Source organism: Podarcis cretensis, assembly GCF_951804945.1.
Source record: "Podarcis cretensis genome assembly, chromosome: 1".
Classification (NCBI taxonomy): domain Eukaryota; kingdom Metazoa; phylum Chordata; class Lepidosauria; order Squamata; family Lacertidae; genus Podarcis; species Podarcis cretensis.
This window is the reverse complement of record NC_137170.1, coordinates 118439327-118509755: the sequence shown is the minus strand read 5'-3', so window position 1 is coordinate 118509755 and position 70429 is coordinate 118439327. Positions and strand designations below refer to the sequence as shown.

Sequence of the window (70429 nt, the reverse complement as noted above, 5' to 3'; positions counted from 1 at the left end):
GTCCCGCTGAGTCCAGCGAGATGGACAACCAAATTGCTCTTTTAGGACCACAGCTTGAAAACCCTCACCCTGAGCATCATTCTTGGGGGCGGGGCAGCACTTGTTTCCAACGAATGTGCAGAATCCAGCTGCGAAAGCTGTTGTGATCTGAATGAGTTCCATATAATCTCTAGCCACGACGAGGTTCCACTGGAATCAACAGGACAGAAATCAGTCACGAGTCTGTCAACCCATCACGTTGCTCTCAGCGAGATTTGTTCCTAAGTTTTGTAATTATTTATTAAGATGTATCTTTACCTTTTATCACACTGATATCCCTCCGTTTCCTCCAAGGAACTTAAAGTAAGGAATACGACTCTTTCCCCACTACTTCCCCATCTCATCCTCTCAACAACGCTGTGAGGTAGGCTATGGGAAGAGTGACGGGTGCCAAATTGAATAAAATATTGCGGAGGGCCAGGTAAACCCTACCCCACATAATCGATCACATGACACGGCACACGTACACCATTTGAATGGCAATACTCATTACCTTTGAGGGGGTCCCCAAATACTTTATTGGGCAGCTGAAGGGACCTCGGCCCCTAAGAGTTGACTCCTATGGTAAGGGTTAGGGACTGGTCCAATATCCCGCAACAAGCTCCGTGGCCAGGTGAAGATTTGAACCTACTTCTCCCTGATCCTGAATATACTGCGCCCAATCCCGTGTGGTGTACTCTGGCCACTGCGCTACCCTGAATTATGACCAGTATGTTTAGGGTCATAGGGGGAAAGGACTGCTACCGTTCAAGAAACATTTGATCCTCCGGAGCTGAGAGCTGCGTGTCGCCTAAGAAATGTCCCGGGGCTACTCCAGATTTGTCTGTTAGGCATGTCAAACGCAAGCGCAGTACTGAGTGCGTTTACTCGGGAGTAAGTCCCATCTCCAAAGAGGTGGATCCCGGTCTTAGCAAAGCAAGTGTGCCATTGATTTGCGTGAGCAGGAGGCCCCGCTGAATCGAGTGGAAAATCCTGTTTGAAAATCAATGAGACAATATGCCTCTGTGTGGTGAGAGAGAGAGCGCGCGCTCCAGAGAGGAGTGGCCACTTTTTGAGCTTCGCCTTGAAAGGATCTTTGAACGGGCCTCTCTTCTAACCAGCTAGAAGCTGGACCTTCCCAGATGGTTTGTAAATGTCAGGCCGTCGCTAAGCCACTGAAGTGTTATGAAAACTGCCGCCACTGGAACCTTGAAATGCCACTTCCTGCGTTTCCACGCACACCCCGCCATCGGCAGGCAGGGGGGAAAGGAGAACCAATTCCGAGTAGCTTCCTGATCTTCAGGTCAGGTGTGCAGTCAATCAAGGGAGCCCTTTCACAAGGAAACCTGGGCAGGTAAGGCGCCATTCAGGGACTCGTTGGGCCCGAAGCTCTGGTTTGGAAAGCTTTATTCCAGAGTAAATCCGCTGCAGTGTGATTGCAGCCTGCCACGTCTGACATCTCGGTTCTGAGCACTACTGTACTTGGAAGTAACTCTAATTGGAATGAACCACAGGCTATGCTTTAAAAGAGAGAGCCAGTGTGGTGTAGTGGTTAAGAGCGGTGGACTCGTAATCTGGTGAACCGGGTTCGCGTCTCCGCTCCTCCACCTGCAGCTGCTGGGTGACCTTGGGCCAGTCACACTTCTCTGAAGTCTCTCAGCCCCACTCACCTCACAGAGTGTTTGTTGTGGGAGAGAAAGAGAAAAGAAGATTGTTAGCCACTTTGAGACTCCTTAGGGTAGTGATAAAGCGGGATACCAAATCCAAACTCTTCTTCTTCTTAAAAGGAACCTGTTTAGAATCGGTGCATAGGAACCAATTCCTAGGGGCCTTCGGCCTCCCCAATAAAATATTTGAGGGGACCACCAACCCCCATGCAGAGTTGATGGAAACTGCCATTTAAATAGTGTGCACCACATCATGTGATTGATGGGGCGGGGCTTACCCCCCCCCCCATATTTTACTTAAGCTGGAACCCCTGGATCGGTTTTAACATTTGGGACAAAGGTGCTGGTGGGGTAAGGAGAGTTGTTGGGGCAGCTTGTGGGAAACTGCCGCCTTCTCCACTTAGAATGTCTCATCTAATAAGAGTTGGATCCAGATCATTCGAGAGGCCACACGGCGTGCTTCTGACTTACAAGGCTGGTGGTTTCTGCGTTTAATACGATTTGAATTTAGAAATGAGAGAAGGACAAATCTAAACCAAGTGGAAGGATTCTGTCACCTGCTAAAATCAAACCTCCGCTCCCCCTCCCACTCTGTTTATTAACTAAGGTAGTGCCCTAGACTACAGGGACGCGGGTGGCCCTGTGGGTTAAACCACTGAGCCTAGGACTTGCCGATTGGAGGGTCAGCGGTTCAATCCCCGCGACGGGGTGAGCTCCCGTTGCTTGGTCCCTGCTCCTGCCAACCTAGCAGTTCGAAAGCAAAGTGCAAGTAGATAAATGGGTACTGCTCTGGCGGGAAGGTAGGCATTTCCGTGCGCTGCTCTGGTTCGCCAGAAGCGGCTTAGTCATGCTGGACACATGACCCGGAATCTGTACACCGGCTCCCTCAACCAATAAAGCGAGATGAGGGCCGCAACCCCAGAGTCGGTCACGACTGGACCTAATGGTCAGGGGTCCCTTTACCTTTACCTTTATGAATGGATAGCTTCTTCATTATGGATATTCCTTCTTCATTACTTCACTTGAGTTGATGAATCTGTTCAACGCTTGACTCCCTTCCTCTTCCATCTCTCTCTGTATGTACATGCATATACACAGAGCAACTGTCAGGGGTCCCTTAACCTTTACCTAGTGCCCTACACTAGTCCTACTTAGAGTAGACCCATTGAAGTAAATAGACATGACGAAGGTAGGCTCAGTCCTACCACAGCAACCCCGAGCCTTTCCGTCGAGAAAGAAGAGCGCCCTGCTCCTCTCTGTCTTGCTTCCCTGCGGTTCGTCCGGCCTCATTTCAGGCAACCGAGCCAAGCCCAACCTCTGGATTCGAGGCTGGAGGACAGCTTTAAGCGTTGGATTGGCCATCAAATCATGATGATCACACTCATACCCTTGGCGTTTTCCCCCTGGAAAGCATTCCAGAAAAGTAGCCCTGTTCGCTGCACGGTAGCCGAAGAGTCCCTGCTTCAGCGCCTTGAATCTGGGCCGTGTGATTTCAATTGGCGTGGACCGCCTAATTCTGGGCGGGATTGTGGTTTGAGGATCGCGCCATTAAAAAAATAAATACTGGACTGAGAAAGCCCATTAAACTCAATATGGCTTCTAAGTGAATATGCTGAGAATATGACTGCCCACGGGGGCGGGGTTCTGTGAGAAGGAGAGTTAGGGGACCCTTAATGAAACCCACAAGCCCCCCACTCTTAAATCTTAGGGAAATCATGTCGCCTGTAGGAAGCCATCGTAATCCTGTATTTCCATCACCGCCTACCCAGCTGCAATCCTAAACCTATTTGCCGCAACGAGATCAGTGGGGCTTTTTACCAGTGACGACCATTTATCTACGGGGGGGGGGGGAGAGAGAAATGTATCCAATGCTTTTCTTTCTCTCTCTCTCCGTACCGTCCATGCCAAGCAAGCCATCCAACTCATAGGAGCTGAGGTACCTTCAGCCCCCCCCCCGTAATTTTTTTGAGGGGGCTGAATTCCCCCAAAAAGTTGATGGGCATCACCATTAAAATGGTGTGGGTGTGTTCCGCCTCTTTTGTTCAGTTATGCGGGGCGGGCTTACCTGCCCCCCCCCAATATTTTATTCAAGTTGGCACCCCTGATACCAACCAAGTATGTTCGGGATCGCAGCCAGGATGTGACAAAGACCTCATGGATGGTCATTCCAGGCGTAAAGAGATATGGTGGGGAGTCCTAGCAAGGCTTCTTAAACCTTATCCCCGCCTCCGGCCCGCTACATTTGGTGCCCACACCTCCCAGGTCCACCGTGTCGTGCACGTCAGAAGCGATCGCCACGCATTCAATGGACGGCACGCGTCAGAGACGGCACTCCAGCTTCCTTTCGGAGTGGAAAGGCCTGTTCTAAGCGAGGTTGTCTCCCCGGTCAGTTTCGTCAGCGGACCACCCAGAAAACCAAGGGAGCTCGACGACGTCTCGCTGGGGGATCGTCTAGCCGCCTTCTCTAAAGGGCTGGCTCGAGTGCGCGCCGGGCCTACCCTTCGCTTTGGATAAACGGGGCTGTTCTTCCCACAACTCCTCCTCCCCGTCCGTCCACCCCCCCAATCGCCTCGTCTCTTTTGCAGCCAAAGCGGCTCTTTAATAAAAGGCGCAGGGAGGCAAGACCAGAACCCGCGTCCAAACCCCTGCTTAATCCAATGAAGGCAATTTCCGAGTAATTGCGAACATGTTTTAATGCATATGCATGAAAAGGGCTTCTTCTCTCCTTTTTTTTCCGAGAGACCGACTTTACATGCTTATGTAATTGATTGAGGCGCTGACCCGCTATTCAAAATGTTATTTGAGAACCATCAGAATGCGTAAACTTGCAAATTGCCCAGCTTGTATCTGAATTAATACCTCATTCATCATCATTATGGGTTGATAAGTTAATTTAACCATTTCATTCTGCCTTAATGAGCTATAGTTAAATTAATGCCACATAATATATGAAAGTAACATTTAAATAGAGGCACTGGGCTGAGACAAACAGAGGCTGCCGCTATTTGGGCTTGAAATAACGTGACATAAATCTTTTCTTCATTACAGGAGCCAGTCTGTTCTACTAGCAGTTATGAAGTATTTATTCATTCGCTTGTTTTTGCTACACACTCGTCCGCCCGCCCGCCCTCCCCTCCCCGCGCACAGCCTCCCCCACCCCCCGCCCGACAAAGTTGCTTTGCCAAATAGCATAGGTAAATTATAGGCGCTTGTAAATAATGCCCGAGTATGGCTTTTATTAAAATGAAACCGGAGCGGGGGGTGGGGAGGAGAGCAGGGAGGACAGACGCCCTGATCGCTTCCTACATACTGACAAAGCCTCCAAAGAGACGCGTCCTTGTTTGCCTCAATGCCTCTCAGCCAGGCCCAGTTGGGGAGGCGGCCCAGGCATCTTTTTAGCCAAGGTGATGGTGGGCGCACGTGCGCTTTCCCCTCGCCAAAACAGAGAGAATCCGTTTAATAAGCGCAGGGCCTCACGAAGTGGTTTATCGCCGGGATGAATTTTCAAGGTGAGGGCTCTCTCCCCTTCGGGCCGTGGGAGGGAGTGCCTCTGAGCACGTGCGAAGTGCCCCCTGCCCGAGGGAGGAGAAGTATGCTTCTGGAACAGGGGTGCCAATTTCAATAAAATATCGGGGGTCCCAGGTACTGTATTCGATCGCATCATGGCTCAGACACGCCATTTGAATGGGAATTCCTCTCAACTTTTTGGGGGGCGATGGTGGTCTGGCCCCCTCAAATATTTTATGGGGGGAGCAAAGGGACCTCGGGCCCTAGACGTTGGCTCCTATGCTCTGGGATTTGGCTGGGTCTGGGAGGGCGTCCTGGTCAGAGGGCAAGCTGTGATGGAAGCTATCAACAAGGCGATTTCCTTCTGAGTAGACATGGCTTTGAGTGGGACAGGATCGCAGCCTGCCTCCATTGGGAACTGCTCCCCCCTCTCCCGGTCACTCGCCAGCTGAACACGACATCAGAGCTTCCAAAAGGTCCGACCCACCTACGCCACCGGTGGGTGGTGGAACAGGCGCCTTGTTTACGGATCGATTGAACAAGTCGCGGGGAGGTGGGGGCTCCGGACGCCCACGAATCCGCATCCAATGGAACCCCAAAGCAAGCCCCTGATCTGGATAATAAGGGTGGGATTCCGGAAGGATCTGAAACTTGTTTTTTAAGCCTCTGCTTAAACCTTGGAGGCCTGCGTTGACTTAAGCCTGAGGTGTGTCTGAAAACGCTCGCGATACCACCAGGTGCCACCAGGTGGGCGTTCTGTGACACAGAAAAGAGCGAGGCAAAGGTGCGTGTGGAGAGAGAGAGAAAGAGAGAGGTCACGTGACAAAGTTCAAGACTAGCCAGGACCCCCGGGGAGGGAAGATTTCCTCCTTTTTCATTGGCTATCGCTTCCTCTCAGCTGTTCTGTTGGGACCTTTCCCATCCTGGATGCAATCCTACCTAGGAACAAATTCCAACAGAAGAGAGACTTCCGAGTGACCAAGTACAGGAGTAGCCGGCTGCTTTTAAGTCTTGCAATCACAGACAGGCACACTTTGGTTGGAAGGAAGACCCATTGGTAGTCAGATGTGAGCCAGCATCCGTTGGGTCGGTCTGCGCAGCCTGTTTACTAAAACATGCCCCGTTCACACCAGACAAGCGTTAGAAACGGGCTTCCAAAGTCTTCCGGTCTAGAAACAACAATTATTACTCCATAGAAGGTGTAGCTTTGGAGGTTCGGTGTTGATAAACACAAGGTATCCGAACTGAGAAATACCTCCTGGAATCCCAGCGTGGTCTGCCTGAAATATTTTACAAAGATACTGCCCCCACCACCAGCAGCGCACGACAAACCTTCACATTGTTGGACCTAGGACGCCCCAGGCCAAAAGCAGAACTCCTGGTGCATCCCTTAAGCCTGCTTAGAAGCCCGTTTCTGTCCTGAAGTTCGGAAATAGTAGTAGTAGTGGTAGTAAGAGCAGCACAACCTGCAAACCTACATGCTCACTCCGTGGAAAGATACCGAGGCGGGGGAATTTCCATTACGAAGCCCAGTCTATTGCATTTCCATTTCCATTCCTCATCAATGGAGGCCTTTAAATAGTGCAATACCGAAGGGATTAAGAGGGCGATTAAAAGGTGATCGGCTAAAAAAACCAACAACAACAACCCTCAAACACCCAGTAATTAGAAGGACGCAAGCAGCGAGTTGTAAAAACACGTGGAAAAGTCCCTCTCATGGCAACCGCTCTCGCTGGGCATATAAATCGAAGGGAGGGTTGGCATTGTCCTTATACAGGATACCTTGCAACCAATCTGGACCTATTTGGAGATGGGGGGAATTAGCAGTAAACAAACTTCAGCCTATATTATTTAGGATTTCAGAATTTGGGAAGTGGGAGTTCCTTTACGGACAGCACGCCCGGGAAAAACAGATCAACAACAACAAGCGCTTTTAAATCCATTTCTCTGGTTTCCAGTTCATAGATAAGCCTCAAGTCTGCGGCTATTGTTTCCTTAACAGCGCGGATCTATTTATTTTGAGGACAGGGCTGTGTTGAGGAGGAAGCCACTGTCAAGTGCTTCAATCGTTCCAGAGGTTCCCCTCCGGATGATTGGTTCCACCTTAAATAACTTGGGCTTTTTGGTCCCCAACGCGCCCTGTAGTTCGGGTTTTTGTCCTCTCTGCAGCAGCTGTCACCCTGCATTATTCGCAGTCAGCTAAATGAAACATTATTCTAAACATATGCATCGTAATCAGTTCGGTCACACTTACAAGAACACGCGTTAATAAGGCAATCAATCACCGTGGAACAAGCAAGTTCTTCTGTAACAGCTCATAAACAGTGTGTAATGAAGAATTGGAGGTTAGCATGACATGCGTTGATCAGATAATCAATGTCAAAGATGCGATGAATGTCAGTAAATGTAGTTTTCATGTCGTTTCTATAAATCTTCAATTTACAACAAGCAGTTCAATTACCCAGAAAATACAGTCAATTAAATAGGGGTGATTGGACAGTAGGGGGGTGGATCATCGATCTTTGCATTTCTATCTCGCCGGTGGACATTTAATTTGGTTTTTCTATTAGCGCCGAAATAAAGAAAATATAAAATATATTAAACAACCTACAGATTTATTTTCTTGTCAAAAACAATTCAGGGGTGATGACAGACAGTCTTCTTGCATTTTATGATGAATTATTTTTTCATTCCTTGCACACCCGAGACAACAGCATCCAGGGGGGAAGATATGCTGTTATTTTGGACAGGGTTTGGGGGCCACTGTCTATTCCGGTTTGCTTTCCCATCTATCTCAATGCTTCTGTTTTTAAGGGTTACAACCCCCACGTTAGCAAAGAGCACAAGAAAGCAGGGCGATACATCACCAGTCCAAATGTGCTGCTATAATCGTATTTCTTTAATGGGGGTGTTCAGGGAGCAAAAAGAGAGAGAAAGAGAGAGGGAGGGGGAGGGAGGGGGAGAAGGAGAAGGGGGGGGGCGTGTGTGGCTTATCTAACAAAGAACCCCAGGGAACGCTCCAGTATATATTTAACCAAACTGCAATTAAAGACAGTATCAGCTTGTATCATTTAGAGCTAATGCAATAATAATGGTAAATTACAGGGCCAAAATGGCTTGTGATAGCAGGCTGTGTATTCCCAACAGTTTCCACGTCGTTGTAATTAATGCCAGGGTGAGCAGTTGGTAAAGGCGAATTTGTACAAGGGACATCTTGCCTTTAAAAAAAAAAAAGGAAGGAAGGAAGGATCGAATAGAAATAGACTGTTTGGTATACCTCATTGACTCTTACGTGTCCCCATCGAAATATCGATCTGATGAAAGAAAGAAAGAAAGAAAGAAAGAAAGAAAGAAAGAAAGAAAGAAACCAAACTTGTATTGGGATAGAAATATTCTCAGCGTCATTCAGTACGACAAGGAGAAAACGACTCTCTCTATTTATTTAATTTTTGTTGTTGTTGTTAGAGGAAAACCTTACCTTGAGTGCCTTTTTGATACTAGATGAAATGAGCTCCTTTTGCCATAATTAAATACGATCCGTATTTACTTAGAAAAAAACTGGGAAAGCTCGTAAAACGGTCAAATGCATTAAAAGTGGAGCAAGCTAATGTCTGTTGACTGTTTCTCTTATAGAATATGCATGTAGTATTTGTAAACACTCATCTACTGGGCCAGCTAATTAAAGTTAAACCAATGTTTGGACTTATTACACGTCTCCTATAAACATGAGTAATGCATTGCATTCACAGTTTTTTTAAAAAGCGGGGGGAGCACAGATTAGTATGAATTAAACCATCTGATACGTGTATGGAAAAAGCAGCTAAATAGGTTATTTTAAAAAGTCTGAATGGCAGTTTTCATATATATATATATATATATATATATATATATATATATATATTAATCTCCACGCAAACTCAAAGTAAACACATATCAGCAATTCTTAAACAAAACAGGTTGCTTTTGATTTAAATAACATTTATTTTACATGACCAAACACAATAAATAACGTAATATACAAAGCTTTGTCCTTATTGCACATTTGTAAAATATCTTACAGTGGGTTCATACAGCCAGCGATATCTGAAGCACTAAGACTTTATTTACACTTTTCGTATAATAATAACCAGGTCCAACGGACCTAACATAACACGATTTTATGTTCTGCCTTTTCTTTTCTTTTCAACCAACCAGCAACATTATCGATCAGTTCTAAGATATATATTTATATATTTATATTTATATTTTGGAAAAATGTAAACATTATTGCCAAAATTATTGTCTCTACATCCAAGTAAGGGCGGTTATACCAAACGATATCGAGAATCCGAAAGGTAAAAGCTGGTAAAAAGAGAGCCGCGTTTTGGTCTATTTGTTGAGCATTAAATTATATATTAATTTAAAAAATTAAATATAAACTCAGTTGACAACAGCTGGTATATTTTTCTTCTTTTTATACATAAGTAGTATTGTCAGTTACTCTTACAAAAAAAAACTTTATTCCCTCCCCCCCCACACACCTCTTGTGAAAATTAGGTAATTAATTTAGAGGGGGGTTTTTGTATGCTACGAAGAGTTCTCGTTCAAATAGCCCACCCTCTTCTCTTTCGCCACCCCAGTGCTATCCTACCTCCAGCCAAGCAATCTGTCTCCATTCTCTAACCAAAAGCATATTTTTTAAAAACAACAACAACAAAACTCTACAGTTTATGTTCACTGAACAGAACAGACTTCAAAAATCATTTCCTGAATGCCCATTATCATAACGCAGAAAGAACAGAATAGAACGCGGAAATGAAAGAACAGAACATTTAAAAAAAAAAAACAGCCAAAAACTCCAGTGTCTTAAAAACCAGAAGAATTTCAGGACTCTTATTTGAAATATATATAAATTAGCGAGAATAGATGGGCTTGTGTCTCCCTGCTTTCACACCGTACACTCAGGGCCTAAATAAGCAATAGCTAGTTATTTGAGGGCTTCAACTCTTCAGAAAAATCTCATTATGTGAAGAGTGAAGTGGCTCTGTAGGGAGCATTATGGAAATATCCGTGTTTGATTTAATGAGGCTCTCTTCACATTGGTGGAATATCAACGGAACAGAGGAAAAGTCTACCCGGGGCGCCCGCGTTACCAAAATGAAAATTGGCAATTGAGATGATAAGAACCGCGGTTTCCTTGTGCAGAATCACTTCCAAGGTAACAGATATAACATTAAATAACATACATTCTTTGCACCAAGAACAATGTTTTATGTTCCAAGTCTCTTATCTGTCTCTTCTAATGACTTCCCTTAGCGGGTTGTTAGTACTTGACAGCAGGTCTCCGCGCGGGGAACTTTTTTTCCCCCATTCCACATTCAAAGGAGGTCCATCAGAGAACATGATTGGCAATTTTCGTCATAATCTGCACATTATTAGCATCAAAATTGACACGGCAGTAACACCGGGTGTGTTGTTGTTGTTGTTTTTTTTATGTGCCTTTCTTCAAGTTCACGGAAGTCCCTCCAGGAAGTAGCAAAAGGGGGTTGGGTCTCTCCCTCCCTTACCCCAGTGGTGGTTTGTCAGAGCCAAAGGCGTGTGACGAAATAATGCCGAGAAACATTATTTCCGCCCTGCTTTGGAGTGAGTCCTTTCTTTGCAAATTAAAGTTTCACTAAAAAAAAAAAAGACACGTTCGTTTGTTTGTTTTTAAACTAAAGTACCCGGAAGGTCAGTGATTCGAGACAATGCCTCACCTGCCAATAAAGTTTCAAGTATTTCCCAGATAAATTGTGGACTATGGTGCTCGGAAAGCAGGAAGCTAAAAAATAATTAAAAAAAATAGAACGTAAATTCCCTCGCCCTGTTTCCTGGACGAATATTGCTGTCAGTCTCACACTCCCTTCCCTTTTTACTGGCCGACCCTCAGCTTTCTCATTTGTTTACCGCCCTCCCTCTAAAAGAATAAGAAGAAAGTAGCCAGCCCCTTCCAGTTCAAGAGGGCAGGAGCAGAAGGAAACCATAATAAGAATCGCGTTTCCCCCTTCCTCTTCTCCTATAAAGCACCCGGTTTCTTTGCCCATCAGTCGCCACAGGCATCTCTGTGGCAAATTTCTGCTGGGTTTGTTTGCTTCGTCCTCAGCCAGATCCCCACTAAATGCAGGAATTGGGGTTTGCCTTTGATATATATATACTTTATATATATATAGGTTTGTTTTAAAAGATGCCCAAACAATGCGTTTGGGTTGCGCAGCTGGCACAAGCGCCGGCCTTCGAGATGGCTGCTACTAGAGCAACCATTGGCCATGCTGGCTTAACCTACCGCTCAGCAACAACTGGGCTGGCCACAGGTTAGCCATCCTTTCTGCAGAGGACCAAGGATAAGGTGCTGCTTAGATATCCAGCCGTGCTAACAACCGTCGGCTGCAGGTCAGAGGCGCCCAAGAGCAGTTCCCGTTGCTGCCAGCAGGGGGAGCGAGGCAGCACCCTCCGTAGCTTGGACGGCTGCATTGAGTGCAGAATGTCTAGAAACGATCGTTCTCCAATCCTAACAACTGGGGGTGCTTGTTGGGTGTGAGGAGGGGGCGGGGGAGAGAGGAAGCACAGAATGTTAAAAGGCCAGTATGTTTGGGGATGCTCCCCACACCTTCCTCCTCCAACCACCCTCTCCCAGCAGCCATCTTTTTAAATCAGGGCCGTGAGAACAACAGCAAAACAACAATAATTAATTATAGTACTTAAAAAAAAACCACCTTTTTGCTAGAGTTCCAGTGTATGCCCGCCCCTCCCCTCCGTTGTACAAAACGGTTCTCTTCTGCCCTCGGCCACCCCGGCTCAACAGCGCCTCCCACTGGCCGCCGGGGTGGGGGGGCTGGCTAGTTATCTGGTCAAGGCGGCCTCCTCCCGCTGGTCTGGGGAAGGGACGGCGGTCTTGCTGAGCACGGCGGCCGAGTAAGGCAGGAAGCCGCTCTCCGAGCGCTGAGCTCCGGCCGCAGTGCAGGTGAAATCCGAGCCGGAGGCGCGCGATCCCAGGGCTGCCGCGGCCGCGGCCGCCGCCGACTGGCTACTGTGGCAGCTGAGGCAGGAGCAGGGCGCGGAGCCGGCCGGAGGAGCCGTCGAGGCTGCTGCGGCCGCGGCGGCGGCTGCAGCTGCAGCGGCCGAGGCTGCGGCGCTGCTGTTGAGGCCGGCTGCGGCGGCTGCGGCGGGCGACTGGTAGAGGCCCGGGTGTCTGAAGCTGCACAGCAGCTCGGGCCGGGAGTAAGGGTGCGAGAGGGCGCGGAAGGTGTCCAGAGGGCGGATGGAGGTGGCGAAAGGTGAGGCGGTGGCCCCCGACGCCGCAGCCGCGGCCGCGGCCGCCGTCACCCCGACGTGCGGGTAGTAGTGCAGCGGCACGTGGGAATGGAACGGGTAAGGCAGGCTCCCCGTGGCCGCCGCGTGGGTCATCATGTACGTGTAGAAGCTGGGGTCCGCCGGGTGGGGCCAAGACATGGCCAGCCGCTGCCTCTTGTCCTTCATCCGTCGGTTCTGGAACCACACCTGGTGGAGTGCGGGGGAAGGGGGGGGAGACAGGGGGAGATGTGGGGCAGCGAATAGGGAGGTGGGGGGGACACACAGAGGATAGGACGGCTTAGAAACGGCAGCAGATCCACAGCAGCGCGCCACGCCTCCTCCCTCTGCCGCGGGGTCAGATGCCAAGCCTGGCGCGGCCCTTGCGCCCCGAGGCGCAGCTGGCATTGCTAAGCCCCCTCCTCGCCAGGGACATTGCTTGCCCCACATGGCCTGAGTTAGGTTTTCGAACCAGCCTTAAACCTCCCCAACTTGGCTGGCCCGCTCGATTCAGGCTCTCTCGCCGGGCTCCGCGCTTCTTCCGTTTGAACTTTTAGGCCGCAGAGATATTACAATGGTTCTTTGCCTCTCCTTTGCGCGCCGCCGGGGTTGGGAAACTTTACCCTGCTGAGCCACTACGGTGGCTGCGCTGTCTCCGATCTCAAAAATGAAACCGCTCCCCCGCTCCCATTCCGTATTAAAATATAATCAGGGATGTCAGCCCTCTCTTATTTCAATTGAGCCTAATTCAGTGGAAGCACTGGGTTGCTGTTTTTTCAAAGTTATCATTTTTAACAAACCTTCATTAATAAACCTTTTTTTAAAGAAAATGACCAAGATTGCAGATCAAGTTGCAAACCCTTATCAACGCTACATTTATTTTCAACGACCAAAACAGGCAATAAGTCTCCATATCTGCTTATTGAAAAGGCTGAGAGTTCTGCCCACGGAAAATACCCTTTGCAACGAAATATATGGATGTTTCTGGTCTTCCGGTTTACCTTGGCTCCCTTTCTGTTTATCCCATAGCGCACTATATAGCACGTGATTCAAAACCATTCATTCGGAAGCGATTTGGTCCGGCTACAGAAACCAAATGTTCATGTTTTTTTAAAAACCGTAAAAGCCAAACACGGTTTGATTATTGCAAAACTATTAAGGCTTCCATTTCTCCCGATTCTTTACGGTGTCGAAGGTAGGGCCTTCTCACCTCAGACTGCGATCCTAGGCACGTTTACCCGCAAGTAAGCCCAGTGGAACATAGTGCGACTTACTTCCAATTAAACTCGTCTAAGGACAGAGTGCAGCCATTTGCCTCTTCCTCTCAGATGAGGTAGAGAAGAATCAGCAAATGGAATAGAAACCATCTGAAGGAATAACGGCGTGTGATCCATTTCTAAATCGACTCGAGTTATTAAAAAAAAATTCACATTAACTGCCTTTCTCCTATTTTTTATTTTTTAGTAAACCTTTTGAAAATGCGAGAAACAATGGGAAAAGACTATCTGGGGGTGGGGGAGAGAGACTAGGTTAAAAATAGCTAAACAATCTGGTGGGAAGAGTGGAATTCTCTGCACGTTTATCTGGTGCCTTTTTTTATTCTCCTTGGCCTTGAAGAAGCGGAGGCGTCAAACGCGGCCTCTTTCGCTGCCCGCAAGGCGCAGCTGGACCGAGGCTGGAGCTCTGGTGGTTTAAAGAACCCGAAAGAATAACAGAGCGCGCGCAAAGCCAGGAGCCAGCCGGCAGCCTCCCTCGCCTCCCGCAGCCGCGGCTTGCCCTGATACACTACTGTACCTTGATGGTAGTCTCCGGCAGGTTGAGAGCCGCGGCCAGCTCGCACCTTCTGGGCCGAGAGACATAGTTCTCCCGGTAGAACTCCTTCTCCAGCCGAGCGATCTGCTCCCGGGTGAAGGCGGTGCGGTACCTCCGCACTTGATCCGCTCCGGAGCTGGAGTTCCCCAAGGCGCTGCCGCCGTGCAGGCTGCTTAAACTGGAACCCGAGGACGAGGTGGTGGTGCTGGGCGTGGAGCTGCTCTCGGAATATCCTACGGAGCAACAACAATGACAGCAGTGAGAAAGCATCAAAGAGCGATGGCTCTTCTCCAGGAGAAGAAGGGATGAGCTGGCGGGCGGGTTTCAACCAAGCGGCAGGCGCCGCTGGCAATCTGGGCTCTCCCTGATAATTAATGCTGGCTGTCACGGATACAAATTGCCGCTGTTAATAGAATCAATAAAAGTTTCTTTTCTTTCTTTCCTTTTCTTTTTTAAACACGGCTTCATAAGCAAACTAGACGCCTTCTTGTGAAATAAATAAATGCAACTCTCTCTGCTCTGCGGAAGAAATTAACCGAGGAACAAAGTTAAGGCAGGCGTTTTCCTCAAAGCGTCCCTCCAGCGGAGACTTCGCTCGTCTTTTCCTGTCCCTGCTTCCCTTTCCTTTTTATTTCGTGGGAACCAAATGGTGTCCCTAAAAACCCAAAGGCGTGCCAATTTCCTCGTAGGGTACCTTTAGGCAAAAGGTAAACAGCCCCCGCGTCCTAGAAAGATTGATTCGTGGTTATAAATTTGCAAGTTGCCTCCAGTTAGGATCTATTTCCTAACGGACGCTTCGAAAAAGTTGCTACAGCGCTTTGAGAGATTACGCAGTATTAAGTGTAGGATCGAAGTTAACAATGCCCAGAGAAATACTATTTTGGCTTTGAGGTGGGGCGGACATAGCGGGAAGGAGAAACACCTAATGCATTAAAAATAATAATAATACATAACTGCATTTTTAGTGAAAGCATCAAACAGAAAGTCAGACAGACACACAAAAGAACCTTCCTAGGAATAGAAACACGCACTGGACTCTAAATGCAGCCTCTAACTGCCGTGTTGAAGATGCCACGTTATGAGCTGTATTTTATAATTACACAGTACCAAAATTGCGCAAGAAACACCTGTCTACACACTCTGGATTTTTTAAAATAATAATAAAAAACGGTGCAAGTGGCACTTCGTTCTCCAAAACAAACAGAAGAAATCTTGTGGAAGATATACTCAGAAGGTGTGCAACGTTTGGTAGTCACAAATACACCATGACAGTCCTGTTCACTTCGGCATAGATTATAAAAACTCAGCGTGTGCAGATAAGTCTGGAGATGCCTTTAGCACCCTGGATAGACTGCCTGGTCTTGAGAAGCACAATAACACGCCAAAGAGGCTTCCACATTTGAATATCCATATTGTACCTGCCTGTTCCATAAAAGACCAGCGGACGATCCCTTGGTATTTAATGTGCTGCTTTAAAATCCTGATCTTCTCCAGGAAAATCTGGAGGGGGGTGTCAGGGTGCCTTGTATTTCTCCCCATCTCCCCCCACCCAAGTTCTTACCCCAGTAAACGCCCGCTTTGGAGTGGGGTGGGGTGGTGGCGCCGGGGTAGACGGGGAGAGAGAGGGAGAGAGCGGTTACCTTTGTTATTGTTTTCCTTCAGCTGGGAGGAAGTGAGGCTGGCGGGGGAGCGGAGCGCAGAGCAGCCCACCTCCACGTCGCTGTTCATATCTGCCTCTTGAGCAACTTCTGAGTAATGGCTAATCTTCTTCCTCCCATCCGAGGGAGGCAGCTCCGAGGTGGCGACGCCGACGCCGCTTTCGCCGCTCTGGTGCTGGAGGTTGAATAAAGTGTCTATTTCGAATTTCCCTTTGGCAGGGATGTCCCCTAAAGAGGTGTGCAGAGAAGCGGAAGTCAGTCTCGGGCTCAGGCGGCCGCCGTGGGGCGAATTTTCGAGGGCCTCCAATACCACGTTGCCAGCCGAGTCGGACAAATTCGCCAGCCTTTTGCCAGCCGTGGGGCTGTGCAGCCCTCGTTCCATCAGGATCATCTCTTTTCTTATTCTTTCCATCATCTCTCAGCTCTTTTCCCCCCCTCCTTGGGAAAAAAAAGTATATATATATATAAATATATATGTCAAGGTTGCAAAGGGTTCGTCCTCCTAATGATGAGCCGTGCAGCAGGGGCTAATTCGCATTCAGCCCGGCGAGTGTCTCTAAATATTATTATTACCTCTTTTGGAAGGGGAGGCGTAAAAAAAAGAAAAAAAAAAAGGCGAGATGCAAAAGCGAAGGGAATGACTGGTCAAAATGACCCATACATCCTTCCTAGCCCCGAAATGTCATTCATCACGAATAGGGAGCGCTCGTCATTAAGGTACGGATGACGCTGGTCGAATAATCATTTATTGTAACAGGTTTATAAGCAAATAAATACAAGCTCCTGTCAACGGATAATGAAGGCGGCTTCGGAGCAGACAAATAGATCCAGGTAGGGAGGCAGAGGGAGAGAAAGAGAGAGAGACCCGGAGTGAAGAGAAGAGAAGCGCTTGTCCTTTGCTCGATCAGATCTTGCATGGATTGCTCTGGGGTTTGGCCTCTGGGGTGAAATTGACAGTCTGATTAATAAAACGAGCTGAGCAACATTTCCCCCTTCATTTAGGTGCATCATTATGCTCTGATTCCCCCCTTTCTTTCCTTTCCCCCTTTTTGCTTTTGTGTGTGTGTGAGTGAGAGAGCCAGCGTGTGCGTGTGTGTGTGTGTGAGCGCGCGCGCGCCTCTTGGCTTCTTAGCTCCTAACGATGCAAGCTTCTTTCTCGTTTGTCCTCCTCGGACAGAAACACGGGGGCTAAATGACAGGGGAGGCTTTGATTTCTAGGGAGGAGGGTTTCTCTCTCTCTCTCTCTCTCTCTCTCTCTCTCTCTCTCCCTTAAAGAGAGAAAAGCTGCCAAGGTGTGTGTGTGGGTGTGGGTGTGCAAGAGAGAGAGATCGCCCCATTCAGTCCTCTTTTAATCACCTTTCCTTACTATTTAAGAAAGCAGGCATCCAAGACGTCCCAGGAAGAAATCGACTCGCCCTTTCCACCGGGACAAACACACACACACACACACACACACACACACACGGACTTCCAGACTTAAATAACTATTTCTGCAGATACATACCAGCCCAAAAAGAGCATCTATCGCGAGCTACAGCCTGTGCGCACAACCATTAAGAGTAATCCAAGGGGATCTCAGCGTTATTTCCTTAACTCATCCACAAACCATATATATATTTGTGTCTATGTGTGGTGGTGGTAGTGGGCAGGCCTGCGGGGGGTGAGGGGGAGGTTTTTTTTTTTCTTCCTTTCCATAATCCTGTTTATTGACGGAACTAGTCTAAAGTCCTTCCTTCGCCTCTGGCTCAAAATCCTCTCCCTGGTGGAATGACGGGAAGCAAAAACAAAAGGAAAGAAAAGTTCGGCGGAATCTTAAAGACATGATTCAAAGCACCAGAGAGGAGTACTTAAAAAAAAAAAAAAAATTCATTAATATATTCATTCAGCCATTCTCTGCCTAGATTTTTCTCTCCAACCTACTCCACCCCTTTTAAAACGAAGCCCTGATATATATATATATATTTAACGCTTTTGGTATGTATATATATATAAAAGGCCTGGATTGCAAAGGCAAATAGCGAGAGCCGCCATTCTCCTCGCCCTCCTCCAACTCCCCTTCCAGCCAACCTCCTTCCCTTGTGTAAAGTTACCTGCCTCTCCGTTTCCTCCCCTCTCTCTTTCTCGGTTCGGAGAGATTCCGGGGAGCAGCCAATCTCTCTCGGCGCCCAGAGGGACGCGGGGGGCCGCGATTCGCCGGCCCTTCCTCTCGGAAACTCTCTCTCCGGCGAGAACTTTGATGGTAATATAATGACGCCGAGGGCAAACGAAGATAAAGCCGGCTGTCATTAGCATCCTGGGAGCATCTCCTCGAGAGGTACAGCGCCCAACCTTTTTTTCCACCCGAGGAAAGCCTTGCTGTCGGGGTTTCCCTTCTCTCCCCACCCCCTGTGAGATTCTGCTAAAGTTTATATTTCTGGCTGTGGGTGGAATCCGATGGAAATGCCTCTCCCGCGATACGGTAACACCTCCGCCACACACACCTAGAAAAATGCACTCCTCTTTCAAGCCTGGTGCTTGATCTGATACGAAAAAGCTTCCTTTGAAAAGAAACAGGGCACGATCCAAGTTATACGAGGCTGCAGCCCTTCTGCATACTCACCTAGGGTTAAGCCCCATAGGACTGTCAGGGGCTTTACTTCCAAGTAGATGGGCAGAGGCTTGCGCTCTGAAGCCCTTTCAAATCCCGTTGATTCCAACAGTGCAGAGCTAAGCAGGTCCGCCATTAAAATGTGTTTAATTTCTGACTTAGACGTGCTTTTAAAGTGCATGATGTTGACCCATTTCTCCCAGATGTTGGGTGTACCCTGGATAAAGTCCAGGGCTCTTTAGCCAGAGGGCAAGTAAAGGGCATTTGTGCTCTCACTTGCGCGACCCTGATAAGATCCACTTTCAGTGTGCTTAGGATGGTGTTGCCACGGATTTCTGAAGAACACCTGGATCTTACATAATAATTTCCCCTAAAGTGACTCAGAAGTGTTTGTGTGTGAGAGAGGAAGAGAGAGAGAGTGGTTTGGTCCAAGATCCTCTTAAAGACTTCATGGAATATTAACATTAAATTGATTCTACACATAATAGCCAGATTTTTAAAAAATCCAAACCCCCAACTCTGTTAGTTCCTGTGTTAAGGCTGTTGTTGCAAAAGCAACGAAGGCCCAGTGCGCACCGCACCTTCAAAACACATATTTAAAGCACATAACTCCCATCTCACAAAGAATCCTGGGAACTGTAGTTTGTTAAGGGTGCTAGGAATGTCAGCTCTCTGGTGGGCAAACTACGGTTCCCATGATTATTATTTTTGGGGAGGGGTGTGTTCTTTAAATATATGGTGCGCAGGCAGTCCAAGAGCCCAGAGGCGCCTTAACGTTTATTACGTCATAAGCTTTCCTGGACTTGAGAAGCCAGAGGACTCTAAGCCATGAAAACTTCCGCCACAATCAGTGTGTTAGTCAAGACTCTTAACCATAGAAATGTAGAGTTGCAAGAGGCCACCAGGGTCGTCTAGTCCAACTCCCTGCAGTGCCCAATATGGGGCTCGAACCCACAACCCTGAAATTAGGAGTCTCTTGCTCAGTTACTGACGGAGCTATCTTCGCTGCTCTTGTTGGGTTTCTTCCCCTTCCCAGGTCAAGTGTTCGAGATCGGTTGAGGCTCTCTAAGGGGGTCTGTTGTTCATTAAACCCCATCCAAGCAATTAAGGCGAGCCTTCGGTGGTTCCCCGAAGTGCGAATTTCCCTGTCGAAGCCTGGGTGCGTATTACAACAGGAAAGGATGAAAATGGCAAGCAAATTGGAAACAGAGCATGCGCTTGTCCGTAGGGGCATTTGAGAACAGGATCTCCTATTACTGAGCAACATTCAAGGTGCAAAAATTGCATTTCTGTGCGATCCTCTATTGCTACTATTAAAACCCCTCCCTTTCTCAAAAGCACACAAGGAAGTAGAAGCGGATAACGGTGAGGTTAGGAATTAACCTCTTCCTGTCTGATTGACCAGATGCCCTATCCTGACAAGCGTCCCAGAGCCCACCCGGTGACTAAACTACGACGACAGCAGCAATCTGCTCTCTGGCAGTCAGTCTCCCGTTTTAAACTGGAACAGTAACCAGTTCCGAGTTGTTGTTTTTCGGAGTCCACACAACTCTCCCTCCCTCCCTCCCTCCCTCCCTCCCTCCCTCTCTTTTGCTGGGATCCTATAAAAATTCCACAGAACTTGGAATCCGCCAGATTTCCGCGTGAACGCTCTTGACTGTAGACTAGGCCTCCGAGTTTTGCATATCAGAGGATCGCCAGCAAAAGAAACCCTAAACCTAATAATAATAATAATAATAATAATAATAATAAATACTATAAGAGCGATGCTGTCCTCCCTAAATAGACAAGAAACACGGTTTGGCTCTGGGCTGGAGAAGACATGCATATCGATTTCCGAGGAAGCTTTAGCCACCGCGTGGGAGTGAGTAACCAACCAGTTATAAAATGGGAAGCGGAAATCTGCGGGCGGCTTTATTGCTGTCGTTTGGCGCCCCCATCCGTTTTCTCAGCGGCGTTAACACGCGCGATATAATTATTTTGCTTCTTCTCCCGCACCCCTTTCCTTCGCCAGCCTAAAACCTTCAGAAAACCGACATCTTCAGACCCTCTCCTAGAATCACGAAGCCCCCCCCCCCCAACCTCCAAATTGATTTCCAACCCAGCCGTCTCCTGGCCCCTTCTCCTTTCGAGGAAAATAGCTGCGGTGCCGAGCGCGCGTTTCGAACTGAGACCCTTCAGCCAAAGGAGGGCTGCAATCGTCTAGACTCCCCAACTCCCCTTTATTAGTGTTATTTTATATTTTGCACCTTTTAAAGAATAGCAGTCCTCGAGTTTATGTGAGACCTCTTTCAAAGTTTGGCTCTCTTCTCGTGAGAGGGGAAAGTTTAGTGTGCGCCGTAAAAGGCAGTTTAATAATCATCGGCTAAGTAGATATTGCGTAACGACGCCGACCGCAGCCAATGGCAGCTGGTCATTACTCTCCAGAAAGAAAGCAAAATAATACTAATAAAGTCGTTATTTGATGTTTTATATTCCTAGACAACTCGATTAATGGGCTCGAAGGCTCTTTAGAACTATTCTTCGTTTAGGAAACTATTTCTGGGGGTTTAAAGTTGTTGCTCTTGTTGTGTGTGTGTACGTTTTTAAAGACATTTTAGAAATGGGGAATGTTAGCAGACAAATGTACAGGGCTGGTTTTGCTTGCACCGTGTTGACTCAGTTGTCCTTATAAGTTTTATGTAGCTGCTACGGCCTGAAGCCAAGCTTTAAAATAACCCCCTCTCAAAAACTGAGCCCTGAGACATCAAAGAATAAGCGACCCTTGTTTGTTAACTTTTAATTGAGGAGGTCTCATCCGACTTAATTGAAATGGAGCGCAGGTTTCAAGTGGGATAGAAAGCCCCGGCAGCTTTTAAAGAGTCGAAGTGTTCATAGGAAGGGAGGCTGAGTAAATATTTGTTTCCCGTCTTTACTGCGGGTCCTTTGAGGTGAACTGCATAGCGTTGCTTCTGGAGCAGGTAATAAACAGGGGCGTCCCCGCAGCGGAGTCTCCACACAGAAGCCTGTCTTGGAAGTTCTGGCTATGTTTACATCTGTCTAGACCCTCGAATGCCAGACCGTCTGGGATGAACTTGGTTTCACCGCGAGTGTCAGCAAGAACAGGATGGGTCAAACGGGGGGTCAAGCTCGCTTGGGTTTCTCTCAACCTCGGGAGGAGGGCGATAGGTCAGGTGCTCCTCCCCCCACAAGAGGAGAAACCCGCGCCTTCTCCGTGGTATTATAGGGCGCTTAGCGCTCATAGGATTTTTAACATTCACCCTTCCAGGGTCCCGAAAGCGTTCAGATTATGTTTCTGCTTTCTCGTTTCACCACCGGGGCTGCTGCTGCATCCTCAGTTCTCAATTTATTCGCCCGGGGCTGCGAGTACAGGAGCGCCCGTGGGGATGTGTAGGCGCACACACCCGCGCCAACCACGGCACGCTCACAAACACGTATAGGCGCAAAGACTGCACAACAGTTACGAAGGACGCTGGTATATAGGGAACACCGGAGCAGCCCACTTGTTTAAATAAATAAGCATATAAAACACACGCCCACAAATATCATATTTATTTATGTTTGCATATGCATATGTGTGCGTGTATTTGAGTGAGAGAAGTAGATGAGATATATTTTTTAAAATGCTAAATATAGGGAATCCAGAAACCAGTAGAAGAAGAAGAGTTTGGATTTGATATCCTGCTTTATCACCACCCTAAGGAGTCTCAAAGCGGCTAACAATATCCTTTTCCCTTCCTCCCCCACAACAAATACTCTGAGAGACTTCAGAGAAGTGTGACTAGCCCAAGGTCACCCAGCAGCTGCATGTGGAGGAGCGGGGAATCGAACCTAGTTCACCAGATTAGAAGTCCACCGCTCTTAACCACTACACGACACTAGCTCTCAATAGACTAAATAACATTCGCATCTGGGACAAGGACCACACGCAAACCTCTCCCACTGCCTCTCCAGTCACTCGGCCTGTCTGGCACCCCTCCCCTGGCTTTCTCCACACACACACACCCTCTTATTTCTCTGTCCACTTCGTGCATCTGATGGAGAGTTCTGCCCTGCCTAGGAAAGCCACCATGAAACTTCTGAAGCGGCTTTTGATTCCTTCAACACTCTAATAGTACAATACAAAAAAACACCCAATAATAATGCAAGAGCAAAGACTCCAGGTGGAAGGCCAAGGTAATCCAGTTGATTCCCTGTCCTTGTCTCTCCTCTAATTAGAGGTAAGCGTTAGTTGTCGATGCACACGCGATTATCTATTCTGCAGTGCCTGGAGAAGAGGTTGAGGTTTGGTTGATTTATTGGAAGACAAAGGATAGAGAAGAATTTCTAGCATCTCCCCCAGCCCTCTTCCTCTTCTTCCTCTTGCAGTAACCGAGGTAAACTTTGAGGCTTCACGTTTCCTGCTAGCAGGACAGTCGAGCACAAACCGGCGTCCACCAACATTCCGAACCCTTACAGGAGAACTTGTAGGGCCATCTAGTGGTCAAGTTTGGGTACTTCCGGCTTCTAATGGAATGGTTGGAAGAAGGTCCGACTTCAAATAAGAGTCTTCCACCTCAGTTTAAGGAAATAAGCCGTAGATATGTATTTGTGCGTGCGTGTATGTACACAGACATAGGCACAGAGAAAGAGAGACGCAGAGCGTGTGTTGAAGAACTGATGCCGAGGAGTTTTCTAGACTTCTGCGGAAACTTAAAACTGCAATCCGATCAGGGGTGTCAACTTGAATAAAACATTGGGAGGGACACAGGTAAGCTCCTCCCCACATAATCGATCGCACACCCCATTTGAATGCCAATGCCGATCAACTTTAGGGGCTCCTGGCCCCTCTTAAATATTTTATTTGGCTCTTAGGAGTTGGCTCCTATGAATCCGATACACAGTTACCTGTGAGAAAGCCCCGCTGAACTCAGTTAAGTTTACTTCTAAGTAGACGTATATGGGGCTGCACGATTACGCTTCTCTATTAATGCGTTCTGCAATTGCAGGCATTATCCTTGGTTTGCGTGCGATCCGGAAACATTCAGATCCATATCCATGGGAGGTTTTCGTGTTGACTTCTGTAGGGCGGGGCTCTCACTGAACTGGGAACTGCACATCAGCGAGGGGTATAATGCGCTTCGGGTACGTGCTGAAGAGGGCTCTAATATATCTTGCAATGCTTATAGATGGAAACAGGTCTTAATCAGCAAACATTTTAGCTGAATTATACTGAGGTGGGAATAACTCAGAAGGCTGAGATCATATGCACACACACACACACACGCACACACAAACCCTTTAAGAACTAAAACGTTAAAGAAGAGCCCTGCAGGATCAGGCCCGGCATCCTGCGTTCTCACAGTGACCACCAGATACCTATGCGAAGTCGGCAAGCAGGACACAGGCGCAAGAGCGTTCTCCTCTCTGACTCTTCGGCTGATATTCAGAATAATGCTGCTTCCTTAAATGGCACCAGCGTTCTGGGCCAGAGTCCGCTTCGTGAGATGTATAGAATGTTGCCCAAAGTTCCCAGGTGAATGCGTACACGTGGGTGCACCTGGGAACAAGACCCAATGTACTTAAACTTATGAAGTGAGCATGCATGGATCAGAGGTATTGCCAATCTCTGCTGCTTTCCGTCAATTCTACCAGTTCAGTCTGAGTTACCTACCTTAACTGCTAACTTCAGGATTTGCAGGCGAACTTTAGTTTGGGGTCGCAATCAGGACACGGTCCAGCCAAAGCCGTTTCTAAGAGAGGCTGAAGAGGGCCCTGACTTCTCCCCTCGAAATGAAGCGGCCTTTTGGCTGGACAGTAACCAGGGTTGATCCACTATTGATATGGCACAACCCCAACAAGTAAAACGGGATTTGTGAAGTTAGGCGGCTTTAATTTTGGAAACCATTCCTAAATTCCCTTGAATTCAGCTGGGAGAGATCAAAACGCTTGAGAGACTTTCCCATTAAAAACCAGCGGGTCTTGACACCAATGCGTCTTACACCGTTTTGCACCGTCAGTTTTGCCTAGTCTGGTGGTACACCTAGAAACGGTCGGTGTGGACGCGTCTGCCTTTTTTTTAAAACAGCGATTTATTCCTTTCTTTAAAAATCAGGATTGCTGATGTCAGCCTACAGCCACTTGCTTGGGCACAAACCTTACTGAAGTCGCCGCAGCCTTCTTCTTAGCAGGGATGTATAGGATCGCGCCGTAAGTCATAATTCAGACATTGTAATATGTATGTAGCGGCAATATATCAGTGACAAAAGATATGTAGCTGGACCTCTAGCTTTTCTTCTTTTCTTCTTTACAGTTGTCTGTCCAATATACAGTGGTACCTCGGGTTAAGAACTTTATTCGTTCCAGAGGTCCGTTCTAAACCTGAAACTGTTCTTAACCTGAGGCGCGCTTTAGCTAATGGGGCCTCCTGCTGCCGCTATCGCGCGATTTCCGTTCTTATCCTGGGGCAAAGTTCTTAACCTGGAGCAACCACTTCCTAGTTAGCGGAGTTTGTAACCCGAAGCGGCTGTAACCCGAAGCGTGTGTAACCCGAGGAACCACTGTAGTACAATTCAGCTACACCTCAGCGGACTGGAAGTTTATGGAAATAGAGGTAGTGAAAATCCTAACCACTTCAGAGGGAGAATTCTGCACTGGATTGCAAATAAGCAAACAAATAAACAAATAAATAAATAAATAAACAAGCAAGCAAGCAAACAAACAAATACATGAGTGTGGTAAAGCAACCATATATTTACAATAGTTCCTCCCCCTCCATCCCCCTCCTTTCCCTTGCTTACTACATTACTGAGGGCAACCCATCCTTTCTCATACAGGAGTTTGCCGGGGGGGCGGGGGGCTCAGCCGTTTTGCGCAAGTAGGACACAAAATTTGGTCAGGGTGGAATCCCTGAATCAGATTTGCTGAATAAACGGAATGACCTTCCTGCGCTGGTGATGACAACCACTTGCACCGAAATAATAAATATATTTTAAAAGTCCCATTGACATAATTCCTAAACTAACCTATCCGCAATGCATTTTAAGACGCGGGTGATCGAAATTAAGGTCAAGACTTTTCATAAAGAAGATGAATTGGCAGCGGGCAGGACATTCGATCCTCTCTTGCGCACGAGGTTATCTGGCTCGGGTTTTTGTTGCGTGTCCCAGCAAGAGGCGGCGCTTCCGGGTCCACTCACTTGGAAACGGGTCAATTTAAATGGAGCCATTGGGAACTTGTGCTTAGGAGATAAAAGCCGGGGGATGTGCTTAGGGTGGGTCGCCAAAAGACTTAAAACAGCCTTTAATTAGGAAATGGCTCTGCATAGTGATTGGATTAGGTCGCTGCAGATATTAGGGAGGGAAAATGAGGTAATTTCTCCTCGGAGCACAAATCACAACTTCTTCGCGGGTGTGTGTGTGTTTCTCTTTTCCTAGGAAGCCCCTCGTTCCTTTCACTGCGTCCCCAACAAAATCGTTTCTTCTGATGCCTGCGCCATTTGCAAATGGAAAATGTAAGGCAGATATGATGTCAGCTGCACACACGTTGACTTAATGCCAAAGGGGAGAGGGAGGGGACGGAAAGGGATTCCCGAAAGGGGGTGTTGCAAACGGAATAAAGCTCCGCCAGAATGCCCTGGTGCCTCTTCAAATATGCCAGTCTTGTTAGACAAGTTGTTTTCCGAGCATTGCCGCCTCCTCGTAATCTCAGCCAGCCATCCCCATTCCTTGCGCGCGCAGAACCATAGGTCAACACGACCCGGTCTGTCATTCTGCAGCAGTAACCTGTGGATCACTGCAGCGGCTGTCGACTCCTCTGGAATGAGCCTCAGCCCCAGTCCGAGCAACAGGTTTTGCTCAAATGAGAATGGCGGCAGGGTGCTTTTCCTACCTACCTTACGAAGTACCTTTGCCTGGTTGACCTCATTGTTTTGATTCCCATTCGCGGTCTCCCGCACCCGCGTCGTCAGACCCTCAGTTCTCCCCACACCTCATAAAACTACCTTATCACCTCGCTGGAATGGATGAGGTCAAGCCGTGTTCGGAATAGATGGAATAGATGGTCCCCCCAAAAAGTGTGGGTGCGGGGAATGACTCCCCCAACCACGACCGCTGGCAGCGACGAACTCTCCTGCAATGAAAAACACTGAAGAACGTATAGCAAAATGATAAGACACGATCCAGACACAATTTAACTCTCTGGGAAGCCTAATGATTCCATTGGAGGAAAGTAACTCTCTCCAAGGAAGACTGCAGTCCTTATGCCCCAGGAGGAAGCACCATTGAACACAATGGGAAATATTTAAGTCCTAGTAAATACTGTCCCCGAGTAAGCCGGCTGAATCCTTTTCAAAGGCCCACCTCTGGCTGCATCGTGTCCGGAATGTATTTATCCTACTTCTGACTCAAATGTTGAGCAGGATTGCAACTGGATTACATAAACACCTTTATCCTAACCACGTACGTCCAGGCAAGCCGTAGAAAGGCTGCAGCTTGAATTTGGTGGCAACCTTATTCTGTTCCGATATTTCTATTATTTCGGGATATAAATGTTTCCTTAACTGTATGCAATTAAGAAAGAAAAGGGGGGGGGTGGAGTTCAGCCGAGTAGATTTTTTAAAAATATTTTTTTTTACGTCGTGCCCTTAGTAACCACTTCCTAATTACCGACTCCTTTACACGTCCTGGAAACAAACAGAAATCGGGTTTAGACAGGAGTGAACTTCGTGACCTTTGTCAGTTTCACTTACTGGCGCGCTCCGTTGATTAGGAGGATCGGCAGTCAGTGAAGTTAAGCGATCGAGACTTAATGAACGTGAACTTGTGTTTGCTCCCAGCCGGTTGCTGCTGTCGTTATTGGCACGGCTTTGTCATTCCTCGCTCTTGCCTCGGAAACTGCCAAGAGTTATTAGGAGGGCTGCAAACCATGGCGAATAGACCTCTCATGACCCGCCCGGCCGGTTGCTGCTTCCATTTGCCGAGTGATTCTCAGAAGCCGCGGCTGCAGGTTTCTTTCTTCTCCTGTTGCACAAGGCGGCCTCTTTCCCTCGTCGCGAATTCTTTTCGGATCCGAAGCCGAACCAAGCGCCTGTCCACCCACACCCTTTGCTGGAGTCTTTTCGCAGTCCTATTTTAGCCTTTCTGCTTGGATATAAATATCTCTTTCCACTCAGGGGGAAAGGAGCCACCCCCCTTTTCCTTACAATGGTTTAAGCACTTTTAAGACATGTTTTAAGACTTGAGTGCCTTTTAAAAGCATTTTGCTATATTCCAGGGATTTCTTTCTTTCTTTCTTTCTTTCTTTCTTTCTTCTCTCTCTCATTCTTCCTACCTTCCTACCTTCCTTCTTTCCTATTCTATAGCCTGCTGATAAGCTCCTACAACCAGAAAGTCCATCGACCAGGGAGGGTAAAATAAGCGAGGGGGTTTATTCGATTCTGTGCGCATCTAACACCCCAGACCCGCATATCTGCGCGATGCTCGTGGGAACTGCAGCTTAAAGAGCAGACTTTAGGAAGATCCCCGGCAACTCCGGAAAGCCAAGGGGACGAAGTAAGGCTGCTAAGGTTAAAGTTACCGGGATTTACTCGCGGGCAACCATGCCTAGGATCACAGCTGAAGCACAGCAGCTCGATCCTACGAATTTTGTCTCTGGACTAAAGTCCCGGGGAGGTTTGCAGCCACGTAGGTCGACTGAGTAGAAGCTGACACTGCGTTCAACGGGGCTTGCTCCCAGGTAGCTTTCTGAGAATCGAGGTGTAAGGAAGGCGTAAACAGAGCCCTACCTCGCCCGTAACCGCATAAATAAATAGAGAGCTCTGGCACTGTTTTCACTGTATGAAACCGGTGCGCACACTCGCATTTTAACTTTTCTGAGCTCCAGCTCCTGCTCAGCAGCAGGAAAATTATCCTTAATCTTCACCCTCTTGAAAGCTGCACTAAAGAAGCCCGACGAAGAGACTTGTGACACTCAAAAGACAACTCTTTTGTTGCTTTTAGACCCAGGGCTGAACCCATCTGGGAACTAAGCAAACTCACCGGTTCCTTAGAACCCAGTGATTCAAATCCAAAGCCCAAGAAAGTGAATCTCAGATTTGGTTGCTAATGCAGGGATACTGCGGACTGAGAGGTAGACCTGCTGCCGTTTGTGCCTGTGCAATTCAGTGTTGCTGTGCAGAGATATGTCTATCATTCAAAATACATATATAATGTTATACCAATTAATGTATAATGGCCTCTCACGCCTATACACGTTCTCGTGCTCTTAACAATTAAGTTAGGCTGCAGCTCGAAAGCACTTAGTGAAACAAATTGGGGGACGGGGAATTAATGAAACCAGTGCAACTTACTTAGGTGCAAACTGGGTTAGGATCGGTGTTCAGCTTCAGATCGTGGCGCCACCGGTGCATTTCGGACAAGTTACGCTTCAGGAAACTCTGGTAAGCACCTCTACCATTAAAACCCCATTGAAGAGTACAGTTTGGGTCGAGGCATCAGAGGAAAGCAGAACTAGGACAGATGAGCTGTTGTTGAGAACATTTCCCCCCTCAAATGACCGCCTGGTATCTGAGCTGGCCTGGGAGACCTGGAGCTGAGAACCATGTCCACAGAACATTTAAACGCAGCGTAGATAGGGTATATACGGTATTTCCCGCCTCAGTCTCCTTCGTTATCTATGAATAGATAATTCTACAGAGGTCCTATCCAGGGCCGAAATGTGCGCGCGTGTGCGTTCTGATATTCTGTAAACAGGATCCCAAACTGGAATTTCTCCTTGTGAACTGGTTCGAAATTGAAGTCAGCGCCCCCCCCCCTCGCCCGAGATTGTCAAAGAGAAGGACGAAGGAGGAGGGTGGTCGGCATTTATTAATATTTCAGTCTTATTCAAACCCCTCTTTCCCTGCCCCCTCCTATTAATGCTCCTCTTCTCCACCCCCGCCTCCCAAAAATAGAACAAAACCCCTTATCTGAGAACCGTAACTACCTAGGGAAACAAAGTTTAGAGAGGGAGAGGAGAGGAGGTGGGAGGGAGGGAGGGAGGGGTGAGGTTTCTCTCTCTCTCTCTCTCTCTCTCTCTCTCTCTCTCTCTCTCTCTCTCTCTCTCTCTCTCCCCCCCCCCTCTCTGGCAGGCTCAGTTTCCCGGTGGCCGGGTTACCATCACGTGGGCGTGAGGAGCCAATGGGGGCTCCCTGCTGGCCCTCCCTGCGAAGCCAGGCGCCGCGTCCCCCCTCCCAGCGTGGCCTTAGTTTTTATAAACCATCCCGAGCTGGGGGCGAGCGAGGCCGCCCCGTCCAGCGCTCCGTCCTAGGCACCAGTCGCCCCGGCCCCGGTGGCTTGGCGCGCCATGAGCTGCTGGGGGCCTCCGCCGCCGCTGGGCCGAGGCGAGGAGGAGGGAGGCCAGGAAGAGGAGAAGGAGCAGCAGCAGCAGCAGCAGCATCGGCGGCGCGCCCGCCTTCAGCGAGGCTCTTTGGCGCAGGCAGCATGAGCCGCGCAGGCAGCGGCTGGGAGATGGAGGCGCTGCGGGCAGACGCCGGCGGCGGCGGGAGCGGCGGGAGCAGCAGCGGCCGGGGGCAGTGCCGCAATTTCCTATCGCCGCCGGTCTTCGGAGCGGCGCCGCCGCCGTCGGGTCGAGCCGCGGGTCCCGCCTCCTCCTCGGGCTTCCCCTACGAGCGCTCGGGCTCGTCGGCCGGGGCGCGCTCGTCGTCGTCGTCGTCCGAGGCGGCCCCTTCCAAAGACTGCTCCAGCGGCGGGCCCCCGACGGCCACGGCCGCGGCTGCCGCGGCCGCCGCGCTGGGCTACCACCCGGGCTACCACCCCTTCGGCAACGGCTACTACAGCTGCCTGCAGCAGAACGCCGCGCTCAAAGCCTCCCCGCACGCCGCCTTCCCCGTGGAGAAGTACATGGACGTGGCCGGCCTGGCCAGCACCAGCGTCCCGTCGGGCAGCGACGTCTCCTCGCGAGCCAAGGAGGTCTCTTTCTATCAGGGCTACGCCGCTGCAGCCGCCGCCGCCGGCCCTTACCAGCACGTGCCCGCCGGCTACCTGGACGTGGTCTCCACCTTCGGCTCGGCGGCGGGCGGCGAGCCCAGGCACGAGACGTACATCTCCATGGAGGGCTACCAGTCGTGGACTTTGGCCAACGGGTGGAACGGCCAGGTGTACTGCGCCAAAGACCAGGCCCAGGGCTCCCACTTTTGGAAGTCCTCCTTCCCAGGTACGGCACGGCCAGGTGGTGATCGCAGCAGCAGCAGCAGGAGGAGGAGAAGGTCAACCGGACAGGAAGCTGACATCTGGGAGAAGTAGCTGCCCACCTAAAACCACAGGGAGGGGAGGGGAAGGAGGAGAGGAGGGGGAAGTTCCTCCAGCTGGTTAGCTACGCGCTAGACCTACCAGGAGCCAGAGAACGGCCTGCTCTCTTTTGCAGCTCCCAGAGACCCTCAAGGAAGCCCCACAGAAAGCCGTGGAGCGGATCCCTTAAGGGTCTGCGCTCTCCATGTTCTCACGTCTTTGCTCCTGGGCTGCAGGGGTCTCCGGCACGCCTAGCCTGTAATCGCCTTGACTTTCAAAAGAACTTCCGACCCAGTAACTTAGTCTTAGGCTGTAGAGAGTTCTGTTGAACTCAGTGGGCATTAGCTTCCCAGTAAGCCTGTTCGACGGCCGGCTTTTATTTGTACACCCTCCCCAGGGTCCTATGAAATCTATGGGACTTGGTCTGCAATTCTCCTACCCACTTTCCAGGGAGAATAGCAGACCCATTGAGCTCAATGCGATTTACTTCTGGGTAAGATTGTACTATTAGTGCAATCATTGTCATTATGTAGACACTGCCCTTACAAAAGCCACACGGCAATATGTCGGGGTGAAAGCATTTCCTTCCCCCAAACACCCCAAACCGAAAACCCAAATCCAGGAAGGTCCCCTAGGCTTGCATTGGTGTGTGTGTGTGTGTGTGTGTGTGTGTGTGTGTGGTGTGTGTGTGTTTTAACTTCCAGAAAAAGCATCGGAACGAGTTCCACTAAAATACTCGCCATTTATTTCTGAGCAGACTGGGTGAGGATCTCAGCCCTGCCGCCTGATCCGAGGCGTATTTTCTCGGAAGTAAAGCCGCCCCTCACCCTTTACGTTACTCTCTCAGAAAGTCCCTCGCGGGCTTCTTGCAGCCTTCAACTTTAAAATAAAATCAGATCCGCTGGAAAGTAATCCGAGGGACTGAAAGCCGGAGAGGAAATGAGTTGAGGATAATGAGGGAGGGCGGGGGACGGGGACGACTTCTGGCCTTAATGAAGACGGGCCTCTCCGAGGCTGGCCGTGATCGTTTTACTATTGTTGGCTGCTGCAAACTTGCCCCAGAGCCCTCAAGCCGCGGGGGGCGCCGAGTATCCCGTGTCACCCATCGCCAGCCACATGCAAATTAAGCAAGGAAGATATGTCGAAGTTGCAACTTAGGAACCTGTGTGCGCTTGCTTGTTTCCTTGCTTGAGAGCGCAAGTGTGCCCTTTCCCTTTCGAACCATATGCACTTGAGGAGTTAGAGTAAACCAAATAAGAAATCTTCACTGAAATAGCTGCAAACCAGCTCTTGTGTTGCATTGTCTCCAAAGAGAGTTGTCGGCTATTAAGTTAAGGTACTGTAATGGTAAAAATTAAAAATAAATAAATGGTTTTTTATTTTAACTTGCCCCTTGGTCTCCTCTTTCCGTAGGGGACGTTGCACTAAACCAGCCGGATATGTGTGTCTACCGACGAGGGAGGAAGAAGCGCGTGCCTTACACGAAACTGCAGCTCAAGGAACTGGAGAGCGAGTACGCCGTGAACAAATTCATAAACAAGGACAAGAGGCGGAGGATATCCGCGGCCACCAACCTCTCCGAGAGACAAGTCACTATTTGGTTTCAGAACCGCAGGGTCAAGGACAAGAAGATCGTCTCCAAGCTGAAGGACAATGTCTCCTGATCCGGGCCCAAATCGGTGTTTTTTTTGGGGGGGGATCTATCTCTATCTATAAATATATATATAAATATATATTAATTGCAAACCATCCACTATCGGCTCAAAAAGACTTTTGGAAAGACTTGAAATATATTTAATATTTCCCCCCGGGGGAAGGGAGGAACCTTGTTGAAGTACTTATAGGAAAAAGGTTCGCAATTTCTTTTTCGGATTTACTTGCAAGTGTTAAATTTCCTCTCCCCCCCCTTAAAAAAAAGGTCATTCTCCTTCATTGTATTTTGGTAGGTTCTGTTCCCTTCCCCCTCCCACGAGGCCTTCCTGAAAAACCGCTAAACTAGCCTTAAGAATATGCTAAGTGCTAAAAGGTGTGATTATAGATAGATATGTATAATCTATCTATATATATATAGTCTATCCTTATCATCAATCTCCCGAATTTTCATAATGGACCAGAAGACAATAATTATGTGCAAGGGAGTTGTGATGATGACGTCAACGCCAAGGTAAATGAAGTCGAGGGTCGCCACTGACCTCTGACCTTAATGTGAAATTGCTTTCTAAAAAAGAGGACTGCATTTTTCCTTCCGCCTCCTCGAAACCGATCCCCACTGAGCTTAAACCGGAGTCAGGGGGTCCCAGTTTTGAAGACCTACCGTTCCAGGCTTAAGCAAAGTTCATTTAGGGGAGTATACACTGTAGAAACGAGTTCGAAATTCGTCCCAAGTCCATCTGTTTAGAATGGGGCGGTTCTTAGGTTTATAAATAATCTTTTTGAAACCAAACCCAAAATGCATTGTGATTAGGTAGCCCACCTCCCACACATTTTCTGCGGGTAGTGGGGGGAAATAATCGGTTGCTTTATGTACAGTCAATGGAGTCTGATTTCCTGCAGTAGTGAAAGGCAAGATCCGACCGAAAGGAAACCTACTTTGCGCACGGTAAAGTTAGTTCCACTAAGTCTCGTGTCGGTTTGCTGCCATGTATGCTGGATTATTGGAACCAAACGTGGTTTTTTAAGTGCTTTAAATTTTGGCCGGATCCTGCCTGCAATTTTTTGAGGGGTGCGTGTGTGTAGGCGTGTGTGAAGTGGAAGTGGTGATGTTGGGTTGCTCGCTGTTGCACGCAGTCTGCAAGCGAGGCTTAACACGTAAGCTCTTTTCTATTATTGTCGTACTAAGAGCTAGGGCACCTCACGCGCTGGGCTGAATTCTCAACTTAGTACAGTGGCCTGGAGTTCCGGGGTTTTTAAACCGACTGTGCCTAACATGTTTAGTTTGTATAAAGGTGTGTATAAATCGATGCGTATTTTTATATAAATATCGGGACGTTCTGTTAACTCTTCTGTTTTGTTTCCTCCTCCACAATCACAAAAAAGCATTCGCTTTTAACCCTTCCTGGGAACGGACAGGCTTCTGCTCAGAAGAGTGGGAGCTGGGGTTTGGTAGCTTTTGTTAACTACAGTAAATGAAACGGGTGTTAGTGAAAGAAGCAATAAATGACAAAAAATAGGTTATGTTTTTTTTTTAAAAAAGAGTCCTAGTGCCTTAAGTAGTCCCAAGAGTTTGGTGTTTATTTCCTCTCCCGGTTGCAACAAGAGAGTGCACATAATCGAGCAAAAATTCCAGGCGCCGCGGAGGAGATACAATGGCGAAGTATCTCTTTTTCCAGGTGGGTTGTTGCGTCGCAGCAGATTTGCGCAAAACCTCAAAAAGGGAAACTCGTTTGGCGCCCGCCTGGTTAGAGGCGGAAAGTTTGCTGTGGAGTGAATCTGAATCCGACTCCCTGTTGTCGGTCTCCTTTCTTTAGGTTCGGGTAGGAAACGAAAGCCCTGCGACCCGCACTCCTTCCTGCTGCTCCCATACTTAACTACTTGGTTAAACTGAGACCTCGTGTTTGGCTCTGCTTTGCTTTTGGAATACATGCAGATCTCACGGGCTGATAGTGTAGTTGAGGAAAGCGCCAGGGGCAGGGAGAGAGTGATCTCTTTCTTGAATGCACTTCAAGGGACTTAAGGCTACACAGCCCTCTGGAGCAGAAGCCCCTGAACTCATTTAATGATAAAGGATCATTGAATCCAGTGGGCGGGAAGGGGAAAAGGAAGTATTGAACTTTGGCCCTTGCGTTTCAAAATCGTTTCCCATCCTGCTCTCAAACTCTTGCTCTACGGCTAACTTTCGTTTTTACTTGGTTAAAAGACTTGATCTCACAAGCTGATAGACATGTTCTTCCTACACTACCCCGAATAAACGAATTTATTTATTTTCGATGCCCAGAGGGAAAGAAAACGACGTGTGTGTGTGTGTGTATTTGTCAGAAAGGGCCTGAAAAGAAAAGAAAAGAAAAGAAAAGAAAAGAAAAGAAAAGAAAAGAAAAGAAAAGGGTCTGTTTTCAAACAGTGAGCGTGTGTGATGTTGGGGTTTTGTTCTGTTTTTAAGTATCTAAAGCCATGCCAGTGTAATATGTCTTATCCTTCGGTTTATGCTGAAGTAATAGATGAGTCCAAGCACATATGTCGAACACTTGAAATGCAAGTATTATATTTCAAGGGCCGTGTCCGTGTATTTCAGTTCACTACAAAGATTTGGGTCTTTGGAAATCTTCAACGTGTGCGCTGCCCCACTTCCTTCGCCGCGCCGCGTTTTGGACGCCTTTCCTTGGGGTCTGCGGTTTGGCGCTGGACGCAAATAGCTTCTTCTTTAAAAAAGAAGAGAAGAGAAGAGAAGAGAAGAGAAGAGAGGAAGAGCATCTTTCTATTGTCATCTTTTCCTTTCCTCCCTAGATTCTGACACCTCTCTCGATTTAAATCCCCCACAAAATAATAGCACACTCAACTAGAGCGGATGAAAAGTTTTCCAAGGCATGAACAAATGTTTTTGGTTTTTTTTTAATGTTAATGCAGACAGGTAAACATACTCCTGAAATAAGTTGCTGCAAAAGATTAAACTGATGGAATAAATATGTGTTGTGCTATATTACATTGTATATGAACTTACGTAACAAAAGTTGCAATAGAAAATTAGATTAGGCCGATGCACCTTAAATTGTAACGCAGCAACTGCTCCACTGTGGTCCTTAAGACGCGTCCAACTCTCCGTAGCATATGATCCGGACGTTCTTACTTTGACTGGATACTGTCCATATTATGTAGCAGCAGTTGGTGGAGGTTAGTCTGAGAAGGCTTAGGTATTCGTAGTGGAAGTAAATAATATAATAGTGTTGTTTTTTTTAAATTTCTGGTATCTCCTCCTTTGGAGGGTGAACAATATTTTCACACACACACACACAAATACTCGTAAGCAAATGAAATCACTGCTCGGCGTGCTGAGTTTTGAAATCCCCTCTTATGCAAAAGATAGTGTTAACCCTTATTGTCACTGAAATAAATCCAGACCTGTTTTCGTACTGCGCTAACTCACCTCTTTAACATCCAGAATTGAGTTGCAATTCTGTGGGAAGAAGCTCCATTGAGGTCAATGGTCAAACTGACTTTCAAACAACTTTTGGGGTGCTAAAGTGATTCGCTCTCTACTCGTGCCATGCGCTACTGTAAATGCAAGCCGTAGCTGGGGTCCTAAAATCACTTTAGGCTGCAAAACGCGCCCCCCCCCCTTTCAGGAATTAATGAGTGCCGTTCATTTCGGCGTGGCTGGCTTCTGAGTGGATATGTATAAGGTTGCCCTCGTCTCAGAATCACAGCGCAGGAAGCCCCGGGACGACTCAGTCCAGAGCAACTGTGGGCAGTGTGCTGCGCAAACGCGGAGGGAACCCTGGGGAATGAACTTTGAACTGGCTGCTGAATCAACAGCGTCCAAAGGGCTACCCGCACCCTCTTTGCTCATAAAGGAACCGAAAGTGTACCAAATGCCAAATTTAATAAGAAAGGCTGGCGGGAGAGAGCTGGAGGCGGGGGACGCTAACGGGTTAAATCATATATATATATAATCTCTATTCCCCACCCCCACACGAAAGCTAGTAAAGTACTGTACAGAATTAAGGCCTCTCTCCGAGCACTGTGCTTCGGCTGCAAAGAGACACACAGCGTGCTTTACTCCAGAGAAATGCCATTGACTTGAATAGGTCTGCTCGCGAGTTTAAGCGTGGACTGCAGCGCTCAAGTCCAATTCGGGATTATCCAGGGCCGCCAAATCTAGCAGCTCTTGACCTCCTTTCCAGTTCCTTAAAAATTGGCTGAAGTCTTAACTATCTGGAGTAACGTCTTTTGTGTTAAGTGTGTGGGCAGCTAGCGCCTAAGCGGAGGCGGCGGGGAGGGAGGGTGGGAGCCGTCCGAAAATGCACGGTCGTTTGCTTGTAATCGGGAATCGTGGACCATGTTTTGTAGGGCAAATTACACAAAGACCGCCATTGCGGCTGCGTGGGGTTGGTCGCTGGTTTCCTGCAGCGGCGTAGCGAGACAGTTCAATGTGTAGAACAATACTGCCATCTGCTGGACGAAGTGCAGCATAGCCCGGGGAGCTGAGGAGAAACTCTATTCGCAACACTCCACGCAATGTATGAACACAACTTTCATGTCGTAATTGAAAGGATATGCCCGTAAAATGAAAGCGGGAAAAGGGGGAAAGATGGATTCCTGTGGAATGTTCGCGCTTGGTTTCCTGGATAGCCAACACATTTTAAACTGTAATATTAAAATAAACACTCCAAACGGCCCAATAATGAGATTCTTCATTCTGAAGCCTCAGCTTAGATAACTGAGGCTCTGTAATTGGCCCATTTGATTCATTGAGAATTACTTCCGAATATGGTCAGGAATATGGCCGGGCCATGATCCTGACCAGGTTAGGAAATAAAATAGCTTTACTCTGATGCATGCTGTTTTTCCCGAGAGTGTCAGCCTAATTTTGCTATCTGCGGGCGTAGGTTTTACGGTTTGCTTACAACTATAGTTAACATTTCACTAATAGTGTTATTTCACCCAAGTCCTTGGATCAGCCTATATTTCCTTCACATATTATGCCTGAATTGGTTAGCTAAGAGTTTACTGATTCCTTAAGGGTTGTGATTTTTCAGACCTATAAAAATAGTTTGAAGAGTGAGTCATTTTCTTTCTGGCAGCGGACTAGGTAGTTCATTGGTATGTGCACTGGGGAGGGGAATTTTTATTGGGCTTTGATTATTTAATTTCTATACTGCTAAATATATTAAAAATACATCTAAGCGGTGTACAAAAAAACTGAAGCAACAACAGACAACAGGCCACAAAATATTACAAAAATGCACAGCTACATATAAAAACGTTAGCTTAATAATACTAATACATGCACATTAATATCAATTCATTTTCCTTCTGACACATCCTCCCTCTCAGCTGGCGGGTTCTCACCCAGGGTCCAAACAAACTCTTAGCTCACCCACAAAAGTCTCACGAGAAGCGTTCCTGGAGACTGCAGACACCACGCTGCCATCTTACTTGGTATTTATGGGCACCCCCAGAGTTGATGGGGCACCCTCAATCTGCCCATAGACGTGTCCCATTCATCTGTACTCTCCACACCCAGTTCCAGGTGCAGCAGGTTTCTTGACTTTCCCAGAGGGAAGAGGTCCAAAGGATGGGGAAAGGGCCCCCCTCTACTACAGCAGGCATGGCCAAACATGACCCTCCAGATGTTTTGGGACTACAATTCCCATAATCCCTGACCACTGGTCCTGTTAGCTAGGCATGATGGGAGTTGTAGTCCCAAAACATCTGGAGGGCCAAGTTTGGCCATGCCTGAACTACAGCTCTTTCTTCACCCTCTGTCCTTTCCTCTTCCATGAATGTTCGTGTGTGTGTGTGTGTGTACAAAAAGGGGGGGGGATAAAGAACCTCCTTCACCCACCCCTTTGGCTCAGTTTGATCGCTAGTTCACTGAACTCGGGAACTAAAAAAGCAAAGTAGAAGGAAGACTGCAATCTTATACACCCTTTCCATGGGACTTTTTTCTGAGGAGACAGGAGTAGGACTGCATTGTCCTACTACACTGGAAATGGTTTGATACTTATCTTTTAGCTGCGTCCTCACTGCTGTACCGGTATATATTCAAGTATAAGGTTTTATTATTTCTATTTGCATTGTCCTTTCTGCTAGAATGATCCACATTTTGAGGGTAATGCTATGGGACCTCTTAATAGTGACATCATTTCACCGCATCTTAACACCCAGCCCTTTCTGTTTCCCTTCTGATAGAGCGGCTCTATCTATCTAATAAACACACGTCTCTCCTGGGACTGAACCATTACTACCTCTGAATTCGTTCAACATTACACTGTGAGTGTATGGTAATAGTCTCTCTTGCTTGGAGATTTCTCGAGAGTGTAATTAACTTGTTTTAATTAGGAGTTCATCAGTATTTTCTCATCGGCATTTCCAGTCTAGAGGCCACCGATACGACGCACCCAAAGTCAAACATCTCAATTGATTTCAATGGGAAAGGCTTAGTGGTGACAGCCTTACGCACACTTATTCGGGACTTCAGCACTGCTAAGGGCTTTCTCGGCTCTCCCATTTTATCACTCAGTCCATTGGCTAATTTCCATGCCGTTCTATAGCCCACCGACCTTCCGCCGTGAGCCCAAACAGGAAGACGGGAGGTTGCCAGGAGGTTTCCCAGCTGGGCATAGACCAGACCTACTCAGCAAACTGAGTGCCTCTCGCGTGCCTTCCGACCATCGTCCTAGGATTCCCACGAATAACTCCCGCGGTTATTCATGGGAGTCAAAGGAAGCAAAATTTGGTCAGTTCGGTACCAAAATATAACACACATAGTTTAGATAGAAGAATTAAGGCTGCACCCCTTTGCGCCCCTACTATGGAACTCAATGGGTATTACTTCTCAGTAGACCTGCGTGGAACTTCACCATTCCATCGATTTGGCCTCCTTTGTTTTGAGCAAGGATAGAGGATGGCATAGGACGTTGATAGAGTATGTAAGGCAGAGGTGAGTGCGCCTTTTTGTACCTGTGTATTTAAGGCATAGGTGGAAATTTTCCATTTCTGTAAGCGTAACGAGGGGGGGGGGGGAGAATTGCTGTCCATTAAGGCTGTAACCCTACACACTTCTTGAAAACCGTGAGGGGTTGCTACTGAGAAAACACGTATAGGCTTGCACTATCAATTCCTGAAGTTTCATAGTTAAGTAACACGGACCACTTGCTATTGTGGCAATATCTTCGAGGGGTTTCAGGGACTCATCCTGTCTTGGACAGCGAGCCCTCTCCGCTCCAGGCTTCTCCGATGTGAAGGCGGCAGAAGCGCAAGGCAGTAATGGCTTTGGCGTAAGTTCCGATGGAATAAAGTGGGATTTAGTCACGGATAAGGGATGAGTGGAAGCGTTTTGGAGAATATCTTAGAGGGCACAATAGTAAACTTAACCTACAAGTAGGAATGAACATATGAGCAGCAGATAATACTAAATAAAGGAAGATTTGAGACGGAAATGGGTGGAATAATACAATATGCTGCCGACAAAGGTTTACTGTACCTAGAATGCCATGGAGAGATAGACTGGGAAGTCCGAGGTTAAGGGATAAAGGATGGGTATTGTATTATGTATATACAAGTTGCAATAACGCATAAACAATTTTTTTAAAAAAACGAATAAAGTGGGATTTATTTTCAAGAACATACTGAAAGAGCCGCGCTGCATAGCCATAGTTTTAAGTGTGCAGTCATTTGTGTATATGAAAAACTGAGGGCATTATATGTTATATCTGTTCTGCCGTTTAAAATAAATTTCTGTGATTGATTGCACCCCCTCTTTGCACCAGAGGGTTATCTGTTGCTCTATCTACCTAGCATTAGAGAGAGAGGAACTAAAATACACACACAGAGAGAGACACACACAAACAAACGCACATTTTCTTAAGTAGCAGAACAGTAACAAGTTGTCTTTTAGAGTAATTTTTTTGCCAGAAACTTCTGAGCTCTGTTCCCGGTTGGATGAGACCTGCTGGAGAAAGCCAAAACCCCCAAGTTAATAAGAGAAACTCAATTGGTAGACATAAGTCAAACAATAAAAATTAAATGTGAGTGGTGAGCAATATCCTCCGGCGGTGCCTGTGTGGTCTGGTGTGGTCTGCAGCATCATGTGGGGATTAATGATTTAAAGATTTATTTCAAAGCCGAGGGATTTTGTTTTGTTTTGCTGCTCTCTGGCGGGGGTGCTCTTAGGCTGGGGGTGCCTCTCCATCAAAGCAGAGAGGAAAGAGCCGCGCCTGTGATCTCCAAGGGAAAATCCAAGAGAACTTGGACCAATAAGATAATACAAAATAAGGAATTAAATCTTCCAGGTGTTTTTTTTTTTTAAATAAAAAATTAAAACAATCAGACAAGCAAGCGAACAGCAACAGGACGAGTAAGAACCAATGCTCTCTCTCGCTTTCCAAAAGATTGGATAGAAGCTGAATGCGCTAAAAGTTTGAAATTCAGAATATCGCAGGGTGAGATCCTTACGCAGTTCAGAAATGCATCTTGGAGGCCGAACTGCTGTCTGTAACCGGTCTTACACTATTTTGATGCCTGTTTTGGTGCCTGAAGCGAAAAGTTCGAATTGTTCCAGATTTTAATTATTTCCCCCAAATGTTCAGTCAGCCTCTAGATAGGGCTCTCCTGCGCTCCAAATTCCTCGGTCAGGAAGGGGCCATCATTCGCAGGCCACCGGCCACAGCCACGAAGCTGGAGAGCGTCTGCGTCCTCGACGGCTCGGTCGATTCCAGCAGCGCAGAATCAGGGCCTCCGCGGACAGGGGACAAAGCCAGCCCGGTATTCCTTGCGAATCTATTTCTGGCACTTCTTAAGGGTGACCCTCGTATTCCGTTTTTAAACGCACCGCGTTTAAATGAGACCGGTCTGGTGACAAATGGCTGCTGCGGACGACTTGGGGACGATTTTTTAAAAAGGCGTCTCCCAAAACAACGTCGGGTCTCCGTTATAGAGCCGGTCACAAAGTTTTCTTAAGTAAAAATATACCTGCCTCAAATGGCTAAAGAGTAAGGCACTCTCTGAGGAATTGTGTCCTTCCTTTCCGGTCCATTGACGGTACGGTCCAAATAGCCAACAAAGGGGATCTGCTTGGGGTGGGTGAGGTGGAGATTCAGCCTTAAACGCGGAAGTCCCGCAGTCATTTGTTGTTGTTGCTCCTGCCTCCCAAAGGAAGATAGGTTGGAAGGCCCCTTCCAGCTTCACTACTTCTAACCAAGGGCCCTCTGTGTGTGTGTGTGTGTGTGTGTGTGTGTAATTGCCATGCAAATTAGCACTGTCCATTAGGCGGTCATTACTTAAAAGGCTCGCCATAGCCGCTATTACGCATATCCGCGCCCTCTGCTCTGCCGAACCGTTAGTAGGTTCCTCCTTTTCCTTCCTGCGAAGCGAAGCGTTGATTTCAAAGCAAGCAGGCCTCGATCTTCGCGGAAGAGCTTCCTTAGCAGGCCCGCTCCTTTGCGGGGAGTTACTTTATCGGTAAGCCAAAGTGAGTCCCAAGGAAATCGATGGGAGAAACTTCCAGAGACACCTTACCACGCAGAAGGTTTGGAAGCGAGTTAGGTAAGGTTCCATGAGAGCACAGGAAAAATTGAGCTCCCTTCCCTTTCAGCACAGTAAGTTTTTTCCAGGAATTGTGATTTTTTTTTAAAAAAATGTATATCCATTTTATACATTATATACATTATATAATTTATACATTATATCATATATATGCAGTTTATTGTAAAGAATGGCGTATGAGAAGGAGCAAGAACTCGCTTTTAATGGAAATCCTGGTAGAAAGACGCCAAAAGTTGTAATTTTAAAATGGGGGGAACTTATTCTGACAAGCAATCTCCACTAGGTATGAAGGGATAAGTATAAAATAAACAGATCTCTCCCCCGCCCCTTAATGTGTTCATTCGATTTCACAGATAAATAGGACACTTGTCCGTGCATTCAGTATACAGGTAGAACGTATTAATATTGTACATAATATATCAGTAATGGGAACTGTTAATTCAGAATTCAGAACTGCCGAAATTGCATTGTGCCTGTGACCCAACGCTTGCTTACCTAGGAGCAAACCTCGGTAAGCCTTACTTCTGAGTAAAGATTGCACCGCACATCTATGTTTACAGAAATACCTTAGAGTCACGCGGTGTGTCAAGTTCAAATCCTCATGTGAGGGACAGCAGCTCATTCCTCTTCCTGCTATCTCACAATAGACAGGAGGCAAAATATGTGCGGAATATGCGCGCATAAAATAACAAAACAATTTCCTTTGTATACAGATTGAGGTACTGCACTTAGACAAAGTTCATCAAGGCAAGGTTTGTATATTACTTATGCAAAGGACAAATATGCAAGTGTGTGCGTGTGTAATATTACACACACACACGGTCTTAATTAACTCTTGGAAGAATAAATGATGGTGAGGGAAGCCATGATGGAGGTTAAAACGCAGAACCCGACTAATTTGCGCCTGCCAGGGAGGGAGCAGAGAACGGGGGGTTCCTGCAGGTTGAATCCCTGAAACGGGGGAGGGGGGTCTTCTAAAACTTTGTCACCAGGGCAATCCCCGTCCACTTGCCCTCGGGCGTCCCATGACTGGAGTCTACCATCTCTTCCCCCCTCCGCTCCCGCCCTCTTCCTCCTCCTCTTCCTCCTCCTCCTCCTCCGCTGCACTGGGGGTCCATCTCCTTCTTTCGAGAAGTTCTCCTGCAACTTTTCGCGAAGGAGGCTCGTCTGCTAGAGGCGCTGGAAATGCCCGGCTTGGGAGCACCCCCGAGCTAAGAAGGAGTCGTCTTCCGACAGTTCCACGCACACCGCCCTGAATGAAGACGGAGGAAGCCACGTCCTTCGCGTTGGAAAATGTGCGATCGGAGCCTCTGCCGGCCGGGCTACGTGGGCTCCCTCCTGAACTTGCCCTCTGCCGCCGACTCCTTTTATTTCCCCAACCTGCGAGCTAATGGAAGCCACCAGCTGGCCGCCTCGTTGCCCGCGCTCTCCTACCCGAGGAGCCCCATCGCGTGGACTTGCGCCAGCTCTTGCCCGGCTCAGCCGTCCAGCCACGTACTCGGCGGCTCGTCGCAGCCTCCGTCTTACCTCGCCGCAGCTACTGGCTCCCTCACCGGCGTCAGCCTTAACCCCAGCGGCAGCAAAGCCGCCTTGGACGGCCACCACCCCAAGTACTCCGCCCACGAAGCCGCTCCCAAGCAGGACGAGAGAGGCAGGCCGAGCCGAGAAGCTTTGACCGACGACTCGAGTTGCGGGAGAATGGTGGGGATGGCGGCGGCGGCGGCGGCGGCGGCGACTCAGGCCAAAGGGCTCAGGTATGAGCCGAGAAGCCTGCCCAGCGCATCAGCGTCTCTTTTGAACGCGGATTCTTCCGTCTCGGGCTTTATCAAGGAGGACCTCAAGCACGCCATCAACTTGAACCTGACACTCCCGCCCGCAGCAACCCAGCCAAACCTCAGACCTCCTCTGCAGGACGGTATGTGCCTTCTCGCCGCTAGAGGAAAGAATCCTCTCCCCCCCCCCAACCCAACCCTCCCCAGCCAATAAAACCCCAGTCCCTGAGCCTTCACAAATGTTGCACCCAAACTCCGGTACACTCGGTGAGATTACTTCCACGGTAAAGCTGTTAGGCCTATCTGCCTCACCGATTTCATTTCCATGAAAATCTGAGTAGGATCGCAGCCACCAACACCCTAGGCCTGCTCCTGCGTCGGGAGTAAGTCCCTCTGGGTTCAGTGGCGCTTGCTCCGGATGGGACTTGTGCAAATTCGGACTTCCATCCCACCCCAAAGCGCATAATCCTACAGGCTTAAATCCTAGAGGATTAAAAAGTGCCTTGCTTTCTTGAAATAGGCTTCCCCACCTCCTGGCCATAGGCGCGGCTTCCTCCACGCTTGCGTGAGACCACCCAGAGCACCGGGGAGCCGGCTCGGTCAGAACAAGCGCGCCAAGCGAGAACGAACCAAACACAAACCCCTTCTCGATGTGTCCTGTTCTGTTGCAGGTTTGCCCTGGTGCCCCACGCCAGGGAGGTCGAGGAAGAAACGGAAGCCTTACACGAAGCAACAGATCACCGAGCTGGAGAGCGAGTTCCTCCTCAGCGAGTTCATCAACCGGCAAAAGCGGAAAGAGCTGTCCAACAGACTGAATCTGAGCGACCAGCAAGTGAAGATTTGGTTCCAGAACCGGCGGATGAAGAAGAAGCGCGTGGTGATGCGCGAGCAGGCGCTCTCGCTCTACTAGAGACGCCGCCCAGGGAGGGGGGCGTCTTGGGGCTGGCTCTCTTCCTCCCTGTTAATCATGAACTTGCCTCCGGAGCGGCTGTCTCCCGGCTCAGCAGAGGGACAACAAAGCGACGCGAAACGAAGCGAAGCGAAGCGAAACCACTACGGATTCCAGGCGAAAACGCAGGCAAAATCTGGAGGGGAGCGATGACAGGGGTCTAGTCCAAGCAGCCAGATTCGCTCCCCCCCCCCCCAATCAACCTGCTTGGCTTTGTAAATCGGCAAAAGCCTCACTTCTTGGCTGAAGGGGAAAGGAAGTACAGTGATACCTCGGGTTACATTCAGGTTACAGCCTCCGCTAACCCAGAAATAGTACCTCGGGTTAAGAACTTTGCCTCAGGGTGAGAACAGAAATCGCGCAGTGGCAGCGGGAGGCCCCATTAGCTAAAGTGGTGCTTCAGGTTAAGAACAGTTTCAGGTTAAGAACGGACCTCCAGAACGAATTAAGTACTTAACCCGAAGTACCACTGTAACTATAATAAAGGAAATGTGTGGCGTCAGCTCTCCCCACCCCACCCCCTCGTCTGTTTCTTTCTTTTGTTATGTTCTTTAACATTCATTCCACCCTCACCAAGACTTCAGCTGGGGGGAAGAAACGCGTCGAGCGCCCGCCCGCCCGCCGCCTGGATCTGCGTGAAAGCAAAGGGAGAATATTGTGTGTGACTCTGGCTGAATGGGAAAGGCCCTAAAATTGTTACATTGGCAGGTAATCCGTGTATGGCTCCAGCTACTTTGCAGTAGGACGCAGAGTGTGCGTGGGGGGGGGGGCTGTTGTGGGGGGTCGTTTTACCAAAACCACAAAACAAGGAAGCGCTGGAACATATATTTTTTAAAGTGGTTCACAATAAAATGTATATATTTTTTTTAAATAGCTACACACAGACACGCACACATGTATTTATTGCGACAAAGGCACGTGACCTCGCAGTCAAGGTTTGGCTGTCATCTCCCTCCGTTACTTCGCAAGGCGTTGCAGCGTTTTGGCCTCGTTGCCTGAGTCCCCTCCGTGGTCTCTGGATTGCTCGAACAACCCTTCCCCCCACTTCTGGAGCCCTGATTGTTAGATAAAAGTGGGGGGGGGGAGAGGACAGAGAGAGATGGGAGGTGGTTGGGAGCAGAAGATGGAAAGATTTTCGCGTTTCTCCCAGGAATGGAAGGAAGATGGAGGTGACAAAACCGCGGCTGTGTCTGCTTGCCCTGAAGCAAAAAATCTGTGTGAATTGAAAATGCTCCAGGGGTGTTAGGCTGTTAGGCTCCCTGGATCGTTAGTATTTCTCGTGCAGATTTTGGTGGGGAGCGGTGAAGATGTTACTGGGGTCTTATTTTGCGCGTGGCGGTGGGGCCTGCGCCGCAGTGGGGAGGGCGGAGGAATCCGCCTTTCCTAGTGGATCCCGTTCAGAGTTCTTTGTCCCTTGACAGCGAGGAGTGGCTTCACGACTATTCTTGCCTTATTGCTTCGGTTTCCAGACGCAGGCATTGTCGCTTGGTCCTCGCACGATTGCTGCACGGGAACGGAAGGCGCCTCCGCCACAAGCAAACGGAGGGCATACTTGTGCATGCGTGTGTGTGCTAATAACCAGCGTCCACGCGCCTCCCGCTGCAGTCGCTTCCGGAGGGGCCGCCCTGCTAGTCTGTCGCGGGGAGGAGGGGAAACAGAGTGACACCTTAAAAACGACCATCTGCTCTGTATGCTTTAGTTGAGATTCCTGCGTTGCCGTGGGTTGGGCTAGATGACCGTCGGGGTCCCTCCCGCTCTGCAATTCTATTATTCGATGACCACCTTTTCTTAAGGCAGTCCACTCTCTTAACCGTTCGCCAGATACAACACCAAATGGGATCCTGAGTCCCAGGAGATTTCACCACCATCGTTATGTAGGACATTGGGCGAAGTAGACCGCACTTCACAGAAACTTTCGTCTTGCCAAATAGTCTGGATTGTCATCTTGACGGTGCCACAGGTCTCTTTGTTCTCCGTCTGCCTCCCGCCCTGCCTGAGGCGCACCTTTGGCACCCAGTCTCCTTCCTTCCTTCCTTCCTTCCTTCCTTCCTTCCTTCCTTCCTTCCTTCCTTTCTTTCTTTCTTTCTTTCTTTCTTTCTTTCTTTCTTTCTTTCCGAAGTCTGAACACAACTTAGGCCCGCGCCTCCAAAGGCATATCCAAACATCTTCGCTTCCTTTCCCTACCGCCCCCCCTCCGACCCTCTGTCTGCCATTTGCGGTTTGTTTCTGTTTTGTTCTGCCTCCCCTCGCCCCTCTCGCCGGCTGCCCTTGGCTCAGCGCTCTGTCTCGGCTGCTCGCAGCCTTCCTTCCTCTTTAGCTTGACTTTGGCCTTGTCCAAAGGCTGCGCGCAAAATAAAGGGAGGGAAGACACAAAGGAATCAAGGATGCGACTCAATCGGAATATCCTCTGTTCCATCTCCGCCGCCTGTTTCCAGTCCCTGCTTTCACAAACTCTCACACCACACATCACAAAACAAAACAAAACAAACATCTCCTCGCCAAGCCAGCAAGTTTTTAAGCACAACTGGCCAGGGATCTACCTTGGGGGCTGTTTTTCCTTTACACCGTGATTCTATAGGCACACACTAATGAAGCTTATTTGAGTGGAGGTTGTGGTATAATTTCATATTCATCTGATAACTGTGTGTAATAATAGTTTTCTAAGAGCGAGAGCAGAGCGAGAGAGTATTTCACAATTCAGACGCCTCGAATGGGGAAAGAAATATATTTTCCCACAAAGGATAAAATGAAATTTGTTTTCCCTGATCTTCAAATTAAATCCTTGATCAGTGATTTGTTTTGATCCTTCACGTTTCCAGATCTCTCCAGAGCTAAAAGCGGGGCATTCATTCATTCACACGCCCCCCCCCCCGCAAATGAGGAATTAAAACGACGTTCATGTTTATTATCTACATTTGTAGTCTTAACTAAATGTTTGAACTTTACCTCCTTCAGATGTTTCCCAGCCAGGCATGGTTTCGAGCGGAGATGTTATTTAACTGTAGGTGGCCGTAGCAGTTTATCAGATGTGTTAAACAATTTCCATTTTGCAAGGGGGGAAATGCGGTATTTACAGTGCATTATTGTCTACAATTCCCCCCCCCCTTTTTTGGAGAAGTCTGAGGCGATAAGCATGGTTAAGAAGGAATCGATATTTTTAAATATCTGAATACTGCTAAAGAGAAAAAGCTAACAGATAACTTTTTAAAATATATATATAATTAAAATAAGACAAATATTTAATGATGCCTCAGAATAACAATGATGGTTATGGAATGACTGGGAGCTAATGATTCTTTTTCAATTATATGGCCAACTCCTTTCCATCTCTATTCCCAAATTTTTCCCGTTAGACAACGGAGGCCACAACAGAGCTGATTAGGTAATCAAGGTCTTGTTTAGTTTTCTAAGTCGCTAAATAAATGTTTATAAAATACAGACTGAATTAACGAAAATCAATCCTACGAATACAACCAACTTCCTTCCATGTTGAGATTCTTTTCGCTAGCATCCACAGGCGATTTACCTCGCAAATAGCACATCTGACCCAAAAGCGAAGGGCGTCCTTTAATGGTCCTCTTTTTTATTATAATTATTATTTTACTCTCTCTTTCACTAACTCCTTGCAAACACCAGGCTCAACGGTTGTGCAAGATTACACCATTAGCGGCGGAAAATATAGAAATGACGATGCGTTCTTTATTAAGTTCAATTGGTTTCCATTTGTGGATGATTATGGACTTGCAATTAGTCTGTGTGAAGTGAAATAAAATGAGTGAGAGAAAGAAGCAGTATCAGTATATGCACATTATATGTAGTGTGTCCATGTATTTTTTAATTAAGCCACCGAAATAGATATTCCTGGTATTTACGTGTTCAAAAAAACAACAACTGTTGGTTCCCAGGCGTACAAGCGCTCAAGACACACAATAGTCGGTAAACTGCTCCAAAAATGCATATCACTGGAGAAGCGCATTGCGACAGATTCTATTCGCTCGGTGTCATGGCCGCTTTAGGTAGTTGGACATCATATATGCCTGTGTATATGACTGTAGCTAGGGAAAAGATCATAGGGACGGGGTAGGTTGGGGCTATCTTGGAGGTATCTATATATATAGACAGGGTACTAGACATTAAATTCGGAACAGTTATAGCTGCTGTGGATAAAAACCTGAAAATGGCGATATCCACACATGAGTTAACGTTGTATCTGCGCATCCTCACATGCTGATCAGCTGCGATTTACACGCTGTCGGAATCCATAGGCAAATTGCCCATGATGGATTCCGAATGGGATTTGCACCCGGTTCCGATCCTAAGCACGTTTTCTGGGAAGCAAGTCCTCTTACAGCAGGAATCAACGCGATGTTCATGGAGGCGTGTTGGAATCCCGTTGGCATCAGGACGGCTTCCTCGGAGGTAAATGTGCGTAGGATTGCAGCATTACTTGGCCTAGAGCTTAATCATGCATTTATTTGTTTATTTAAATGCTTTGTGAGGGGCATCTCAGTTAAAGCTCCCACCCTTGGCCGGATGAATACAGGACTGCTGTTCTCTTTCTGTTTATCGCACACAGAAAGAAATGGTGCTGTTGTAAATGACCCGCATTCAGCGTTGGGGTGTGTATGTACGTGTTTGTGTGTGTGGTGTGTGTATGCGTATGTAGTGTGATGCGATTTGGAGGGTGGGGTGTGTAGAAAATAAGGTTCTCTCTCTCTCCCTCCCTCCCCTTCACACACACACACACACACACACACCGCCAACATGATTGTATGGCTTCATTAGCGACACACATGTCCACATACATCTTCCTCCTGGAGTCAGTCCCCAAATCCGCATCTTGTTGGCGTCGCGGGGACGAGTCCTTCGCTCTGATAGGCTAAGCCGGGGGTGCTTTTTGCAATGCCTGGGAGTTTGATAAGGCAAAAGGAACGTCCCTCTGATTGTTTTAAATGGCTCTGGGCGCTTTTGTGTTTCCTAAAAGAGCATAAATAATTAAAGTTTGGCAGGGAGGAAAAGCTTTCTTGCAGAACTGTAGTGGCCATAAATGAAATGACTCAGAATCGCTTCTCCAGTCAGTTTTTACGAGAGCTGCCAGACAGTGTCTGTTCACGTTCTCCAGATACTAGGGGCGCCATAACAAAGTTAAGGTCAAGTTAGTGTCTTATCTTGGGTGGCACAAATATACAGTGCCTTCTCTCCGGGCGGACCAGGCATATTTTGCTTCTCTCTCTTCCGTCCCCACCCCCCACCCCCTCGCTCCGACACCGTTATGCCAGCCGTCCTAATTTTTCACGGAGGCTTCTTTGGAGATGTCACTCGCAGGGGAAAACCGGCTAGTTCCAGGAGGCAACGACGACAGACCTTGCAAGACGCCGAACGGTAAAGCCACCCTTCTGTGTGCTATGTTGCGCGTTGCGAGGCGGGCGCGGCGGGGTGGGGGTGTTGGTTTGCTAGTTCCCGGGTTTGAAATGCTACCGCGCCGGATAGAACAAGGCGACCCATTTTGAAGACGCGTCTGTGGAAAAGTCCCAGATTTCTCTTCGCCTCTTAATCAGGGTAGGAATCCTTGAGAGGCTCAAGGACACCGGATTCTTCTCTTTTGCTGTGGTTTGTTTAATAGGCATTTCCAGACTGTAAGTGGTCTTTTGCAAGAATCGTGGAGGGCGTCTTTTTCTCTCCCCCCCCCCACCCCGCGCTCGTTTCCTTTTCCTTATTAACAAACGACCACCGTGTCCTTGAACTTGGAATGGTGGAAACTAGTTGCCTCCTATCCAGATATGTAGCTGATTCAAGGGTTTTTGAAAAGGAGAGGTGAGGTGGGGGTGGGGGTCGACAGGATGCTGGTTATTAGCTCTATGTTGATTTCCTGTGGTGCGGTTACTGGAGGGTGCGTAGATGGGTGGGGGCGAATAAGGGGGGAAATCGTCTGCTTTTGGAATCGTCTGCTTTTTCCGCATGATCCTGAGGCGCTTGGTCTGGAGGATATATTGGAGACAACCGCGCAAGCGAGAAAGCCTTTGCCTCGCTCCATTGCGATAGGAGACGCAGGGGCCATTTTAGCTGCGCAGTCAACATTTGGGAGGGGAGGGGAGTCCATTCATTGCAGCAAAACCTAAAAGCAAGCATGAGCATTCGAAAGAAAGGAGGTGGAACTGTGTCTGGCTAAATGGACATTGGGTGGTGCGGCTGGTTTATGCCCGGATCTGTTGCGCAGGTTTGGTGTGAGCTTGTAGTGGTGATTCCTGGATGGGCGTCATACAAGCAAGGCAACCAAGGTTAAATGGTGGACACTCGAAGGAGATCTGGATACCATTTGGGCATATGATCTTCCCCTTCCTTCTACTTCCCCACCCCTTTTGTTTTCTTTTTTTAAATTAGGAAAGAGGTTCATATATGGGGAAGCTGGGACTTGGCTTGGTTAGGGTTTAGAGATGAAGGTATTTCTCCTACCTTCTCAGCTTCCTTCCTAGAGCTAAGTGCAAAAGACGGCTTAGGACTTGTGAGTCACTGCGGATGTCAATCAGGAGGCACCCTTGTACAAGATACTTGGTCATTTTGGGGTTTATCGAGGACATCAAACGAATATGTGTCGTTATATATCCATATAAGCCTCTCATTAATGTAAAACAATATAACAAAGTATATCATAATAATATCTCGTATTCTCTTCCTATTTGGGAGGTGTATTTATGTGTGTGTGTTACACACATATCTTCACACACACACACACTGCTCCAATCCTACACCCATTTAGCCGACTCGAAAGCCCACACTGAACTAAGGCTTTTAAACCCGCCTGACTATGATTAGCCTCGTTGTTTTAATTCGCCTTCGTGCTTCTAAAGGATTGAATGTATAGGACGTTACAAGGCTGAAACCGGAATGCGTGTTTTTTAAAAAATAATAATAATAATAAAATCATTTCACCCCCTTCAGAAAATCATATTAGATGGCCTTGAAATCCAATTTCTTTCGAGGTTTTTTGGTTTCTTTTTCGTGCTCCTGGCTACGGTTCATAAGAGAAAATAATTTCCATCTCATTTTACTATCAGTATCTTGTATCTTAGATGTCGTCTTTATCTTATTTTATTTTTATTAATAGCCCTCAGTAGTTGGGGAGTGAGAGACATGGACTTTCAGTCTTTAGTAAAGCGACGGTGTTCTGGTACTCTTTCAACTAGGAGGAGAAACAAAGTTGTGGGGTTAAACTTGACATTGTACTACAGCCAAGGGAAAGAACCGGGAGGAAATAACCACATCTTCTGTTATTACCTGTTGTCAGAAGAAATGCGCCTCTTCTTCCGTGGGGATTCTCGGTGTGTATCTGATTTAATGTGTCCTCGCTCATTTCATGCGCCTTGAATGTGTAGAAGGAGAAGGAAAGGGAGGAGGGCGAGGGAGCGATTTCAACCGCACAACCGCGAGGTGAAGGTGCTGTGTGCGGTTCTGTGTTTCGGAATTTAATTCTCAAATACTGTGTCTTTCCCCCGTCCCTTCCCCCTTCAAGTGACATTGAAGCTGCGGTGTGTTTCTGCGTGGATCTGATTGTTGCTTTTCAGAAGTAAGCGACTGTGCTGGGGCAGTTGCCCCACCCTAAGATGTCTGATGCAGCCTAGGGTTCTGTCAGTCCAACAGGCGCTCGGAAACGAGGCTCACACTTCGATGAAACGCGGGTGGCGGTGGAAGCTGATGCCTATATATAAGACTCTGCATCGATTAGACAGATAGAGCTAGTCCTCATTCCATATTACCTCCCTCCCTCTCTCTCTCGCTCTCTCTTTCTTTCTGTCCGGTACAAAATGATATCGCGAAGTAGGGAAGGGAAGCAAGCAACAGAATTTCGAGTTGGAAAAACTGCGTTGTATTAAATGAAACAGGGGGAACGTCCTGGTTTTGCTACATGATACCCTGGCTGGCTAGCTAGCTATCAAGCATTTGTATGTGTGTATGTGTGTGTGAGAGAGAAGCAACAAGCTCCTACATGCTTTTTTTTTTTTTTCTAATAAGGAGAAAGGATGCTCCAATCAGGGTAAATATTGGCGGTTGCTTTGCAAAGTCTGGAAAGCGAGAGATATTCTGCCTAAACACCTTCTTGGCCCTTAAGCCTTTCCTGGCTGCATTTCCGGTGACTGTTTGTTCTTGTTCTTTTTATAGAAATGCAAACTATTCCTGTTTGTGTCTCAAACCAGGACATGGTGTCACAGGCTTTGTGTGCCTGACTCCCTTCCAGTTCTGTGGAGGATTTTGCTAGGATATATAGGTCTGGGCTGTGCATGTGAGATGTATGCGCGCAGGAATCTGGGCAAAGGATGGCATTCCCAGGTGATTTGCTGCCCTACCTATAGCTTATCGAGACTCCTGGTTGGGGAAAGGGGGGTGAAACGGGGGGGAGGAGGAGGAGGAGGAGGAGGGGAAGGGGAGTGTGTGTGTGGAGTTTGGGGAGGTGGGGGGGGAGAGAGAGAAAGAGCTGGAAAAGGTCCTATTTGTACAAACCTGTGCCTGTTTTGCGCGTGAGAGAGCGAGAGAGAGCGCGCGCATGTGTGTGTGTGTGAGCGAGAGAACTGGGAAGCTCTGGGAAGAAGGGCATTCTTGGAGAGAAGGAACCTCTGGCGAAGGCAGGCGGGCGAAAAGGGGAGCCGTTCCTAGATATAAGGACATTTCTACCATCGCCTGCCGTCACGTGACATAATTACCACTCGAATCAATCAAGATGAATTGCACGTCAGCACACGGTGGGATTTTTCCCCCCTTGGTGGTGGCTGCTCCTGCCCAAAGCCTCGCGCGCAGATAGATGGGGCTGCTCCGGCTCCCACGCGCTGGCTCGGCTGCTGCTGCTGCCGCTGCCGCTGCCTGCTCGCCCTCGCCCAGAGGCAGCAGCAGCTGGAGGAGGAGAAGACATGAGTGACTTTGACGACTGCGGCAGCCACGGGGCATCCAGCATGTACCTCCCCGGGTGCGCCGCCGCCGCCGCCGCCGCCTATTACGTCTCCTCCTCGGATTTCTCCGGCAAGCCCCCGTTCCTGTCGCAGTCGCCCTCCTGTCAAATGACTTTCCCTTACGCCTCCAACCTGCCTCCCCATGTGCAACCGGTGCGCGAAGCGGCGGCGGCGGCGTTCAGGGACTACGCGGGAGGCGGCGGCGGCGGAGGTGGCGGCGGCGCAGGCGGCGCAGGCGGCGGCGGCAAGTGGCCCTACCGAGGCGGCAGCTACGCGCCCAGCAGCTACTACGAGGAGGTGATGCACGGCAGGGACTTTCTGCAGCCGGCCACCCGCAGGACAGACGTGCTCTTCAAGGCAGATCCCGTGTGCGGAGCCCACCACCACCACGGGGCGGCCGCCGCCGCCGCCGCCGCTTCCGCAGCTGCTGCGGCCGCCGCCGCCGCCGCCAACTTCTACAGCGCAGTGGGCAGGAACGGGATCCTCCCGCAGGGCTTCGACCAGTTTTACGAGGCGGCGCATGGCGGAGGCGGCGGGGGCGGAGGAGGCACCCCCTACCCGGAGCCAGAGGGCGACAAGGGCGACCTCAAGCTCCCCAGCAACACTTGTGGCAAAGCTTCCCCGCTGCCCGGCCAGGAAAAGAAAGTGACAAGCGAGGGCAGCGCCGAGTCGCCGTCGGGGGAGGCCAGACCGGACAAGAGCAGCAGCAGCAGCAGCAGCAGCAGCACTTCAGGTAAGAAGAGGCTCCCAGTCCGAAGAGCCACACGACCAGCCCCGCTTCCCCGAGCTGTTGATTATTTATTTATTTGTTAAGTTGGGGAGGCGGGGAGCGAGAGGAAAGCCAAAAATTGAGAGGGGTGGGGTGGGTGGAGGGAGGATGGGTGAGTAGGTGGGTGGGAGAGAGAGAGAGAGGGAGGGAGGGAGGGAGGGAGCACGAGGCCACCACTTTGTCAAGCCCGAGGTCTTTTTTATGTGAGATTTTATAAGCATCCGAAGGGCTTTTATATATCCTATAAGGTTTCCCTCACCGTTGTAAAGCGTGTTTACGATAGGAAACCCATTGAGGGTAACTTATAGATGTTCTTGGAGGAGGATGTTAATTGTTACGAAACTGTTGATTGGGAGGCTGAGAGCTCCCAAAGTTTTGGGGAGGGGTGTTCAGACATATACTGGTATGTGATATATAGATATATATATATATGGTGTGTATATATGTGTATTTATGTATGTATGTATGTGTGTGTGTGTGTGTGTGTGTATATATATATATATATATATATATATATAATCAGTGGGGATCCTGTCTGGGCTGGACTTCGGACTGACATTTGAGAGAGGCAGGATTCTTTTCCACAAACCATTCTACTGTGGAAGGGGAGGGGAAAAAACCAGGGTCCCAATTGAACGGGTAGAGGTGTACTTTGCAAAGTTCCTTTCAAACAATTCCACTCATGCCCTTCTCTCAGTCCTGTAAATGGAGTTGGGCAGTATAAGCTTGGGATTACGTCGATGATGATGATGATGATGATGATTATTTCCATCTTTTCTTCTTCCACCCACACCTTCCAAAAACCACTTTGACAAAGTTGACTAGCGTGAGGCAGAAAACTCCCTGGATGTTTCAGTGGTCGGTTTCCCAGGGAGTAAGGGAATAGTTACAGTAAGTCCTTAGGAAGTGTAGCTCTGCTTGAAAGTGTTCTGAGTGGGACAACATATGCCAGCTTCTTAATTTCTTCGTTCCTAATTTCCCCCTTCTGTCTCCCACCCCTCTTCCCTCATTATTATTATTATTATTATCATCATCATTATTGGGTTGTGTGTTTTTTTTTCTTCCTTTCCTGAATGTCCAGCACTTCCCCAGCGATCCCGGAAAAAAAGATGTCCTTACACGAAATACCAGATAAGAGAACTGGAACGGGAGTTTTTCTTCAACGTGTACATAAACAAAGAGAAAAGACTCCAGCTGTCTAGGATGCTGAACCTCACGGATCGACAAGTCAAAATATGGTTCCAAAATCGACGGATGAAAGAAAAGAAACTGAACAGAGATCGACTGCAGTATTTCACGGGGAACCCCTTGTTTTGAGAGGACTAAGCGCGGAGGGAAGGAGGCGAAGGAGACCTCCCTCCCTGGTCCAACCTGCCACCTGAGTGCAAAAAAATTAATAATAATAATCAAAAAAATAACAATGAAGAAGTTTACATGACATCCACCCTGCGGACAAGTTCCCTTTATTGTTATTTTTATTGTTTTTATTTTACCCATGCTCAACAGATCTGGTTCTTCCAAACAGCCCTTGTGTCCACGAGATGTCTTGGGGCGCTTGGCGGAGAGGAATCCTCTAAAGGGGGACCAGAAACCGAGAGGGTAAATCCAATAGTCCATTCTAACCTTGTTGTGTGTAGTTGGAGTTTTGGGTTTGGGGGTTGTCGTTTTGTCTGGATTTCCACTCCCTTTCCATCCTCTCTTTTTTTCTTTGGTGAAACTACCCACCGTGTTGCTTTAATTCCCTCCCCACCCACTTCTCCTTAGTTCCTGGCGGAGGCCGCTACTAGACCTCGAATGTAGACGGTAGTTAAGAAAGAAGCGCGTTATGAAGCAGCCGTGTTGGGCCCGCTTTCTGTTGGGTCTGAGATAGGAGAGAGTGACTCCTCTCAACTTCCCCCTTCCTTCCTTCCTTCCTTCCTTCCTTCCTTCCTTCCTTCCTTCCTTCCTTCCTTCCGTTGTCGAAAAGGTGGCCATGTGCATTCGGTAGCTACCTTTACGCACGCCAGTATAGAGAGATATATCTGGCTTCCATTGCCTTTTTTGGGGGGGGGTTGTTTTTAAAAAGAAGCAGCACGGGACACTGTCTTGCTCATGTGAACAAATGGTTCCTAGTAAGGTTAAAGTTGCCTTTTCCGCGTGCGTTATGAGCAGTGCCATCTCTGAAGGTCCGTAGTCGGGTCCCTGCTGGTGTCAAGTGAAATCAACTAATAGCTGAGAGTGTGGCCCGACCCACCTTTATGTGCTCCCCTCCTGTCCCTACATTTCAAAGAAAAAAACCTGTTCGTTCTCTCTTTCTCCGCTATAATGAGAATAATTTTTTTCAAAACCCAAAAAAAAACAGGAGCAACGTCGCCGGCGGGCTTACCCAGGTTTTGTTATTTTAAGGGGAAAACTCAACCTGGGGAAAAAAAATATGTATGTAAATCTATGCCATTTGAATAAGTGGGAGTTAAAAGGTGTTGCTTTTAAAACTCTGTCTGGAACATATCCTGTATTTTAAAAATGCGCTATATTGTAAAGCACATCCTGATCCGACTTATAGTGGATAACAGATCCACTGTAGTACAAAGTTCTAATGAACTTTGGGGAGGCGAAGCGAACTAGCATAGCGACTTATCGAGTTCCAGTCGAAACGAAAATTCCCACTCCAAAACTTGAACTTAATTAAGGATGGGTGACTGGTACTGGAATAAGGAGAACAAATCTTTTAAAAGGTGCCTGCTGATCTTCCACCCTATATTCACACACACACACAAAGGAACGGGAGAAATAATCTAATTAGCCACCAGGCTGCCCATTCTTCATTATCATTATTATTCTTATAATTATTACTATTTTTCCGAGAAGGGTTTGGTGGAGGTCCTCGCCTCTACTTTTATATTGCGCGACCTAGCTAGGCTGTTTACAAAACCTTGAACTGTCTAGACAACACCATAAAAGCTCAGGGTCTAAACAGCTTAATTGGGTTATATTGTACACCTTCTGGTGGCAGAAAAAGAGATTTCCGCAACGAGCAATAAAGGAGACGAGTGAGAAAAGAATTTGGCTTAAAAAAAGAAGGGGAGCAGGGCGGGGGAGGGAGAAGCGGTGGGTCCATTTTGCATCAATTAAAGGCCAAACTGGACGGATAAAATGAGAGCGAAACATATAAAACAAACGTTAAGCGTCGAGGCTTCAGGTAGGCATGGCCAAAAATTAAAACTTGAAACTCTTAAGCAAGGAAAACAGTAAGTGTCTGCCTTTGAACTTCCAAAATGTCAAGGTCATCACCTTTAACCTTTCTGAATAATTAGGAGCCTTAAAGGTTCCTCTCTTATTTTCAACCACCACCCACTCTCTCTCTCTGTGTGCCTCTTTCCCCCATTTCTTACTTCCTCCCCCACGCTCTCTGGCTTTTCTCTCTCACACACACCACACACACACGCACACACACAAACACACTTCTTACTGCATAGCTATCCACACCCGCGAATCCACCACGTAGGTCTTTGGAGCGCTTCGACTTCCACTAGGAAATAGTTCATTTCATCAGTTCTTACCAGGGGCATTTGCAGAATTCTCCAGACTAACGCCATTGCAGTCTCTCCAGACTAACAGCTTATTTGCTGTGAAACCTCTTCTAATTCCTCCTGAAACCATATTTAGAATTCTGTCCCTAGCCACCCTCCCGCTCCGCAAGGAATAAGCCACCATTTCTTCCCAAATTTTTCTTTTACTGTTTGGTAGTGATATACATACAGAAATCAGGTCAATACATTTTTTTAAAAAAATAATAATCCCAATAGATAAATAAATAAAGTCAAAAGCAACAGTTGCAACTCAGTGCCACTAAAATAAATGAGAATTCGTTCATGGAATTCAATGTGACGCAGATTATCCGAAAAAGAATTGACTTGTGATTTGGAGGCCATAGGACGTCCAAATAATTCAACTTATAGTCTCAAGGCGCCTGAAAAAATATCCTCTCAACGTTATAGGAAAATATTGTGTCCTTTCAAGATGCCTTAAACTGTTTTATTAAAAAGGGGGTGACTTTCCTTATCATTTACTCTTCAGTCAGGAATGTACCAAAAAGGCGAATCAATTCAAATTCACCAACTACAGTTGTCATAAGACAACTCCGTTGGGTTTTTTCTTTGAAAAAAGCTTTAATATATAGGAATAGAAATATAAAAGCTTTTTTTCGAAGAAAAAATCTAACAGAATAATGTCTCAGAAATGCAAGAAGAAAGCATGCAGTGGTTTTTTTTCAAATAAAAAATTCCCTGCATGCCGGACTACTAAATTCCACAAGAGGGCGCGCTAATATTCCAGAATGTCTAATTGTCCTGATGTTCAAGTGTATTTCCACCCCCGTCCCCAATCACCCTGCTACTAATAAAATATCTAATATATAAGCAACTATAAGTTTTCAGGGCTTGGGAAATGAGAAAATAGAGCATAAACAGGATTTATTAAACAAGTAACTCATGACCATGACACGAACAAGACGTATTTCATTTTAAAAAAATATTTTGGGTCATAATCTTTTACAATATGATGCATAAGAATTTTTAAAAAACTAGTAATTTTCTAGGACGGGGTAGTTTATCTCCTGGATTTCCTCAACAGAACGAAATTCTAATTGTTTCTCTTTCAGCGCAATCATAGCGCCCCAAGAATACCAATGTGATCAAAGCCAGTTTATATTTAGGTCGAGATTTTTTCATGAGAAGACTAACGCAGGCAGATAGTTCAATGTTAAAAAGAATGTGTACTTTTAATCAGTGGGAAAATGGGCTGTTGAGTATTTTTTTTGGGGGGGGGTGCCTTTTCTCTAGAGAAAGCTTTATTTACCAGAGTCGGGCATTTTGCTTATGGTGGATATCATTTCGTCACCTTGACCCGATATTGTGAAACTAATTTTCCTTCTCCACAGAAAGAATGCAAACGGAGAAAGAATTATGTATTCCAAGGACCCCTAAAATGTTTAAAACAAAAACGGAACCCCTTCCACAAAAAGGGCATCTGATTTGGGAGATCTTAGTTGTCTCCGAAAACGCACTTTTAGGTAAAAACACCAAAGATCAGAGTTGGTTTCCTCCGCCTTTCTCCTTCTGCATAATATGGATTCGAAATTTGGCATTGTGTAATCCAATAAACTAGACACATTCAACGTCATCCCTACCAAATGAATGTTGGGCGCATTGTTTTCCAGTGGATTTTTAAAATTTTTTTTTAATAAAAAGGAGTTCATTGTTACTCCAGTTACCTAGAATAGCCTTTCCGCCTGAAATAAACGGAAGTGTTCTGAAATAAAATGAAATGTTTGGTTTTTTTTAAAAAAAAAAACATTATGTTGAAACACAAATGAAATTAATATTTGCCATTTAAGATCCGTAATAAACGGGATGGTGTAAGATGAATCTATTTTGGGAAAGAATAATGTAGAAAAGGTTAATGTTTGGTGTGGGGCTTTCCCCCCACTGTTAAATTAACGCACGCCTTGTCAGACACCGCATGAAGACTAAACTACACGGTTAGAATTCTCCCTCACCCCTCCCCTCCCCTCCCATTTATATTAAGACCTTGTTTTGAAAATTAAAAAAATGTAACATTGTGGTTGGGGCTATATGCGTATTATATATACTCTGCTCATTAAATTAGTTGGATATTTAAAATCTCGCCTTTGTTCTTTGTGGAACCTTCACGCACGTGTGATGGACCTGGGGAGGTGTGGGGATGGGAGTTCATTTTGGTTATGATTTTCAGCAATTTCCCAAAGCCTTTTTGATCTGAGAGTGTTAAGATGGCGCAGAAAACGTTGGCAATTTAAAAAATACAGAAGTCTGTCTGTCTATCTATATCATCTATCTATCTATCTATCTATCTATCTATTTATCTATCATCATCTATCTATCTATATCTATATGTCTGTCTGTCTGTCTGTCTGTCTGTCTGTCTGTCTGTCTGTCTGTCTATCCCTCCATTCAAGGTTGCCAAATCTGCTAAAGCTTATGCCGTATTGATACTTCCATGTTTTAAATAACTGTAACTCAAGACTATGGCCAATGCTATTGTATACAGTACTAAGTCTCTCCGGAGCTTCTAATTAATTGAGAGAGTAGAGGATGTATGCTGTAAAGACATTAACCTGGCCAGACCCTTCTAGTAAAGGCTGCGAGCGTCTGAAATTGAACTCGTGCTTTTGTGTACAAAAGGCTTATGATAAACAATGGACAAAACGGGAATCCTCTTCAGGGGAGTTTCGTTTATGACGTGAATCAGTTGGTACATCTATAGATATCTATAGACCTAGATACCTATATAGCTATAGAGATGCATATAATATCTGCAGAGCAAAAATAAGGGAGGGCGTGGTGTTGACTTTTCCCTCATATCTCATGTAGTATGGTTAATATTAGTTAATTATGTTCTGTGCATTACCAAGAGCGATGGTCTCATCACACATCTCCCTCGTCTTTTTAATCCAAATATTTGGGACGTTGTCTCTGCTCCGCATAACAACGTGAGGCTCAGAAAGCAGAATCATTTAATTGCTGTGTTATGATGGGACGAAAAGCCACGATATTGTATGGCACTAATTTCCTTTCTTAATTAAAAGGAATACCTTTCAGCGCCTCTGCTCTGCAGTGGTGTGGAATGAAATAAACTGAATCAATGTGCAAACGCCTCCAGATTAAATAATACTTAGATGAAAGGAGGAAGGGAACATTTAGATAGGCTTCCTGGGAGCCCGTCTGAATGACAATTTTTTTGAACAATATTTGTCAGTCCAGTTTAGAGTCCACAGCTGCGAAATATCTGCCCCCCACTTTTGGGTAGGCTCCTTCCCCTCCCCCATCCCTTTAATAATGAGAAGAGAATAAAACAAATTGCAGTTAGAAGAGGAAAAGGTAGGAGGAATATCTTTGAATACGTCCCTACATACATTCCAAAACAAAGCCCAAAAGGGCATCAAACGGCCAGGCACAAAATGTCGAATAAATCTGAAGGATTAAAATTAAAGTTTAAAGTATCGACTTTTCCTCTCGGGTTTTATTTTCTATTATTTATTAAGACAGAAAAGGGGGATGTCAACATATATTTTACTGCAAATAGTAATCGAGTTATAAATGGAGCTTTTTTCGGGGGGTTTCACCCCCTTTGAAGAAAAAATATGGGACAGTAAAAGAGGAAAACCTTTGCATTAATGTAGATTGTATATCTCATTTATGGCACAATATTGATTTATTTATTAATGTTAATTACTACAATTCCATCTTAATATGATTTAAAACTGAAGTGGCGTTAAACACACAAGGTCTGAGTAACCCATTTCCCAATGAGATGTTTATTCAACCTTTAGATGTGTCACACAAATTTTAAGGTTTTCGGTTTTCAGTGCCATTCCCCACCCCACCCCACACACTTTTAATATATTTGCCCAAGCCTGCTCAAATTCTTTCCTCACCCTTATTCTTTTTTATTAAAAGTAGTAATTGGTGATGATCAATGGATTGCTTCAGAACTGGAGAGCCTTAACCGTACACATGGTTTATCTAACAAAATAATTGGAGGTCATTAGATGGCGGCATTAGTATCTTGCGCCTCAAATCTAGCGAAATGTCCTAACTCTAAAGGGAGGACTCGGAGTCAGTTCATTAAACAACACACACCCCTGAGATGGAAAACAGGGGGAGAAAGTCTGGCTTGCTTTAATGTTACAACTGGGCAACATATAGCCAAAATAAAATAAAATAAAATAAAGAGGATGTGGCCATTGGGAGATTTCTAGGGCACTTCTTAAAGTGTAAATAAGAATTACGGAAGGCCGTTTGAAGGGGGATTGTTATTATTATTATTATTTTCAAAAAACCTGATTAGATTTCACAGTCAAGTCTTAAAATGCAGACCACAAAATAGTATTGGGTTGCTTTAAACTCGGTGGGTTGTCTGGCGTCTTGTTTTGAGGGGAGAGGGAAAGAGAGGGGGGGGGAGGAAGGGAAATTGCTGGAAAGCACATAAAAAGCCGGCCCCCAAAGAGGGAGCATCGTGACCTCCACTTTTGTTTGTTCCCCAGCTCAGACAAAATCTTAGCAATGGCTCTGATAATGATCTCAAATTGGAGAAAAGGAGGGGGGACAAAAATCCTCTCTCCTACACTGGGACCACCACCGCTTCTTTGCGGTGCTGTGTCCCTTATTTCTAAGCCCCTATCCAGGACAAGGGCATGGCTTATGGACTCGCAATTTAAAGGGGCCCATGAAGAAAGAGAGAAAATGTTTATCTGGGGTGGTGATGGTGGAATGTAGCTTATTTGACGAAGGTAAGGTGGAGACTCCCCGGCAAACACAGAAGCCAGAGAGAGAGAGAGCGAGACAGAGGGAGAGAAGAGAGGCGGCTGGAGCCGTAAAACCCACCGGCTCTTAACCTGACAATGATGTTGTATTTGAACAGCTGCGATAAGCTTTTTCAAAAAGGGTCTGTCTCATTGCCACAGCGAGATTTCAAACTGGGGTGAGGGGGTTGTTTTCGGCAAATGGATAGGGGAGGAAGAAGAAGAAGAAGAAGAGGGGGGGAAAGTGAAGCAACCCCCCCCCCCCAAAGTGCCAAAGACATAAGGGTGAAAAAACCAGGACGGAAAATTAAGCTTCTTGCAGTCATTGGAGAGGCCGTGGGTGCCATTTCAAAGGGTCTGTTTTGGTTTCCCCGACGTTCTTATTTCAAAGGAGAGAAGGAAGGTTTGCTGATAGGGATGAGCTCGAGGCCTGGAATAAATAGATGGACTCAAGGCAACATTTAACCTCAAGTAGATGGTTCCTGTGTGGCGTGCGGCGTGTGACATTTTATGAATAAAGAGACACCTTTGGAGTAAAAACACACTGCCAAACAAGTGGGGAGGAGAGGGAAAATATGAATGTTTTTAAAGTCCCGAAGGTGAGAGGGGGGGAGAACAGTCCTTAATTTCAAGGATATGTGTCCCCTTGTGTTTCAAGAAAAGGGAGTGATGCGGGTATAAATATAAGGAAAAGAAAGGATGAACATCGAAGTGGGGAAATCTATTTTGAAAGAAGCGTCCAAATTTCTCCATAGGTAGAGTTGCCCACGATTCCTGTGGTCAAGAACTAGGGAGGGGTGGACTCAGGTGTTTATTATCGCCCTTTTTAATAGATATGAAGTTGGGTAATGAAATAATGTAAGAAGCCAGCAGATTCCGTTGTGGGATGCGGGCTACCGCGTTGTGAGTGCATATGTGGGGGGTTTTTTGCGTGAAGTTCAGCAACATCGTCTACGAAAACTTTACCTTTTCTCTGGTGCCATTTTCGTGGGCAAAGAGAATTTCTTCACATATGTACTATGAGAAAGGACCCTCATCTTATTTATTATTTTATTTTAGGAATCTGCTGGAGCTATAAAACCAAACTTATGACCAAATTTTTTTTTCTAGCTTTTAATATTTGACGATTTGTATTAAAACAAAAATTGACCTTCTTGGTTAGCAGCGAAGAGGAAAAATCAATAGTATAATTTTCAATAATTCATAACGCGAACACCATTATGCTAAATCTTAACTATTAATCTTATCCTTTACAAAGTCTCGATTGATTTGTTAATAAAATATCTTCCCGTGTGTGGCAACAGAGGGTATAACTCTTGAAAAAGCTTCAGAAGCAAGAAAATTACCAAGTGGCTCAAGAATGTAGATGAGAATTTTATTGATCGCTCTGATTCTTCTTAATCTGTATTAATAAATTCCACAACCTTTTGTACCTTGCACTTGTCAGGAACCAATGCTTTTACAAAATCCATAAAAGGTAACATTATTTCCACCGCTACCACCACCCCTTTGTATCTTCCCCAAATTATGACACGTTGGGAGATCGCCTACACTTCAGACATAGTCAGCTGTCCACCCTCAAAAAATAAACAACACACACACAACTTTTTTGGGACCTTTATTATATGTTGTGGCTTTTGTTTTAGAAAGTGTTTGATTATGAAGTGAAAGGAGGAAGTAGTGGAGAAGAGAAGGATGTGTTGTCCAGGGCTGAGACTTAGGGACGTCTCTTCTGAGGACGTCAGTTGCCGCCAATTCATGTAACTTGAAGGAGATGTTGGGCAACCATGAGGACTGGAGATGGGGGAAACTACTTTTATCAATATTATCATCACCATTACTATTCACAGGTGGGGAGAATGAGAAGAAGACCCACATATTTCGCCTTGTAGGATTGCATGCGTCTCCCCTTCCCACTCCCTCCATCTCTCTGTGTGTCTGCGCGCGCCTCTGCGTCCATCTCCCACCCCTCTTGCCTCTGTTGAAGCCAGCCAGGGATTTTCCTGAAGTACCTGTCTCATGTATATATATTGATATTGGAGCAAAGGCGCATGGCTCAGGATCAGCCTGAATTCGGACAGTAACTCCTTTGTGGTGTTAAAAAACACACAAAACACACAAAACAAAACAACAACAACCCAGCAGCAACAACGAAAGAGTTGCGAGATCGGGGGGCGTATGGGGGTGTCAGATCAGTTCAACGCATTTCCTTGTTTTAAATCAGCGCAGTGCGCCAGGGCTGGCTTTGCAAAAGGACAAAAAAAAAGAAAAAGAAAAAGGTTGCTACTAATATTGCTGCTGCCGCCGCCGCCGCTGGAGCTCCCTGGCTTGGAGGAGCGCGCGCACTTTCTCCTCGACGTTCTAGATGTCGCTGTTGACCACCTTTGCGCCGCAGCCCGGAGTGTCCCGCGGAGCACGTGACCGGCGGGGAGGTAGCGGCTCAAGGCCATTTTCAAATCTCATTGGCTTAGCTGTCATGTGGTTGTGCAGAGGCATCCACAATTACACAGGGAATGTTTTCGTAGAGATGTCAGCCTACAAAGGACACAATCTCTCTTCTTCAAATTCCTCCCCAAAATGTCCTTTCCCAACAGCTCTCCTGCCGCCAACACTTTCCTAGTCGATTCCTTGATCAGTGCCTGCAGGAGCGATAGTTTCTATTCCAACAGCGCCAGTATGTACATGCCACCTAGCACAGACATTGGGACTTATGGGATGCAAACCTGTGGACTTCTACCGTCTCTGGCCAAGAGAGAGGTCAACCATCAAAATATGGGTATGAATGTACACCCTTATATACCTCAAGTAGACAACTGGACTGATCCGAACAGGTCCTGCCGAATAGAGCAACCTGTTACTCAGCAGGTCCCCACCTGCTCCTTCACGACAAATATTAAGGAAGAAACCAATTGCTGCATGTATTCTGATAAGCGCTCCAAGCTGGTGTCTTCGTCCGACGTCCCTTCATACCAGAGGCTGGTCTCTGACTCGTGCTCCATTGAAAACCCCGAGGTCCCCGTCCCAGGATATTTCAGGCTCAGCCAGACCTACGCCACTGGGAAAACCCAAGAGTACCATAACAGCCCCGAAACGAGTTCAACTGTCATGTTGCAGTTAAACCCTCGCGGCGCTTCCAAACCGCAGATAGCTTCGCAACTTCCGATGGAGAAGAAAATGAATGAAAACCCCAACAGCGGCAGCGCCGCCACCGCCGCCGCCACCAACACCAGCAGCAGCACCAGCAGCCACCATTCAGACAACTCTGCCAAAGTCTCTCAAGTGGAAAGTCCCGAGTCTAAGTCCACGCTGCAAGACGACAGGAGCTGCCTGGCTGAAGCCTCCGTTTCCAGCCCAGAAACCCAAGAGAAGGAAAGCAAAGGTCGGTATGATCGCAGAAGTTGGCGGCTGTGGGGGGCAGATACCCGAACGTGGTGGCAGACTAACTTGGGCACGCCAGTCTCGTAAACCACAGGAGCATTTAATGTTTTAAGCTCAGCCATAACTGCTCAGCAGACAGGGTCGTCCCCCCCCCCCGTCACCTCTTTCTGCTGCTGCAGGTGCTGGGTATGTGTTGTTTTTGCAATTGGAAAAACAAAAAGGAAATAGAAGGGCATGGATGCCTTAGGACCTGGCCGCGATGTTGGTGATACCCATCGTTTCATGCCTTTTGAATCCCAGAGATTCAGCCAGGAAAAGGGTGTTTTCGTTTCTCTCTTGCCAAGGCTGCTGCATTATAACTGCTTCAGCAGCTCCTTCAGATTAGAGGTTCTTAAATTACACCCACTGTTACTCTCCCCCACCCCTCCTTGGTCAAATTGGGATCAAATATTTCCTGTGGATCTTCTCTGTGAAGAGCACAGTCGATTGCTAAGCATGGTAATAAAAAGTTGTGGGGTTGTTGTTTTTCTTTTGACGAGATAAAATAAAACAGGGAGGTGCCGCAGCCCATATAAAGTATGAGGAGAATAAGGCAAGGCCCTTTCTTCGAAGGAAGTCTAAATTTGGGATAAGGTGCTACAGATAAGACAAGTTTGGGTCTCCTAATTTCACTAGGCTTTGAAGGTTGTTATGAAATAATGGAAGGAACTGCATTGTTTATTTCAAGATGGGGGAGGACCGCAGGGGCTTCGTTTGGAGAGAGGAGAATATGGTGGAAGAGCGGGGCGGGGGCCCCTCAGCAACCATGCCTTTAGTAAAAATTAACTTGTCAATCTCTACTGTGCATTGGTTACTCCTAGTAAGTGCAGAACAATACAGACCATGTTTATTAAGCCCAGGTCTGGCATTTGCATCTAATAGGAGATGGGGAATTAAAAGTGAAAACGATAATACAGTTGATTTTTAGGTATTCGCCCCCCTCCATATTGGTGTTAGTTGAGGACTAAAAAGGCCACTTCCCTCCCTCCCCCGCCCCCCGCCTTGGGTGTTTGCTTAATTTCATGAGTGATGCAGATGAATCTCTTTCAACATGATTGGGGATAGTACTATTTTTAACTGAGGCATTTCCCAAACAAGTGGCTTTATAAGGCGGGGGTTGGTTTGTTCAGTTCACATCCACTAAAATGCGAACCAGTGGGAAGATGACAGTATTCATATTGCTCCCAATGTCACAGGCTATTTTGAAATATGTGGATTAGCAGGGAGAATGCATAGAGATAATGTTTGGGAAAGCTGCAGAAATAACCCAGAGAGTGGAAAATAGTGTTGCTGCTGACATTGTTTAACTCGAATGTGGAGACCATTTTTTGTATCATTATCATTATATTTTAAAAAAAACCGCCCTGCCCCAATGTGCACACCTCCGTTAGCAATGTTTAATACCCACAAGCCACCATATCTGCCAGACACAATGGATATAGTAGGTTCATGGCCAAGGGTACTCTATAACAGACTGAGGTGTTTCTTTTTTCTTTTTCTTTCTTATTTTCCCTTCCTTCCTTCTTTCCTTCTCCTTTGATGTTGCTAGAGGAAATCAAGTCTGATACTCCAACCAGCAATTGGTTAACTGCAAAGAGTGGCAGAAAGAAGAGGTGTCCCTATACTAAACATCAAACACTGGAATTAGAGAAAGAGTTCTTGTTCAATATGTATCTCACTCGAGAGCGCCGCCTAGAGATCAGTAAGAGCGTAAACCTCACTGACAGGCAGGTCAAAATATGGTTTCAAAACCGCAGAATGAAGCTCAAGAAGATGAGCAGAGAGAACCGGATCCGAGAACTGACCGCCAATCTGACCTTCTCATAAACCGGTTCAACTGGGGTCTTGAAAGGATTGAGACCTGGGCTCAGTTACCACCAGTTGGTATATATAAATATATATATATATAATAAATATATATATGTAGGAAAGACTTTGGGGGGAACAGAGACAGAAAGAGGGGGGGACAAAAGTAGACCCCCTTCATTTTCCATTTTTTTAATTTCTGATAGAATGTGACCTTTTGTCATTCTTTTTAGTGCTGCAAGTGCTTATGTATGTTCCTACGACGAGTATATATATGTATATATATATATGTATGTGTGTGTGTATATATATATATATATATATATATATATATAGCCTAGCACGTGTAATTTATTATTATTTTTCTCATTGTAATGCAGGGTAAACACTGATTCAATATGATCATTTGGTCTTAACTTATTGGAGCTGTTGGACATCCAGATAATGTGACTTTTTCCATGTTTTTTTTTAAACTCACCACGTGGTATTTATGGGGGGGGCGGCTGTTACACGGGCCATGCCATTTTGAGTAGATGACAATACTTTTAATAATTATTTAAAAGAAAGAAAAAGAAGCATTTTTTCTTCCTTGGGAGTTGTGGGGGGGAGGGAGGCAAAGCGAGTGAGAGTGCGAGAGCGAGAGTGAGAGGAAAAGGAATTTTAAAAAGCACATTTTAAGATGTAACACTCCCCTTTCTCCCTTGTGCGTCAAACTTGTCCTTCGTGCGTGCAATGGAATCCTTCATTCTTCCTCAACTGTAGACATTTTTTTCTCTCTCTTCCCCTTGTGGTGCATACGTGGAATCGTAGTGGTATAACAAGCAATATGTCTTCTTCTTCTTTTTCCTACGCCTTCTTCTTTGTGCATGTCCTATTCGCATGTATAATGCAATAAACTCTGTAAAGTTCACGAGGCTCCTTTGGTTGGTCTTTACAAATCCAAATCCAAACCGAACCAGAAAACGCTACCATTTCGCCCATTTCGCAGCTTCTCCTTGCCATTCCATTGCGCTCACAGACTCTCCCTCCCGCGCACCCCGCCATCACCCCACACCCCCAACCCAAATCCTCCTACTAGTGTGGGAGCTCGTAGATTTTTTTTTTTTTTTAAGGGGGGTAGATTTGTCTGTGTCAGTCAGTCCTAATAATACCTTTAGCAATTGCTAGGGTCGCGAGGAAATGGCCTAGAGCGTCGGGAACAGACAGTCTTGACAAGGGAGCGCCAAAACGCTAGTGAAATGTTATGACCGAAAGTGGACACCTTTATCCCACCCAATCATAAACGGTAAGTTGACTTTTAGGAAGGAAAACGGAAGCCGTAAGGAGCCTTCGCCCAGAGCCCCGATTGCCAGCCTAAATGTGCTCTTATTGCAAATCCTTACTGCAATTTGTATATATCGTTACAAATACAGCGTGCGAACTAAATTCAGTTGTTTTATTCCATTTCACCTCCCTTGCTTTTCATGCACCCTAGACACTTATTATTATTATTATTATTATTATTATTATTATTATTATTATTATTATTATTATTATTAGATTCCTACTTGCAGTGTTGTAAAAAAATAAAGGAAGCCATATTGCCGAGTCTCTGTCTACAGGGCCTTTCCCCGCTTCGTCTCCAAACGCTCACACGTTTTGGTTTCCTGACAATCCCAAGTTATTTTGCTTTGTGCGTGTGTTTGTTTTCTGTGGTTCCTTCGTTGTAGCCCACATCAGGATAATGAAGTTCACGACTCTCGCAACGCCCTCCCCGGACATCGCTGCGAAATCTTGCTCACAGCCACTTTATCTTGGGGAAGGGGTTAGGAAGGCGGGGTGGGGGTCGGGTGAGGTGGGGTGGGAAGATCCGAAGCAGAAAGTCCCTTAAAAGGAGTTTGCAAATGAACATGACTCCAGGCTGAAGTCCAAATACTTGGGAATGCTTTCACCTTCAAGAAAGAAAGAAGGAAAGAAAGAAGGAAAGAAAGAAAGAAAGAAAGAAAGAAAGAAAGAAAGAAAGAAAGAAGGGGGGGGGGAGAGAGAGCTTGAGAAACTGCCGGCTCAGCTTCTGGAGAAATGGGCCGGTAACTCACAACAAATGCCCCTCCTTGACTTCCAAATCAGGAAATTGCCTCTAACATGTTGGAAATATTTGCTAACCTAATGACACCCAGACAGTTCATGAAAGAACGAGTGACATCACATCTCTCCAACCCGACCCCAGTGTTTTGGTTAATTGTCTGATAAAGTTGTTCTTATATAGATGGATGCTTTTTTTGGGGGGGTACTGATTTACCAATAGTAAACTGTGTGTATCTAAATTCAAAGGGCGTACAAAAGATGTCATGTATGCACGCGCGCGCACAAAACCTGTGCATGTATTTGTATATAGTCATGTACACAGATGATAGGTATACTCTCTCTGTCCTTGCTAACACCAGGTCGTTGGGTATTTG

General features: G+C 47.0%; 5 protein-coding genes and 1 long non-coding RNA gene across 9 annotated transcripts; 5 read left to right on the top strand and 1 right to left on the bottom strand.

Moving 5' to 3' along the window:
* Positions 1-12050: 12050 nt before the first annotated feature.
* Positions 12051-16382, bottom strand: EVX2 (even-skipped homeobox 2; the record flags this gene model as incomplete). The annotated part of the gene is made up of 3 exons (XM_079953414.1): positions 12051-12707; positions 14292-14542; positions 15950-16382. 3 exons carry the CDS (start codon positions 16380-16382, stop codon positions 12051-12053), a joined length of 1341 nt encoding a protein of 446 aa, XP_079809540.1.
* Positions 16383-19392: 3010 nt separating this feature from the next.
* On the top strand, positions 19393-21026 carry LOC307208613. The gene is made up of 2 exons (XR_013835199.1): positions 19393-19713; positions 20341-21026. It is a non-coding gene; the product is annotated as an uncharacterized lncRNA (long non-coding RNA).
* Positions 21027-29710: 8684 nt separating this feature from the next.
* Positions 29711-34316, top strand: HOXD13 (homeobox D13; the record flags this gene model as incomplete). Its single annotated transcript, XM_079969992.1, has 2 exons — positions 29711-30746; positions 32234-34316. 2 exons carry the CDS (start codon positions 29711-29713, stop codon positions 32482-32484), a joined length of 1287 nt encoding a protein of 428 aa, XP_079826118.1. The 3' UTR covers positions 32485-34316.
* An 8922-nt stretch (positions 34317-43238) lies between these two features.
* HOXD12 (homeobox D12) lies at positions 43239-45283 on the top strand. The gene is made up of 2 exons (XM_079982792.1): positions 43239-43934; positions 44463-45283. The coding sequence occupies exons 1-2, from the start codon at positions 43313-43315 to the stop codon at positions 44699-44701; spliced, it is 861 nt and encodes a 286-aa protein (XP_079838918.1). The 5' UTR covers positions 43239-43312; the 3' UTR covers positions 44702-45283.
* A 491-nt stretch (positions 45284-45774) lies between these two features.
* On the top strand, positions 45775-69767 carry HOXD10 (homeobox D10; the record flags this gene model as incomplete). Of its 4 annotated transcripts, none has more annotated exons than XM_079981485.1 (3): positions 45775-45909; positions 65363-66147; positions 67735-69767. In XM_079981485.1, the coding sequence occupies 3 exons, from the start codon at positions 45893-45895 to the stop codon at positions 68010-68012; spliced, it is 1080 nt and encodes a 359-aa protein (XP_079837611.1). In that variant the 3' UTR covers positions 68013-69767. The 4 variants fall into 4 exon arrangements, with proteins under 4 accessions (XP_079837611.1, XP_079837612.1, XP_079837609.1 ...); XM_079981486.1 differs by lacking the exon at positions 45775-45909 and adding an exon at positions 50373-50376; XM_079981483.1 differs by lacking the exon at positions 45775-45909 and adding an exon at positions 55944-56047.
* HOXD11 (homeobox D11) lies at positions 53265-55774 on the top strand. The gene is made up of 2 exons (XM_079982441.1): positions 53265-54412; positions 55530-55774. The coding sequence occupies exons 1-2, from the start codon at positions 53641-53643 to the stop codon at positions 55763-55765; spliced, it is 1008 nt and encodes a 335-aa protein (XP_079838567.1). The 5' UTR covers positions 53265-53640; the 3' UTR covers positions 55766-55774.
* Positions 69768-70429: the final 662 nt, after the last annotated feature.

Coding starts and splice junctions, on each gene's coding strand:
- HOXD12 (XM_079982792.1), top strand. CDS start 43,313: ATGTGCGATCGGAGCCTCTGCCGGCCGGGCTACGTGGGCTCCCTCCTG. Junction 43,935..44,462: donor CAGACCTCCTCTGCAGGACG/GTATGTGCCTTC, acceptor GTTCTGTTGCAG/GTTTGCCCTGGTGCCCCACG.
- HOXD11 (XM_079982441.1), top strand. CDS start 53,641: ATGAGTGACTTTGACGACTGCGGCAGCCACGGGGCATCCAGCATGTAC. Junction 54,413..55,529: donor CAGCAGCAGCAGCACTTCAG/GTAAGAAGAGGC, acceptor CTGAATGTCCAG/CACTTCCCCAGCGATCCCGG.